The 72,089-nt window shown below is 54.0% G+C and overlaps 1 protein-coding gene across 1 annotated transcript; it reads right to left on the bottom strand.

Moving 5' to 3' along the window:
• Positions 1-9,693: 9,693 nt before the first annotated feature.
• LOC137528022 (protocadherin-20-like) lies at positions 9,694-29,098 on the bottom strand. Its single transcript, XM_068249242.1, has 2 exons — positions 29,049-29,098; positions 9,694-12,817 (listed from the first exon to the last, which is right to left on the bottom strand). Exons 1-2 carry the CDS (start codon positions 29,061-29,063, stop codon positions 10,220-10,222), a joined length of 2,613 nt encoding a protein of 870 aa, XP_068105343.1. The 5' UTR covers positions 29,064-29,098; the 3' UTR covers positions 9,694-10,219.
• Positions 29,099-72,089: the final 42,991 nt, after the last annotated feature.

Consider the following 72,089-nt stretch of genomic DNA (forward strand, 5'->3'; position numbering starts at 1 on the left):
CAGGGGGATCTTAGGGTTAGGCACCACCAGGGGGGTCTTAGGGTTAGGCACCACCAGGGGGGGTCTTAGTGTTAGGCACCACCAGGGGGGTCTTAGGGTTAGGCACCACCAGGGGGTGGTTAGGGTTAGGCACCACCAGGGGGTGGTTAGGGTTAGGCACTACCAGGGGGGTTTAGGGGTTAGGGATAGGTACAGAGAGGGTTCTGTGTGTTAACGGTAAATAACAATAAGGCTTTAACGTTAAATAACAATAAGGCTTTAACGTTAAATAGCGATAAGCGGCAAACGGATTAGCGGCAACACTGTGCGCCATTATTCACAGGCGCCATTTTCAGATGGATGCCTACAATTGTGTGTTTGGTAAGTTTTAGAGCAGTAGGAGACAGGCCTTGGAGGTGGCAGCTCCAAGGTCTTGGCTGCGCTCACATATGGTGATGGATGCTGGTTCTGGGGCCCCGGGCAGTGAGAGTTCCCGGGGGCCCAGGCTGGCTCATGCACCATTGTTTTTAATTATTGTAGTATCCCATGCAGTTTAGTTAGGAGGGGGGCAGATGAGAGGGAATATCCTGCACGCTGGTGCCCCCTGCTGGTCATATAGCCATTGTCTATATGCAACTGAAGCCCTCTCCTACTAATTGGCTGACTTGCTCAGCTTTTGCTTGATTATCACTGCAAGCTAGGTGTATTATGTGTGCACTTCTCATTGGCTTATAAGCAGCCTGCAGGCTTTATAAAGCAGCAGAGAACTGTTTGGGAGTGAGGTTCTCCAATTGTGTGTTTGGTAAGTTTTAGAGCAGTAGGAGACAGGCCTTGGAGGTGGCAGCTCCAAGGTCTTGGCTGCGCTCACATATGGTGATGGATGCTGGTTCTGGGGCCCCGGGCAGTGAGAGTTCCCGGGGGCCCAGGCTGGCTCATGCACCATTGTTTTTAATTATTGTAGTATCCCATGCATTCTGGGAGTGATCGCATGCATAGACTGCACCTCCCCCCTGTGCTCCTGAGTGATGCATTCTGGGACTGATCGCATGCATAGAGTGCACCTCCCCATGTGTTCCTGAGTGATGCATTCTGGGAGTAATCACAGGCATAGACTGCACCTCCCCCTGTGCTCCTGAGTGATGCATTCTGGGAGTTATCACATGCATAGACTGCTCCTCCCCCTGTGCTCCTGAGTGATGCATTCTGGGAGTGATCGCACGCATAGACTGCACCTCCCCCTGTGCTCCTGAGTGATGCATTCTGGGAGTGATCGCACGCATCGACTGCTCCTCCCCCTGTGCTCCTGAGTGATGCATTCTGGGAGTGATCGCATGTGTAGACTGCTCCTCCCCCTGTGTTCCTGAGTGATGCATTCTGGGAGTGATCGCATGCATAGACTGCTCCTCCCCCTGTGTTCCTGAGTGATGCATTCTGGGAGTGATCACATGCATAGACTGCACCTCCCCCTGTGCTCCTGAATGATGCATTCTGGGAGTGATCGCATGCATAGACTGCACCTCCCCTGTGTTCCTGAGTGATGCATTCTGGGAGTGATCGCATGCATAGACTGCACCTCCCCCTGTGTTCCTGAGTGATGCATTCTGGGACTGATCACATGCATAGACTGCTCCTCCCCCTGTGCTCCTGAGAGATGCATTCTGGGAGTGATCGCAGGCATAGACTGCACCTCCCCCTGTGCTCCTGAGTGATGCATTCTGGGAGTGATCGCATGCATAGACTGCACCTCCCCCTGTTCTCCTGAGTGATGCATTCTGGGAGTGATCGCAGGCATAGACTGCACCTCCCCCTGTGCTCCTGAGTGATGCATTCTGGGAGTGATCGCAGGCATAGACTGCACCTCCCCCTGTGTTCCTGAGTGATGCATTCTGGGACTGATCACATGCATAGACTGCTCCTCCCCCTGTGCTCCTGAGTGATGCATTCTGGGAGTGATCGCAGGCATAGACTGCACCTCCCCCTGTGCTACTGAGTGATGCATTCTGGGAGTGATCGCAGGCATAGACTGCACCTCCCCCTGTGCTCCTGAGTGATGCATTCTGGGAGTGATCAGATGCATAGACTGCTCCTCCCCCTGTGCTCCTGAGTGATGCATTCTGGGAGTGATCGCATGCATAGACTGCTCCTCCCCCTGTGTTCCTGAGTGATGCATTCTGGGACTGATCACATGCATAGACTGCTCCTCCCCCTGTGCTCCTGAGTGATGCATTCTGGGAGCGATAGCAGGCATAGACTGCACCTCCCCCTGTGCTCCTGAGTGATGAAATTCTGGGAGTGATCGCAGGCATAGACTGCACCTCCCCCTGTTCTCCTGAGTGATGCATTCTGGGAGTGATCGCAGGCATAGACTGCACCTCCCCCCTGTGCTCCTGAGTGATGCATTCTGGGAGTGTTCGCAGGCATAGACTGCACCTCCCCCTGTGTTCCTGAGTGATGCATTCTGGGACTGATCACATGCATAGACTGCTCCTCCCCCTGTGCTCTTGAGTGATGCATTCTGGGAGTGATCGCAGGCATAGACTGCACCTCCCCCTGTGCTCCTGAGTGATGCATTCTGGGAGTGATCGCAGGCATAGACCACCTCCCCCTGTGCTCCTGAGTGATGCATTCTGGGAGGGATCGGATGCATAGACTGCTCCTCCCCCTGTGCTCCTGAGTGATGCATTCTGGGAGTGATCACAGGCATAGACTGCACCTCCCCCTGTGCTCCTGAGTGATGCATTCTGGGAGTGATCGCAGGCATAGACTGCACCTCCCCCCTGTGCTCCTGAGTGATGCATTCTGGGAGTGATCGCAGGCATAGACTGCACCTCCCCCCTGTGCTCCTGAGTGATGCATTCTGGGAGTGATCGCAGGCATAGACTGCACCTCCCCCTGTGCTCCTGAGTGATGCATTCTGGGAGTGATTGCAGGCATAGACTGCACCTCCCCCTGTGCTCCTGAGTGATGCATTCTGGGAGTGATCGCAGGCATAGACTGCTCCTCCCCCCTGTGCTCCTGAGTGATGCATTCTGGGAGTGATCGCAGGCATAGACTGCACCTCCCCCTGTGCTCATGAGTGATGCATTCTGGGAGTGATCGCAGGCATAGACTGCACCTCCCCCTGTGCTCCTGAGTGATGAATTCTGGGAGTGATCGCATGCATAGACTGCACCTCCTCCCTGTGCTCCTGAGTGATGAATTCTGGGAGTGATCGCATGCATAGACTGCACCTCCCCCTGTGCTCCTGAGTGATGCATTCTGGGAGTGATCGCATGCATAGACTGCACCTCCCCCTGTGCTCCTGAGTGATGCATTCTGGGAGTGATCGCATGCATAGACTGCACATCCCCTGTGCTCCTGAGTGATGCATTCTGGGAGTGATCGCATGCATAGACTGCACCTCCCCCCTGTGCTCCTGAGTGATGCATTCTGGGACTGATCGCATGCATAGAGTGCACCTCCCCATGTGTTCCTGAGTGATGCATTCTGGGAGTAATCACAGGCATAGACTGCACCTCCCCCTGTGCTCCTGAGTGATGCATTCTGGGAGTGATCACATGCATAGACTGCTCCTCCCCCTGTGCTCCTGAGTGATGCATTCTGGGAGTGATCGCACGCATAGACTGCACCTCCCCCTGTGCTCCTGAGTGATGCATTCTGGGAGTGATCGCACGCATAGACTGCTCCTCCCCCTGTGCTCCTGAGTGATGCATTCTGGGAGTGATCGCATGTGTAGACTGCTCCTCCCCCTGTGTTCCTGAGTGATGCATTCTGGGAGTGATCGCATGCATAGACTGCTCCTCCCCCTGTGTTCCTGAGTGATGCATTCTGGGAGTGATCACATGCATAGACTGCACCTCCCCCTGTGCTCCTGAATGATGCATTCTGGGAGTGATCGCATGCATAGACTGCACCTCCCCTGTGTTCCTGAGTGATGCATTCTGGGAGTGATCGCATGCATAGACTGCACCTCCCCCTGTGTTCCTGAGTGATGCATTCTGGGACTGATCACATGCATAGACTGCTCCTCCCCCTGTGCTCCTGAGAGATGCATTCTGGGAGTGATCGCAGGCATAGACTGCACCTCCCCCTGTGCTCCTGAGTGATGCATTCTGGGAGTGATCGCATGCATAGACTGCACCTCCCCCTGTTCTCCTGAGTGATGCATTCTGGGAGTGATCGCAGGCATAGACTGCACCTCCCCCTGTGCTCCTGAGTGATGCATTCTGGGAGTGATCGCAGGCATAGACTGCACCTCCCCCTGTGTTCCTGAGTGATGCATTCTGGGACTGATCACATGCATAGACTGCTCCTCCCCCTGTGCTCCTGAGTGATGCATTCTGGGAGTGATCGCAGGCATAGACTGCACCTCCCCCTGTGCTACTGAGTGATGCATTCTGGGAGTGATCGCAGGCATAGACTGCACCTCCCCCTGTGCTCCTGAGTGATGCATTCTGGGAGTGATCAGATGCATAGACTGCTCCTCCCCCTGTGCTCCTGAGTGATGCATTCTGGGAGTGATCGCAGGCATAGACTGCACCTTCCCCCTGTGCTCCTGAGTGATGCATTCTGGGAGTGATCGCAGGCATAGACTGCACCTCCCCCTGTGCTCCTGAGTGATGCATTCTGGGAGTGATCGCAGGCATAGACTGCACCTCCCCCTGTGCTCCTAAATGATGCATTCTGGGAGTGATCGCAGGCATAGACTGCACCTCCCCCTGTGCTCCTGAGTGATGCATTCTGGGAGTGATCGCAGGCATAGACTGCACCTCCCCCTGTGCTCCTGAGTGATGCATTCTGGGAGTGATCGCAGGCATAGACTGCACCTCCCCCTGTGCTCCTGAGTGATGCATTCTGGGAGTGATCGCAGGCATAGACTGCACCTCCCCCTGTGCTCCTGAGTGATGCATTCTGGGAGTGATCGCAGGCATAGACTGCACCTCCCCCTGTGCTCCTGAGTGATGCATTCTGGGAGTGATCGCAGGCATAGACTGCACCTCCCCCTGTGCTCCTGAGTGATGCATTCTGGGAGTGATCGCAGGCATAGACTGCACCACCCCCTGTGCTCCTGAGTGATGCATTCTGGGAGTGATCGCAGGCATAGACTGCACCTCCCCCTGTGCTCCTGAGTGATGAATTCTGGGAGTGATCGCAGGCATAGACTGCACCTCCTCCCTGTGCTCCTGAGTGATGCATTCTGGGAGTGATCGCAGGCATAGACTGCACCTCCCCCTGTGCTCCTGAGTGATGCATTCTGGGAGTGATCGCAGGCATAGACTGCACCTCCCCCTGTGCTCCTGAGTGATGCATTCTGGGAGTGATCGCAGGCATAGACTGCACCACCCCCTGTGCTCCTGAGTGATGCATTCTGGGAGTGATCGCAGGCATAGACTGCACCTCTCCCTGTGCTCCTGAGTGATGAATTCTGGGAGTGATCGCAGGCATAGACTGCACCTCCTCCCTGTGCTCCTGAGTGATGCATTCTGGGAGTGATCGCAGGCATAGACTGCACCTCCCCCTGTGCTCCTGAGTGATGCATTCTGGGAGTGATCGCAGGCATAGACTGCACCTCCCCCTGTGCTCCTGAGTGATGCATTCTGGGAGTGATCGCAGGCATAGACTGCACCTCCCCCTGTGCTCCTGAGTGATGCATTCTGGGAGTGATCGCAGGCATAGACTGCACCTCTCCCTGTGCTCCTGAGTGATGAATTCTGGGAGTGATCGCAGGCATAGACTGCACCTCCTCCCTGTGCTCCTGAGTGATGCATTCTGGGAGTGATCGCAGGCATAGACTGCACCTCCCCCTGTGCTCCTGAGTGATGCATTCTGGGAGTGATCGCAGGCATAGACTGCACCTCCCCCTGTGCTCCGGAGTGATGCATTCTGGGAGTGATCGCAGGCATAGACTGCACCTCCCCCTGTGCTCCTGAGTGATGCATTCTGGGAGTGATCGCAGGCATAGACTGCACCTCCCCCTGTGCTCCTGAGTGATGCATTCTGGGAGTGATCGCAGGCATAGACTGCACCTCTCCCTGTGCTCCTGAGTGATGAATTCTGGGAGTGATCGCAGGCATAGACTGCACCTCCTCCCTGTGCTCCTGAGTGATGCATTCTGGGAGTGATCGCATGCATAGACTGCACCTCCCCCTGTGTTTCCGTTTATACGGACTGATAGGAATGCAGAGGATGCAGATGACTGATAAGAATGCATAGGATGAGAGGATGCCACACTGTATTGTTTATTAAAACCATCAATGAAAAAATACAAATCTGTTAGAAAAATATTTAAATAAAGGACAGGAACTTTAAGGTTGAACAAGCCCTGAGACAGGGCGAAACACGAACGATTTTACAACAAATCATCATATAAAATATCCCAGCACTAAGAGGGCTGATTCACAAAACTCCTCATTGATTATCTCTCTGATTATCTCATGATATATCCCTCCTTATCTACCGACTCGTAATGGGATAAAGCCATACAACACAAGTAATATCGCTCACACCGCACGGGAATTGTGCAACGTGTATCTCTGCTACTGGCGTAGAGCGCATTGTGCAGATAGTGCTGCTGGTGTTCCCTGGGATCCTACCTAGCGTAACATGAGGTGTACCAGGAATGTGCCGGTTACCCCCATAGTGCCATGCACACCTCATCACTTATGTGTCCCCTCCTACACTGCGCCCTGAGGCTGAAGCCTCTCTCACCTCTGCCCCGCCCTGCACCCCCTCCTACACTGCGCCCTGAGGCTGGAGCCTCTCTCACCTCTGCCCCGCCCTGCACCCCCTCCTACACTGCGCCCTGAGGCTGGAGCCTCTCTCACCTCTGCCCCGCCCTGCACCCCCTCCTACACTGTGCCCTGAGGCTGGAGCCTCTCTCACCTCTGCCTCACCCTGCACCCCCTCCTACACTGCGCCCTGAGGCTGGAGCCTCTCTCACCTCTTCCCCGCCCTGCGCCCTCCTACACTGCGCCCTGAGGCTGAAGCCTCTCTCACCTCTGCCCCTCCCTGCGCCCCCTCCTACACTGCGCCCTGAGGCTGGAGCCTCTCTCACCTCTGCCCCGCCCTGCACCCCCTCCTACACTGCGCCCTAAGGCTGGAGCCTCTCTCACCTCTGCCCCACCCTGCACCCCCTCCTACACTGCGCCCTAAGGCTGGAGCCTCTCTCGCCTCTGCCCGGCCCTGCACCCCCTCCTACACTGTGCCCTAAGGCTGGAGCCTCTCTCACCTCTGCCCCACCCTGCACCCCTCCTACACTGCGCCCTGAGGCTGAAGCCTCTCTCACCTCTGCCCCACCCTGCACCCACTCCTACACTGCGCCCTGAGGCTGGAGCCTCTCTCACCTCTGCCCCGCCCTGCACCCCCTCCTACACTGCGCCCTGAGGCTGGAGCCTCTCTCACCTCTGCCCCGCCCTGCGCCCCTCCTACACTGCGCCCTGAGGCTGGAGCCTCTCTCACCTCTGCCCCGCCCTGCGCCCCTCCTACACTGCGCCCTGAGGCTGAAGCCTCTCTCACCTCTGCCCCGCCCTGCGCCCCCTCCTACACTGCGCCCTGAGGCTGGAGCCTCTCTCACCTCTGCCCCGCCCTGCACCCCCTCCTACACTGCGCCCTAAAGCTGGAGTCTCTCTCACCTCTGCCCCGCCCTGCACCCCCTCCTACACTGCGCCCTAAGGCTGGAGCCTCTCTCGCCTCTGCCCGGCCCTGCACCCCCTCCTACACTGCGCCCTGAGACTGGAGCCTCTCTTGCCTTTGCCTCGTCATGGCCCTGAGCCCCCTCCTACACTGTGCCCTGAGGCTGGAGCCTCTCTCACCTCTGCCCCACCCTGCCCTGTGCCCCCTCCTACACTGCAACCTGAGGCTGGAGCCTCTCTCACCTCTGCCTCGGCCCCGCCCTGTGCCCCTCCTACACTGTGCCCTGAGGCTGGAGCCTCTCTTCCTCTGCCCGGCCTTGCCTTGTGTGTGCCCCTCCTACACTGCGCCCTGAGGCTGGAGCCTCTCTCACCTCTGCCCAACCCTGCCCTGTGCCCCCTCCTACACTGCGCCCTGAGGCTGGAGCCTCTCTCACCTCTGCCCAACCCTGCCCTGTGCCCCCTCCTACACTGCGCCCTGAGGCTGGAGCCTCTCTCACCTCTGCCCAACCCTGCCCTGTGCCCCCTCCTACACTGCGCCCTGAGGCTGGAGCCTCTCTCGCCTCTGCCTTGGCACGGCCCTGCGCCCCCTCCTACACTGCGCCCTGAGGCTGGAGCCTCTCTCACCTCTGCCCCACCCTGCACCCCCTCCTACACTGCGCCCTGAGGCTGGAGCCTCTCTCACCTCTGCCTCTGCCCCACCCTGTGCCCCCTCCTACACTGCACCCTGAGGCTGGGGCCTCTCTCGCCTCTGCCTCTGCCCCACCCTGTGCCCCCTCCTACACTGCGCCCTGAGGCTGGAGCCTCTCTCGCCTCTGCCTCGCCCTGCGCCCCCTCCTACACTGCGCCCTGAGGCTGGAGCCTCTCTCGCCTCTGCCTTGGCACGGCCCTGCGCCCCCTCCTACACTGCGCCCTGAGGCTGGAGCCTCTCTCACCTCTGCCCCACCCTGCACCCCCTCCTACACTGCGCCCTGAGGCTGGAGCCTCTCTCGCCTCTGCCTCAGCACGGCCCTGCACCCCCTCCTACACTGCGCCCTGAGGCTGGAGCCTCTCTCGCCTCTGCCTGGCCCTGTGACCCCTCCTACACTGCGCCCTGAGGCTGGAGCCTCTCTTGCCTCTGCCTCGCCCTGCGCTCTCTCCTACACTGCGCCCTGAGGCTGGAGCCTCTCTCGCCTCTGCCTCGGCACAGCCCTGCGCCCCCTCCTACACTGCACCCTGAAGCTGGAGCCTCTCTTGCCTCTGCCTCGGCACGGCCCTGCTTATACCAATAAATAGCAGTAAAATTGCCCTGTCTGTGTGCGCTCAGTAATTTACAGCTGTTTGGTGCCCATGCATCCTTATATCTTGGCAACCACTCAGTGCATTGACACAGGGACTATACCATTATCCTAAACGAACCGGGTCAGCCCATTATTATTGAGTATTTAATCTACTCCTCAGCCCTCCACCTTTGTCTTATCTCATCTGGTTATTATTATTGATTTACACAGCGCCAGCGTGTTCCGTGGCGCTGAAGAGTCTCTTTGCTGGGCCTGTTCACAGTGGCAGTGCTGATTTCATGCTCCCGCTCCCTCCTGCCACTAGAGGTCACTGTCCTGAGATGGCAGAATGGCTTTACCATTGGGTACAACAGGAAGCCTGATCCTTGTCTTCCATCAGTGACCACTAGTGATCCGTAAGGAGGAGTGAGAAAACAAACAGCACTGGGACAATACGTGGGGGCTGAACATTCAGATTTTCAACAAACATGGTAAATAATCTTACTGAAAAATAGAAATAATTTCAAGGAAACTGAGATGTAAAATATATATATATATATATATATATATATATATATATATATATATACACACATACATACATACATACCTGGGGTTACCTCCAGCCCGTCCAGCCTCATTGGTCCCTCTCCGTCCTCCCAGGCTGCCTGGATACTCCGGTAGATTGCCTGGTAATTCGGCCAGTCATTGGGAACTGCGCATATGCGGCCCCCTATCACGCTCCTGTTGCTGGAAGCGTTCTGCGCCTGCACAGACTGGCCGAATTACCGGCCCGCCTACTGGAGGATCCAGGCAACCTAGGAGGACAGTGAGGGACTGATGAGGCTGGACGGGGCTGGAGGAAGTCCCAGGTATGGATATTTTTTATTTTTGTTACATCTCTGGTACACTTTAAGCTTTGGGTAGTGGGGAAAGAAGCTACAGCCTCGGCTTTTATTGCTATCTGCACCCCAGTCTGAGAGGGCTTCCCTTGCTTTACGTCTTAGGAAGCGGATGAATCTTCATTTCCCTTTAAGTTCATTGCTTCTTCTCATATTTTCATGTCTAGAACCACAAAGGATGACACTGAAGTCCTGATGATTGACAGAGATCCCCAGGAAGGAAAGGAGGGGGAAGTTTCCTCAATAGGGGGCAGAGATGGCAATAAAACCCCGGAAGGTATAGCCCTTTCTCAGAGGATCCATATCTTTTGTTTCCGATATTCTCTGCTGGCAGAGCCTGGACTGGAGGGCTTGCTATGGAAATGTCTGGGGAAGCACAGTTCTTCTATAAGGTAATAGCCTGCTGCCAGTAATGGTATGCCATATTACCAAAGTGTCCTAGCTGTATCTACTAACTGGTCAGAGGGGTTTCAGAAGGTTTGCAGTACTTGACCTCATCCCAGTCTCTGGCACAGTAATCAGCATTTATCTGCAAAGGAACTTGGACTTCTGGACTTTGCTGCTTCTTTCTTGAGTTTTTCCTCCTTAAATAGAGGAACAGTAAGGTTCCAGTTATACAGCAAATGAGAGAAAATGACACCACAGCAAGGGCCACTGGAGCCATCAATGACCAGGAGGATACAGCCTTGCTTTGATAGTTCTGAGGGCATGGGTCCAGCAAGATGACCTGGTTCTCCTGCATGATGGCCGTCTTGCTCATGATCAGTGATTCCAGATAGGTCCGGTTACTTATGCTGTGGTTGAGGAGAATGTTGACTCTTACAATTGTAGAAAGAGCTTCAGGAAAGCCTTGGTCACTTGCTTTTACCAGCAGATGATACAGGCCGCAGTGGTGGCCCACAGTACTCTCTTTCAGAGTGATGTTACCTGAGTATGTGTCAACCATGAAGAGGTCAGCACTAGGGTTAGTTCCTCCAAACTCACTGTAAGTTATGGCCCCATTCATGCCAGCATCATAATCTACAGCATGGACTTTGGTGACTGGAGAACCCTTTGAAGAATCTGGAGACACTAAAACATAGGAGAAGTTTGATTCTGGGAGAACAATCAAAGGAGCGTTGTCATTTACATCCAGTATGAAGACGAGAACTTTGGCCCTGGAGGATAAATAAGGACTTCCTCTGTCTCTGGCCTCTACCCAAAGTTCATACAGCCTTTCCTTTTCATAGTCAAATGAAGCTTGAGATCGTAGAATGGTGTCATGGTCAAACAAGAAAAGGGAGTTGTTACTCAATAAGGAAACAGAGAATTCTCCATTCTTTCCAGCATCCAAGTCCGTTACATTTATGATTCCGACATTTCCTGATTGCGGAAGGTTCTCAGGGATGTAAAATGAAAACTCCTTGGAAGCAAAGATTGGTGGATTGTCATTTTGATCTAAGATGTTTATAATGATGAGACAGGAATCGTTGTTTGATGGAGAACCATCATCTCTTGCTACAACCCACACAGAATATGAAGACTTCTCTTCTCTATCAAAAGATATCAAAGCTTTCAGGATCCCGTTGGACTTGTTTACCAGAAACACATCGGTGTCTTCCAGATAATAAGTTATATCTCCATTTGGTCCGCTGTCCATATCCAAAGCTGAGACTCTCAGTAAGATGTCTCCTGGCGTATTATTTTCCTCCACAAATATCTCAAGCGCATTGCGTGTAAATTTTGGAGGATTGTCATTGACATCCTCAAGAACGACTCTGAGAGTTTCAGTGTATACAACTGATTCATTAAATGTTGAATTGCCAACAATGCTGATGTTGTATTGAGTCTCTGTCTCAAAGTCTAGTGGAATGGATGTCAAGAGAAGGTACATGTCCGGAGAGGCTTCAGAGGGCTTCAGAAGGAAAGGTGGGGATCCATTAATGGAAAGAGGCCTCATGATGCCACCATCAGGATCTATGATATCTAGAATGGCAATGATTGTTCCAGGTACAATGTCCTCTTTGATGCAGACACCCCCTTCACATTGAGAGGCAATGAATCGAAATTCCATTTTTGGCTCTTGCTTTCGGATGTCCACGTCCACTTTGACTGTTGCAATGGCTGGAGCACAGCCATACCCAAAGGCTAACACAGTAAGCTTGTACTGGGTCGTGTCGCCTTCTAAAGGCCCAGACAAGGTTATCCTACCACTAGCGCTATCCAGATAAAATAGTCTCCGCGTGGGCTCCAGAACTCTATTGCTGTAGTGGTATTGAATGATGCTGTACTCGCCAGTGTCCTCATCCACCGCTTCGAGCTGGGCTACAGTGATGCCTACTGGTGCGTCTCTGGGCAGATGGACAGAAATATTGTGTGCAAGGAAATGAGGGCAGTTATCATTGACATCTGTGATCTTTACTACAAACATAGTAGTTCCAGATAGTGGTGGCAATCCCCTGTCCACCGCAATTAATGTCATTCGATGTTCACTTTGTGCCTCGCGATCCAGAGATTTGTGTAGAACTAATGAAATCATCTCAGATCGATAATTCAAAGTGAAAATGTCACCTGGACTGATCAGGTGATAGGACAAGTCTCCATTGTCTTGGATATCGGCGTCTCTGGCCAAGTGGTCAACATGAAACTTTGTTCCGACGGTTGTGTCCTCTGAGACAGACATGGTGTATGTGTGCTCAGAAAAAGAGGGGGCATTGTCATTGATGTCCAGGATGAAAACTTTGACTTTGGTAAACTCAGCATATTCCTGAGATGAGGAGAAGATATCCAGCATTAGTGAACACTGGTCCAAGGTTTCCAAGGGGCACAGCTCCTCTCTGTCCAGTTTGTTGGTCGTGGTATATAAATCCCCAGTCTCAGCTTCTAGGTGGAAATACTTTGTGTGGGTCAAAAGCTTGAAGTGCAGAACTGCTGGTGAGATCACGGCCTCCTTCACATTCCCGACCAGCGATCCTGGACCTTGCTCCTCCCGCATGTGGAATATGAGTTCAGCTCTAGTTCCTGAGAGCTCCAAGATGTGAACCGTCACAATGAGAAGCCAAACGTGTCTCTGAAAAGGAAAACAGAGATAAATGAGTGAGTTGAATTCAGAGGAAGCATGTTATAGACATAGCTATACAAAGGTGTGGACACGGTCATGCTGCTATACATCTCTAAATATATATTTGTAAAGTCAGCTAGAGGAAATAGTCCTGCTTTAGTGGTTTAACCACTTCTGGACTGCCTGTAGTAAATTCTACGCCACACTTGTGGCTGTCTAAGCCTGATGTGGCGTAGGATCTACGCCACCCACCGTTATTGCTCCCGACGTGATGGTGCGCCCCCGAGAGGGGAGATTAAGCTGTCATCTCCCCTCAGTGACTAGGGAGCCATTGCAATTGGCTCCTGATCATGTGATCACTACGATCGCCGGCAGATCGTAGTGATCACTGTTAGAGCTGCCGCGGTAGGGGGGGAAGAAGAGGATCCACTCACCTTCCTGATATTCCTCCGGTGATCGGTGCTCCCCTCTGCTCTGGCCGGCATCCCCGCTCGCTCTGACGTAAGTATTGGGTAAGTATCAGGTCCCGGCTTGATGATGTCATCAAGCCGTGTCCTGAAACTGAGCGGCAGTACGAGCGAGGATGCCAAAGGGGTCCACAGCGGCTCATCACTGGAGCCTGGGAGGTGTGTAAAGGCTGCCTGCAATACACCTGGCCACACTGGGGACACCATACCAAGCTTAGCCCTACCAGGGATCCGGCTGCCTGACCCCCCCCCCCCCCAAATGCGGGGTTAGGCAGCCACTCCCAAAAGGGTTTATATCCTCAGAGCTTGAGGGAGACACAGAGGGGACAGAGAAGAGAGGTGTAAGGGTTGGTCTCGCTTCCCGCTCAGTATGTGCTGCGCTTTGTTGAACCTTCATGCCGTTATTCACATTATCTGCATTTTACATCCGCTCCATTTGCACCGCCACCCATTCGCTTTCCCCGATGCTGTCCGCCACCACTGCTGACACCTCCGTCCAGGGATTGGAGCCCAGCAGAAGCAGGGGGCTCCTCATTGGTTTGCAGAGAGGATTTTCTTTGGTCCACCACAAACAGCTGAGAATCCTGCTAGGGAGGATTGCCATAGGTCTTCTGCAATCCAATGAGAGCCCCATGCTTCTGCAGAGCTCCGATCTATATACCGTGTACCGAGCGGCGGGTACCAGCAGCGGCAGAACCGAATCCAGGACAGGTGAGGGATATGGAGGCTACCATATTGCCTGGCATCCTGCTGATCACTTTGGCTGCAGTAGTGTTTGAATCACACAACTGACGGCGTAACAACAGCCCCCCCATCACTGCAGTGGCGGCTGGGGGGCAGGGGCAGTTCTTCCATGAAGCAACATGAGGCCACTCCCCTTCCCAAATGTCCCCCCTCCTCGCACTCCCTGCCTCCCCCTCCCTAGATGCACGGCGCCGCTTCACTCACCTGCTTTCAGCATTCCAGCGATGGGCTCTCCATCCGCCAGTCCAGCGTCCTGTATCCATGGCTACAGCGGTGCCCCATGTGACCTGTTACATGCTGCCGGGTCACATGAGGCGCCGCTGTAGTCAGAGAGGGAGCAAAGGGAGGTAAGTATAGTGGCAGTCCCTGCAGTGCACAGCCCGATGTGTCTCTCCTCTCCGGTCCGGCTTTGCACGCACAGACATTGGGGGAGGGGGGGGGTGTTGGGGGCCGGAGCTGCTAAGGGGACCGGGAGGTGGTCCTGTTCATTATTATTCAGAGCTTGTTATATACATTCCCTGCCCCCAGCATCTCCTACACTCACTTCCTGGTTAGTTTGCAAATACTGTGCACCGTGTGCAGCCAGCCGGTCACCACGTGGCTAGTCCCTGCATGCTGATTGGCTGGCTGCACAACACTTGCAACATAACCAGGAAGTGGAGGAGATGCTGGCGCCTGGGGCAGGGAATGTATAATAACGCTTCTGCTGCGCTGCATAATAATGTACAGGACCGGGCCCCGCCCTAACTCCCAGCCTGAGCCCGGTGATAGAGGTGGGGGGTGGGGCTGGGCGCACCGACAGATCTCTGGGGGGTTGGGGGCAGGGAATGTATAATAACGCTTCTGCTGCGCTGCATAATAATGTACAGGACCGGGCCCCACCCTAACTCCCATCCTGCACCCCCGTGATAGAGGTGGGGGGTGGGGCTGGGCGCACCGACAGATCTCTGGGGGGTGGGAGCAGGGAATGTATAATAACGCTTCTGCTGCGCTGCATAATAATGTACAGGACCGGGCCCCGCCCTAACTCCCATCCTGCACCCCCGTGATAGAGGTGGGGGGTGGGGCTGGGTGCACCGACAGATCTCAGTGTGGGGGGGAGGTGGAGATCTTAGTCCAGGATAGTTATACTCTGCACACACCTGAAACCGGCATGCATAGGGTGGCCACTTGCAGAACCCCAAAAAGGAGGACATCACACCCTGAAAAGGAGGACATCGTACTGAGCGTGCCAAAAGTGGGCGTGGGCAAGCATAAAGTGGGTGTGGTCATGGGTGGGGCCAAATATACATGACCTTAGCAGTGGGGTAAATGGTCTGCCGGGGAAGTTTGAGCTCTGCCGTAGTGTAGCCCCCAAAAATAGATGTAATCTGACAGCATTTCACCAAAAAGACACGTAATCTGGTAAAAGTTCCTCCAAAATACAGATAATATGGAAGTGGTTCCCTTAAAATAGACAATGTGGCAGCAGCAGTTCCCCCAACATACACATAATCTGGAAGCAGTTCCCCAAAATACGCAAAACCTGGCAGCGGATCACCCAAAATACACATAACACCCAAAATACATGTAATCTGGCAGCAGTGGTCCCCCAAACATACACAATCTGGCAGCAGTTCCCCAAAATACGCAAAATCTGTCAGCAGCCATGCACCTAACATACATAATCTGCCAGGGGTTCCCCAAAATACACTTACTCTGTTAACAGCGGTTACCCAAAAATACAGATAATCTGACAGCAGTTACCCCAAAATAGGTACCCCCAGCATAGGTAGCCAGGTCTACAGGTGTCCCCAGTATAAGTAGTCATGAGTATAGTTGTCCCCAGAATAGGTAGCCAGGTGTATAATGTCCCTAGAATAGGTAGCCAGGTCTTTGGGTGTCGTAGAGTAGTTAGCCAGGTCTATAGATGTCTCCGGTACAGATGGCCAGGTTTTTAGGTGTCCCCAGAATAGTTAGGCAGGTCTATAGGTGTCCCCAGTATATGTAGCCAGGTCTTTAGGTGCCCCCAGAATATAGCCATGTGTATAGGTGTCTCCAGTACAGATAGCCAGGTGTATAGTGTCCCCAGTATATATAGCCAGGTGTATAGTGTCCCCAGTATATGTAGCCAGGTCTATGGGTGTCCCAAGTATATGTAGCCAGGTCTATAGGTGGCCCCAGAATAGTTAGTCATGTGTCCCCTGGCAGAAGGGGCGAGCTCAGTGAAGGGAGAGGGGTAGGTACAGCAGTGTGAAAGGGGGGACATCTCTCCCCCACTTTCCTCACCTTTGGGCTCCCCCTTCCTCGCTCTCCCCTCTAGAACTCAAGTTTTGGGGTGGCTGGCAGCGGGCAGAACTTACCTGCCTCCTTCCACGGAGGAGCAGTAGTGATGTCCGGTTCATGAGTCATTTGAGCCGGTTCTTTTCTGTGAGTTTACTGATCCGACTCATCCACTGAGCCGAATCAGTTCAGTGGATGAGACAGGAACTGCAGCTAAACACTGTGTGCAGCTGCAGTTCCTGTCTCATCCACCGAACTGATTCGGTTCAGTGGATGAGTCAGATCATTACACTCACAGGAAAGAACAGGCTCAAATGACTCATGAACCAGACGTCACTACGCAGCGCTTGGAGCGAGGCAGAGGTAAGTCTCGCCCGCTGCCAGTCACCCCAAAACTATAGTTCTAGAGGGGAGAGCGAGGAAGGGGGAGCCCAAAGGTGAGGAGAGGGGGGGGGGATATGTCCCCCCTTTCCCACTGTGCCCACCGCTCCCTCTTCTCTGCGCTCTCTCCCTCCACACCAAAAAAGGAGGACATCTGGCTGTCCGTCCTTACCTTATGCCGGACGGAGGACAAGCAGTCCAAAAACCGGACTGTCCTCCCTAAATCCGGACGGATGGCCACCCTAGCCGCATGCAGCTAATCCAGTCAAACTTCAATCAAAGAAACTGATATGCTGTATGCTTGTTCAGGGGCTGTGGCTAAAATTATTAGAGGCAGAGGATCAGCAGGACAGTCAGATAATCTGCATTGTTTAAAGGGAAATAAATATGGCAGCCTCCATATTTCCCTCACACTTCAGGTGTCATTTAACCAGTTACTATCCAGCTACTATTGACAATGTTTCCTTATCGCTGTCTCACCCCAGCTGTAGCCACAGAATTCGGAGCCCCGGCCGACTGGGGCTTCGCACCCTGAGCTATACCAGCCCGCATGGTATGGGGGGGCTCCGGGGGGGGGGGGCGGGGGAGAGGCGGCCAAGCCTCACCCTCCCCCACCGGAGCCCTTGTCCAATCCATGGACAAGGGGCTCTTCCCTACCTCCGGTGCCCCAGGAGGAGGAGGGGCGACTCCCTGGGGGGGGGGGGGGGGTCATATTCATGGCGTATTCTGGGAGTCCCCTTTAAGAAGGGGACCCCAGATGCCCACCCCCCTCCCAGGAGAAATGAGTATAGGGGTACAAAGAACCCCTTACCCATTTCCACAAAGGGTTAAATTAAATAAAAACACAACCACGAGAAAAGTATTTTAATATTCTTAATTAACCAGAAATACTTACCTGTATTTGTTCCCATGCCAATATCCACGGTAAACTATCCAACGTATACAGTATGCTCCAATCGTGCGACCTTCAATTAAGTTTATTGAAGATCTCCGCCGCCCCCCACATAGCAGAGAATGCATCCTGTGTGGACGCGTAGCTGCCGGCTCCCGCTGTCCTCCCCGCCTCCTCACCTGTCACCTCACCTAGCCTAGCCTGGCACCTAGCAGCACCCATGGGTGCTGCTAGGTGAGGGGTGACAGGTGCAGGCAGGTGGGGAGGAGAGCCGGGAGCCGGCAGCTACGCGTCCACACACGACGCATTCTAAGCTATACTAACCGGTTCATCAATGAGCCGGTTCTTTTTGTATTGAATCGAATGAGCCGTTTTTTTTTATCGAACCAAATGAATCGGCTCATTTGATTCAATACAAAAAGAACTGGCTCATTGATGAGCCGGTTAGTAATGGCTTAGAATGTGTCCTGTGTGGACACGTAGCTGCCGGCTCCTGGCTCTCCTCCCCACCTGCCTGCACCTGTCACCCCTCACCTAGCAGCACCCATGGGTGCTGCTAGGTGCCAGGCTAGGTGAGGTGACAGGTGAGGAGGCGGGGAGGACAGCGGGAGCCGGCAGCTACGCGTCCCATAGGACGCATTCTCTGCTATGTGGGGGGCGGCGGAGATCTTCAATAAACTTAATTGAAGGTCGCAAGATTGTAGGATACTGTATACGTTGGATCATTTACTGAGGATATTGGCATGGGAACAAATACAGGTAAGTATTTCTGGTTAATTAAGAATATTAAAATACTTTTCTCGTGGTTGCGTTTTTATTTAATTTAACCCTTTGTGGAAATGGGTAAGGGGTACTTTGTACCCCTATACTCATTTCTCCTGGGAGTGGGGTGGGCATCTGGGGTCCTCTTCTTAAAGGGGACTCCCAGAATACGCCATGAAACCCCCCCCCCCCCCCCCCCAGGGAGTCACCCCTAGGCTGCTAGGATTTAAGGGGCCTTTGCTATTCACTGCTGGGAAATATTTCCCACACGCTGACCAGCGGCATTTAAATGTATCGTTTTTTTTCTTTGAACTTTAAAATCGATTTTCTCAAAAATTATAAGGTCTTTTTGATTTTTTTCCCCTCTTGTTCCCACTGTTCTTCTTAACATTCCCTGCAAATTTGGTGTTTCTATCTTTTAAGGGGGCTTTGCTAATAAACGTTAAAGTCGGCGGGCAGACATTTTCTAAATGGCAGCAAAGCAGGGCTTAAAACGACAAATATTGTTCAGGCAGGACAAACAATCAGGTTTTAAAACGATAAATTACTTTCACAAGGTGTGCGCCTTTAAAACGATAAATATTGTTTTAAACAAATATCGGGCAGTAGGAGGTGCCATTATTTAACCGGCGCCTTTTTTCACTGGACGCCATGTTTTCGCCTTATTCAAGAAGGGAAAAAAAATCAGAGCCAGGAAACTATCGACCAGTAAGCTTAACATTAGTTGTGTGTAAACTGTTTGAAGGTATCCTAAGCAATGCTCTACAAAATGATGTAGCACAGAATAATCTCATTTCATTAGCACGGTTTTACTAAGGACAGGTCCTGTCTCACAAACATGCTCAGCTTTTATGAAGTGGTGAATAAAAATGTAGATCTTGGGGAAGCTATAGATGTAGAGTACTTGGACTTTGTAAAGGCTTTTGACACTATTCCCCATAATAGCCTGCCGCAGACAGGGACGGATCTAGACCAAGTTGCGCCTGGGGCAAGGTCAGGTTTTGGCGCCCAAAGGTGAGGTTTAGGTGCCTAAACTGCCATTCATTTTGCCGCCTTTTTAAGAATTCAACAAACTGCGCCTGGGGCAAGAGACCCGCCTGCCCCCCCCTAGATCCGTCCCTGGGTGCAGAAGCTGGGGATGCAGGGACTCATAGAAGATGTGGTGAAGTGACAGAAGGCAAAGAGTGTGGTAAATGAATCATACTCACAATGGGAAACTGTTAGCAGTGGGGTGCCACAAGGGTCAGTAATTGGTCCAATTATTTTCAATCTATTTATAAATGACTAGCTGATTGCCCGGCGTTGCCCGGGTATGTATTTGGCTGGTGTTGGCTCCGCCTACTTTTTCTAACCCTAACACACAATTACTCACTGACCAAGTTTGTGACCTTTGCGGTCTTTGGTATCAATAATCTGCATTGAAATGAAACAAATCTGATTGGCTGTGTGTGACTCCACCCCCTTTTCTGAATTTGAACCCCAGTCACCCAATAACCAACTGTACCAGGTTTGAGGCCTGTGCCATTAACAGTTCAAGAATGGTAGCAATTACATATTCCCCTTGAAAAGCAACAGGTGAAGTTTGATTCACTTTTGTAGGCTCCACCCACTTTTCTGAATATTAATCCCAGTCACCCAGTGACAACTGTGCAAAGTAAAAACCCTGTTAACAGAATGGCTGCAGTTTACATTTTCCCAGTGAAATTTGTATTTGTCTCCACCCACTGATGACCCGGCATTGCCCGGGTATATATTTGACTGGTGTTGGCTCCGCCCACTTTCTAACCCTAACACACAAACACTCAATGACCAAGTTTGTGAGCTTTGGGGTCCTTGGCATCAATTTGTATATTCCCATAGAAATTAAACAAATCAGATAGGCTGTTTGTGGCTCCACCCCTCTCCAGCATTTGAACCCCAGTCACCCAATGACCAACTGTAGCAGGTTTGAGGCATCTGCTATTAACAGTGTAAAAATGGCAGCAATTTAAATATTCCACTTGAAAATCAACAGGTGAATTTTGATTGGCCATTATAGACTCCACCCACTTCCCTGAATATTAATCACCATCTGGGCAAAGATTAGGAACCCTGAAATAAACAGTGTAAGAAGGGCTGCAGTTTACACTTTCCCGGTGAAATTTGTTTTTGGCTCCACCCACTTTTTGTAACCTGGACACAAAGTCACTAATCAATGCCCAAGTTTGTGAGCTTTGGGGTCCTTGGCATCAATAATTTGTATTTTCCCATGAAATGAAACAAATCTGATTCACTGTTTGTGGCTCTGTCCCCTTTTCTGAATTTGAACTTCAGCGACCCAATGACCGACTGTACCAGGTTTGAGGCTTGTGCCATTAACAGTGCAAGAATGGCAGCAATTTTAATATTCTCCTTGAAAAGTGACGTGATTTTTGATTGGCATTTTTAGGCTCCACCCACTTTTCTGAATATTAATCCCAGTTACCCAGTAACCAGCTATGCTAAGTTTGAGAACCCTGCCATTAACAGCGAAGAAGGGCTGCAGTTTACAATTTCCCAGAAAAATCTGTTTTTAACTCCACCCACTTTTTGTAACCTTGACACACAGTCACTACTCAATGACCAAGTTTGTGAGCTTTTGGGTTCCTGGCATCAAAATTGTGCTAATGGAAGCAGTTTATCCAGCAAAGAAATCTGGCTGTTTTTGGCTCCGCCCCTTTACTGAATTTGAACCCCAAACACTTAACGACCGACTGTTGCAGGTTTGAAGCCTCTGCTACTAACAGTGTAAGAATGGCTGCAGTTTCAATATTCCCCTTGAAAATCAATAGGTGAATTTTCATTGGCTCTTCTAGGCGCCACCTACTTTTCCGAATATTAATCCCAGTCACCCAGTGACCAACTGTGTGAAGTTTGAGAACCCTGCCATTAACAGTGTAAGAAAAGCTGCTGTTTACATTTCCCATGTAAAAAGTTAGTTGTTTTTGGCTCCGCCCACTATTTCTAATCTTGACATACAGTCACTTAATGACCAAGTTCATGAGCTTTGGAGTCTTTGGCATCAATAAGTTGCATTTTGCCATTGAAATTAAACAAATCTGATTGGCTGTTTTTGGCCCGCTCCCTTTAGAATTTAAACCCCAGTCTCCCAGTGACTGACTGTAGCAGATGTTAGGCCTCTGCCATTCAGAGTGCATGAATGGCAGCAATGTAAATATTCCCCTTGAAAATCAAAAGGTGAATTTTGATTGGCTGCTGTAGGCACCACCCACTTTTCTGAATATTAGTCCCAGTCACCCAGTGGCCAACTGTGTCACGTTTGAGAACCCTGCCAATAACAAAATGGCTAAAATCAATCTAACAAATCTGATTGGCTGTTTGTGGCTCCACCCCTTTGGACCCCAGTCACCCAATGACTGACTGTATCAGGTTTGAGGCCTCTGCCACTAACAGTGTAAGAATGGTAGCAATGTGAATATTCCCCTTGAAAATCAATAGGTACATTTTGATTGGCTGTTGTAGGCTCCACCCACATTTCTGAATATTCATCCTAGTCACCCAGTGGCCAATTGTGTAAAGTATGGGAACCCTGCAATGTAAAAAATGAAGTTGTTGGCACCGCCCACTTTTTATAACCTTGACATACAGTCACTCAATTATCAAGTTTATCAGCTTTGGGGTCCTTGGTATCAATACTTTGTATATTCCCATTGAAAAATAAACAAATCTGGCTGTTTGTGGCTCCGCCCCCTTCCTGAATTTGGACCCTAGTCACCCAGTGACCAACTGTACCAGGTTTGAGGCATCTGCTTTTACCAGTATAAGAGAATGGTAGCAGATGAAATATTCCCTTTGAAAATCAAAAGGTGAATTTTTATTGGCTGTTGTAGGCTCCACCCACCTTCCAAAATCTTAATCTGTCACCCAATGACCAACTGTGCAACGTTTGAGAACCCTGCCATTAACGGTGTAAGAATGGCTGCAGTTTATATTTTCCCAGTAAAAATTGTTTTGGCTCCGCCCACTTTTTGTAACCTGCACATACAGTCACTCAATGACCAAGTTTGTGAGCTGTCAGGTTCCTGGCATCAAAAATGTGTGAATGGAAGCAGTTTATCCACCAAGGAAATCTGATTGGCTGTATGTGGCCCCGCCCCTTTAGTGAACTTGGACCCCAGTCACCCAATGACCGACTGTAGCAAGTTTGAAGCCTCTGCCATTAAAAGTGTAAGAATAGCAAAAGTTTAAATATTCCCCTTGAAAATCAACAGGTGAATTTTGATTAGCTGTTGTAGGCTCCACCCATTTTCTTGAATCTTAATCGCATTCACCCAGTGACCAACTGTGTCAAGTTTGAGAACTCTGTGATTAACAGTCTAAGAATGGCTGCAGTTTACATTTTCCCATTTAAAATGAACGGCTGAAATTTGATTGGCTGTTGTATGCTCCGCCCACTTTTCCTGGATTTGTAACCTCTGTCACCAAGTGACCAACTGTGCCATGTGTGGGGACTCTGGCTTGATTACTGTGAGAATGGCAGCCTTTTACATTTTTTCCATTGACTTGAATGGATGAAATCTGATTTGCTGTTTGCAGCTCCGCCCAGGTGTGCAGGGGAGACGCGAGACCCCCAGAACATATCATCCCAGGTAGTAAGGGATCTGTGTACCAAGTTTCGTTCAAATCGGTCAAGCCGTTTTCGCGTGATCGCGGCACATACACACACACACACACACACACACATACACACACACACACACACACACACACACACACACACAAACATACATACACACACACACACACACACACACACACACACACACACACACATACATCCGATTTTATATATATAGATTTAGTAAACAGAATACAGAGTAATGTAGCCATCTTTGTAGATGATACAAAATTATGCAGAATTATCAACACTAAGACGGATAGTGACATATTACAACAGGAGCTTGACAACATGGCCATATGGGCACGTGGCAGATGTAGTCATGCACCTGGACCAATGGTAGAGCACCATATAAATGGCATACAGCTGGGAACATCAGACTTAGGAATACTGGTTGATAACAAGTTAGGTAATCATACACAATGCCAAGCAGCAGCAGCCAAAGCAAATAACATTCTGGGATGCATAAAACAGGAAATAATATTTTGAGATGCTAGTATACTATCCCTTAGAGATGGCCCCAATAGTTCACCGGCGAGCACTATTCAGCGAAGATTGTGTATTCGCGCTCAAGCACATCGCGATATTCGACCTGCATCAGCATTGGGCTAAACTTTGACCCCTTACATCACAGTCAGCAGGCACATGGCAGCCAATCAGTGTGCACTATATCACAGACCCCCCGCCCCCCTATAAAAACGCTGCAGCGCCCGCCATGTTCCAGTCTGTCTTTGGCTGGAATAGTGAGAGGAAGGGACAGCGCTTGCTGGAGATAGGGAAAGCATTAGCTAGGCCTGTTTATTTTGATCCTCGCTGACTGACTAGCTGTTAAAGCACCCCCCTAAATAGACCTTCTGAGGGCTACTACATCCTTCTGCTGTTTTTTTGTGTGTGTGTGCGTGCATGTGTGTGTGTGTGTGTGTGTGCGAGACACTCCACATCCCACAGGCAGCCACCATTGTGCCCAGTGACCACTATAATTGTGTGTTACATTATACACAAGCACAGTAGTGCTCCAGGGCATCTGTTATTATCACTGTATTGTGTTTGACCTGTTGCATTCTCAGTGCACAGACAGAGCCCACTGGCACTGACTCACACCTGTGCCCACTTCTAGTGATATTTGTGTGCCTACATAACAGATGTTTTCATCATCTCCATCATTCACTTCCCATCCTGGCCTCTGCTATACGCCCCGCTGGTCGCTTCAGTTGAGCGCGCATGCAGCACCACACACACACCTAAGGGCCTTACAAACTTGATAGCGCTCAATCTCAGTAAACGCGGCGTTTGGTCTGTTACTGTGAAGCGAGCATAACCCGCACATTACCACTCTGGACATTTAAAAGCAGTCCTTTATTCCTCAAATGTAGGAATGTAATGTGATTTCTGCCCTTTGGGGGTGAAAACCCGACTGCGTCAACTCTGTAATTTTTGTTGAGACTTTTGGCATGGATCCCCCCCCCCCCCCCGGCATGCCCCTGTACAGCACAGCAAGGCATGGATCTCGCCTATAGATATGGCATGGTTTGGCATGGATCACGCCTATAGATATGGCATGGTTTGGCATAGATCTCGCTTATAGATATGGCATGGTTTGGCATGGATCTCGCCTATAGATATGGCATGGTTTGGCATGGATCTCGCCTATAGATATGGCATGGTTTGGCATGGATCACGCCTATAGATATGGCATGGTTTGGCATCAATCTCGCCTATAGATATGGCATGGTTTGGCATGGATCTCGCCTATAGATATGGCATGGTTTGGCATGGATCTCGCCTATAGATATGGCATGGTTTGGTATGGGTCTCGCCTATAGATATGGCATGGTTTGGCATGGATCTCGCCTATAGATATGGCATGGTTTGGCATGGATCTCGCCTATAGATACGGCATGGTTTGGCATGGGTCTCGCCTATAGATATGGCATGGTTTGGCATGGATCTCGCCTATAGATATGGCATGGTTTGGCATGGATCTCGCCTATAGATATGGCATGGTTTGGCATGGATCGCACCTATAGATATGGTATGGTTTGGCATGGATCTCGCCTATAGATATGGCATGGTTTGGCATGGATCTCGCCTATAGATATGGCATGGTTTGGCATAGATCTCGCCTATAGATATGGCATGGTTTGGCATAGATCTCGCCTATAGATACGACATGGTTTGGCATGGATCTCGCCTATAGATATGGCATGGTTTGGCATTGATCTCGCCTATAGATATGGCATGGTTTGGCATAGATCTCGCCTATAGATACGGCATGGTTTGGCATGGATCTCGCCTATAGCCTATAGATATGGCATGGTTTGGCATAGATCGCGCCTATAGATATGGCATGGTTTGGCATAGATCTCGCCTATAGATATGGCATGGTTTGGCATGGATCTCGCCTATAGATATGGCATGGTTTGGCATGGATCTCGCCTATAGATATGGCATGGTTTGGCATGGATCTCGCCTATAGATATGGCATGGTTTGGCATGGATCTCGCCTATAGATATGGCATGGTTTGGCATGGATCTCGCCTATAGATATGGCATGGTTTGGCATGGATCTCGCCTATAGATATGGCATGGTTTGGCATGGATCGCACCTATAGATATGGCATGGTTTGGCATGGATCTCGCCTATAGATATGGCATGGTTTGGCATGGATCGCGCCTATAGATATGGAATGGTTTGGCATGGATCTCGCCTATAGATATGGCATGGTTTGGCATAGATCTTGCCTATAGATATGGCATGGTTTGGCATAGATCTCGCCTATAGATACGGCATGGTTTGGCATGGATCTCGCCTATAGATATGGCATGGTTTGGCATTGATCTCGCCTATAGATATGGCATGGTTTGGCATAGATCTCGCCTATAGATACGGCATGGTTTGGCATGGATCTCGCCTATAGCCTATAGATATGGCATGGTTTGGCATAGATCGCGCCTATAGATATGGCATGGTTTGGCATAGATCTCGCCTATAGATATGGCATGGTTTGGCATGGATCTCGCCTATAGATATGGCATGGTTTGGCATGGATCTCGCCTATAGATATGGCATGGTTTGGCATGGATCTCGCCTATAGATATGGCATGGTTTGGCATGGATCTCGCCTATAGATATGGCATGGTTTGGCATGGATCTCGCCTATAGATATGGCATGGTTTGGCATGGATCTCGCCTATAGATATGGCATGGTTTGGCATGGATCTCGCCTATAGATATGGCATGGTTTGGCATGGATCGCACCTATAGATATGGCATGGTTTGGCATGGATCTCGCCTATAGATATGGAGATATGGCATGGTTTGGCATGGATCGCGCCTATAGATATGGAATGGTTTGGCATGGATCGCGCCTATAGATATGGCATGGTTTGGCATGGATCTCGCCTATAGATATGGCATGGTTTGGCATGGATCTCGCCTGGAGATATGGCATGGTTTGGCATGGATCTCGCCTATAGATATGGCATGGTTTGGTATGGATCTCGCCTATAGATATGGCATGGTTTGGCATGGATCTCGCCTATAGATATGGCATGGTTTGGCATAGATCTCGCCTATAGATATGGCATGGTTTGGCATGGATCTCGCCTATAGATATGGCATGGTTTGGCATGGATCTCGCCTATAGATATGGCATGGTTTGGCATAGATCTCGCCTATAGATATGGCATGGTTTGGCATGGATCTCGCCTATAGATATGGCATGGTTTGGCATGGATCGCACCTATAGATATGGCATGGTTTGGCATGGATCTCGCCTATAGATATGGAATGGTTTGGCATGGATCTCGCCTATAGATATGGCATGGTTTGGCATGGATCTCGCCTATAGATATGGCATGGTTTGGCATAGATCTTGCCTATAGATATGGCATGGTTTGGCATAGATCTCGCCTATAGATACGGCATGGTTTGGCATGGATCTCGCCTATAGATATGGCATGGTTTGGCATTGATCTCGCCTATAGATATGGCATGGTTTGGCATAGATCTCGCCTATAGATACGGCATGGTTTGGCATGGATCTCGCCTATAGCCTATAGATATGGCATGGTTTGGCATAGATCGCGCCTATAGATATGGCATGGTTTGGCATAGATCTCGCCTATAGATATGGCATGGTTTGGCATGGATCTCGCCTATAGATATGGCATGGTTTGGCATGGATCTCGCCTATAGATATGGCATGGTTTGGCATGGATCTCGCCTATAGATATGGCATGGTTTGGCATGGATCTCGCCTATAGATATGGCATGGTTTGGCATGGATCTCGCCTATAGATATGGCATGGTTTGGCATGGATCTCGCCTATAGATATGGCATGGTTTGGCATGGATCTCGCCTATAGATATGGCATGGTTTGGCATGGATCGCACCTATAGATATGGCATGGTTTGGCATGGATCTCGCCTATAGATATGGAGATATGGCATGGTTTGGCATGGATCGCGCCTATAGATATGGAATGGTTTGGCATGGATCGCGCCTATAGATATGGCATGGTTTGGCATGGATCTCGCCTATAGATATGGCATGGTTTGGCATGGATCTCGCCTGGAGATATGGCATGGTTTGGCATGGATCTCGCCTATAGATATGGCATGGTTTGGTATGGATCTCGCCTATAGATATGGCATGGTTTGGCATGGATCTCGCCTATAGATATGGCATGGTTTGGCATAGATCTCGCCTATAGATATGGCATGGTTTGGCATGGATCTCGCCTATAGATATGGCATGGTTTGGCATGGATCTCGCCTATAGATATGGCATGGTTTGGCATAGATCTCGCCTATAGATATGGCATGGTTTGGCATGGATCTCGCCTATAGATATGGCATGGTTTGGCATGGATCGCACCTATAGATATGGCATGGTTTGGCATGGATCTCGCCTATAGATATGGCATGGTTTGGCATGGATCTCGCCTATAGATATGGCATGGTTTGGCATGGATCTCGCCTATAGATATGGCATGGTTTGGCATAGATCCTATCTATATATCTTGCAGCACTGGGTCCCTGGTTAATATCTGCAAGGAGTTTGTATGTTCTCCCCGTGTCTGCGTGGGTTTCCTCCAGGCACTCCGGTTTCCTCCCACATCCCAAAAACCATACAGATAAGTAAATTGGCTTCCCCCTAAAATTGGCCCTAGACTACAATACATTCACTACATGATACATACATAGACATAGGACTATGGTACTGATTAGAGTGTGAGCCCCTCTGAGGGACAGTTAGTGACAAGACAATATACTCTGTACAGTGCTGTGGAAGACGTCTGCGCTATATAAATACTAAATAATAATCTAGATACAGCATGGTTTGGCATAGATCTCACCTATAGGTACAGCACGGTTTGGCATAGATCTCACCTATAGGTACAGCACGGTTTGGCATAGATCTCACCAATAGGTGCAGCACAGTTTGGCATAGATCTCACCTATAGGTACAGCACAATTTGGCGTGGATCTTACCTATAGGTACAGCACAGTTTGGCATAGATCTCACCTATAGGTACAGCATGGTTTGGCATAGATCTCACCTATAGGTACAGCACAGTTTGGCGTGGATCTTACCTATAGGTACAGCACAGTTTGCCGTGGATCTTACCTATAGGTACAGCACGGTTTGGCATAGATCTCACCTATAGGTGCAGCACGGTTTGGCATAGATCTCACCTATAGGTGCAGCACGGTTTGGCATAGATCTCACCTATAGGTACAGCACAGTTTGGCATAGATCTCACCTATAGGTACAGCACGGTTTGGCATAGATCTCACCTATAGGTGCAGCACGGTTTGGCATAGATCTCACCTATAGGTGCAGCACGGTTTGGCATAGATCTCACCTATAGGTGCAGCACAGTTTGGCGTGGATCTTACCTATAGGTACAGCACAGTTTGCCGTGGATCTTACCTATAGGTACAGCACGGTTTGGCATAGATCTCACCTATAGGTACAGCACGGTTTGGCATAGATCTCACCTATAGGTGCAGCACGGTTTGGCATAGATCTCACCTATAGATGCAGCACAGTTTGGCATGGATCTTACCTGTAGATGCGGCATGGTGTCGCTGGCTGTGGAGAGACGCTCAGGTGAGTCTCCTGTCGGAGGTTTGGCTGCGGTGACTGTTCTGCAGCTGTTTTCTGTGTTGGGTGTGACCCCCCCTCCTCCTCCTCCTCCTCCTCCTCCTCCTCCTCCTCATTCTTCAGCAGATTCCCCATCTGAACAAAACGTGTCCTGCCAGGTAGATTACGGCTGTGTACACCTGCATTATCTGCCGCTGTTACCTGACTCCTCCTACCTGCTGCACCACATATCCCAGCATTGTCTGCCACTGTCACCTGACTCCTCCTACCTGCTGCACCACATATCCCAGCATTATCTGCTGCTGTCACCTGACTCCTCCTACCTGCTGCACCACATATCCCAGCATTATCTGCCGCTGTTACCTGACTCCTCCTACCTGCTGCACCACATATCCCAGCATTGTCTGCCACTGTCACCTGACTCCTCCTACCTGCTGCACCACATATCCCAGCATTATCTGCTGCTGTCACCTGACTCCTCCTACCTGCTGCACCACATATCCCAGCATTACCTGCCGCTGTTACCTGACTCCTCCTACCTGCTGCACCACATATCCCAGCATTATCTGTTGCTGTTCCCTGACTCCTCCTACCTGCTGCACCACATATCCCAGCATTATCTGCCGCTGTTACCTGACTCCTCCTACCTGCTGCACCACATATCCCAGCATTATCTGCCGCTGTTACCTGACTCCTCCTACCTGCTGCACCACGTATCCCAGCATTGTCTGCCGCTGTCACCTGACTCCTCCTACCTGCTGCACCACGTATCCCAGCATTATCTGCCGCTGTTACCTGACTCCTCCTACCTGCTGCACCACATATCCCAGCATTATCTGCCGCTGTTACCTGACTCCTCCTACCTGCTGCACCACATATCCCAGCATTGTCTGCCACTGTCACCTGACTCCTCCTACCTGCTGCACCACGTATCCCAGCATTATCTGCCGCTGTTACCTGACTCCTCCTACCTGCTGCACCACATATCCCAGCATTATCTGCCGCTGTTACCTGACTCCTCCTACCTGCTGCACCACATATCCCAGCATTCTCTGCCGCTGTTACCTGACTCCTCCTACCTGCTGCACCACATATCCCAGCATTATCTGCCGCTGTTACCAGACTCCTCCTGCCTGCTGCACCACATATCCCAGCATTATCTGCCGCTGTTACCTAACTCCTCCTACCTGCTGCACCACATATCCCAGCATTATCTGCCGCTGTCACCTGACTCTTCCTACCTGCTGCACCACATGTCCCAGCATTATCTGCTGCTGTTACCTGACTCCTCCTACCTGCTGCACCACATATCCCAGCATTATCTGCCGCTGTTACCTGACTCCTCCTACCTGCTGCACCACATATCCCAGCATTGTCTGCCACTGTCACCTGACTCCTCCTACCTGCTGCACCACATATCCCAGCATTATCTGCCGCTGTTACCTGACTCCTCCTACCTGCTGCACCACATATCCCAGCATTATCTGCCGCTGTCACCTGACTCCTCCTACCTGCTGCACCACATATCCCAGCATTATCTGATGCTGTCACCTGACTCCTCCTGCCTGCTGCACCACATGTCCCAGCATTATCTGCCGCTGTCACCTGACTCCTCCTACCTGCTGCACCACATATCCCAGCATTCTCTGCCGCTGTCACCTGACTCCTCCTACCTGCTGCACCACATATCCCAGCATTATCTGCCGCTGTTACCTGACTCCTCCTTACTGCTGCACCACATATCCCAGCATTATCTGCCGCTGTTACCTGACTCCTCCTACCTGCTGCACCACATATCCCAGCATTGTCTGCCACTGTCACCTGACTCCTCCTACCTGCTGCACCACGTATCCCAGCATTATCTGCCGCTGTTACCTGACTCCTCCTACCTGCTGCACCACATATCCCAGCATTCTCTGCCGCTGTTACCTGACTCCTCCTACCTGCTGCACCACATATCCCAGCATTATCTGCCGCTGTTACCAGACTCCTCCTGCCTGCTGCACCACATATCCCAGCATTATCTGCCGCTGTTACCTGACTCCTCCTACCTGCTGCACCACATATCCCAGCATTATCTGCCGCTGTTACCAGACTCCTCCTGCCTGCTGCACCACATATCCCAGCATTATCTGCCGCTGTTACCTGACTCCTCCTACCTGCTGCACCACATATCCCAGCATTATCTGCCGCTGTCACCTGACTCTTCCTACCTGCTGCACCACATATCCCAGCATTATCTGCCGCTGTTACCAGACTCCTCCTGCCTGCTGCACCACATATCCCAGCATTATCTGCCGCTGTTACCTGACTCCTCCTCCCTGCTGCACCACATATCCCAGCATTATCTGCCGCTGTTACCTGACTCCTCCTACCTGCTGCACCACATGTCCCAGCATTACCTGCCGCTGTTACCTGACTCCTCCTACCTGCTGCACCACATATCCCAGCATTATCTGCCGCTGTTACCTGACTCCTCCTACCTGCTGCACCACATATCCCAGCATTATCTCCGCTGTTACCTGACTCCTCCTACCTGCTGCACCACATATCCCAGCATTATCTGCCGCTGTTACCTGACTCCTCCTACCTGCTGCACCACATATCCCAGCATTATCTGCCGCTGTTACCTGACTCCTCCTACCTGCTGCACCACATATCCCAGCATTATCTGCCGCTGTTACCTGACTCCTCCTACCTGCTGCACCACATATCCCAGCATTATCTGCCGCTGTTACCTGACTCCTCCTTCCTGCTGCACCACATATCCCAGCATTATCTGCCGCTGTTACCTGACTCCTCCTACCTGCTGCACCACATATCCCAGCATTATCTGCCACTGTCACCTGACTCCTCCTACCTGCTGCACCACGTATCCCAGCATTACCTGCCGCTGTTACCTGACTCCTCCTACCTGCTGCACCACATATCTCAGCATTATCTCTGCTGTTACCTGACTCCTCCTACCTGCTGCACCACATATCCCAGCATTACCTGCCGCTGTTACCTGACTCCTCCTACCTGCTGCACCACATATCCCAGCATTATCTGCCGCTGTTACCTGACTCCTCCTACCTGCTGCACCACATGTCCCAGCATTACTTGCCGCTGTTACCTGACTCCTCCTACCTGCTGCACCACATGTCCCAGCATCATCTGCCGCTGTTACCTGACTCCTCCTACCTGCTGCACCACATGTCCCAGCATTATCTGCCGCTGTTACCTGACTCCTCCTACCTGCTGCACCACATATCCCAGCATTATCTGCCGCTGTTACCTGACTCCTCCTACCTGCTGCACCACATATCTCAGCATTATCTCTGCTGTTACCTGACTCCTCCTACCTGCTGCACCACATATCCCAGCATTACCTGCCGCTGTTACCTGACTCCTCCTACCTGCTGCACCACATATCCCAGCATTATCTGCCGCTGTTACCTGACTCCTCCTACCTGCTGCACCACATGTCCCAGCATTATCTGCCGCTGTCACCTGACTCCTCCTACCTGCTGCACCACATATCCCAGCATTACCTGCCGCTGTCACCTGACTCCTCCTACCTGCTGCACCACATATCCCAGCATTATCTGCCGCTGTTACCTGACTCCTCCTACCTGCTGCACCACATGTCCCAGCATTACTTGCCGCTGTTACCTGACTCCTCCTTCCTGCTGCACCACATATCCCAGCATTATCTGCCGCTGTTACCTGACTCCTCCTACCTGCTGCACCACATATCCCAGCATTATCTGCCGCTGTTACCTGACTCCTCCTACCTGCTGCACCACATGTCCCAGCATTACCTGCCGCTGTCACCTGACTCCTCCTACCTGCTGCACCACATATCCCAGCATTATCTGCCGCTGTTACCTGACTCCTCCTACCTGCTGCACCACATGTCCCAGCATTACTTGCCGCTGTCACCTGACTCCTCCTACCTGCTGCACCACATATCCCAGCATTATCTGCCGCTGTTACCTGACTCCTCCTACCTGCTGCACCACATATCCCAGCATTATCTGCCGCTGTTACCTGACTCCTCCTACCTGCTGCACCACATATCCCAGCATTATCTGCCGCTGTTACCTGACTCCTCCTACCTGCTGCACCACATATCCCAGCATTCTCTGCCGCTGTTACCTGACTCCTCCTACCTGCTGCACCACATATCCCAGCATTACCTGCCGCTGTTACCTGACTCCTCCTACCTGCTGCACCACATATCCCAGCAATATCTCCCGCTGTTACCTGACTCCTCCTACCTGCTGCACCACATATCCCAGCATTATCTGCCGCTGTTACCTGACTCCTCCTACCTGCTGCACCACATATCCCAGCATTATCTGCCGCTGTTACCTGACTCTTCCTACCTGCTGCACCACATATCCCAGCATTATCTGCCGCTGTCACCCGACTCCTCCTACCTGCTGCACCACATATCCCAGCATTATCTGCCGCTGTTACCTGACTCCTCCTACCTGCTGCACCACATATCCCAGCATTATCTCCCGCTGTTACCTGACTCCTCCTACCTGCTGCACCACATATCCCAGCATTATCTGCCGCTGTTACCTGACTCCTCCTACCTGCTGCACCACATATCCCAGCATTATCTGCCGCTGTTACCTGACTCCTCCTACCTGCTGCACCACATGTCCCAGCATTACCTGCCGCTGTCACCTGACTCCTCCTACCTGCTGCACCACATATCCCAGCATTATCTGCCGCTGTTACCTGACTCCTCCTACCTGCTGCACCACATGTCCCAGCATTACTTGCCGCTGTCACCTGACTCCTCCTACCTGCTGCACCACATATCCCAGCATTATCTGCCGCTGTTACCTGACTCCTCCTACCTGCTGCACCACATATCCCAGCATTATCTGCCGCTGTTACCTGACTCCTCCTACCTGCTGCACCACATATCCCAGCATTATCTGCCGCTGTTACCTGACTCCTCCTACCTGCTGCACCACATATCCCAGCATTCTCTGCCGCTGTTACCTGACTCCTCCTACCTGCTGCACCACATATCCCAGCATTACCTGCCGCTGTTACCTGACTCCTCCTACCTGCTGCACCACATATCCCAGCATTATCTCCCGCTGTTACCTGACTCCTCCTACCTGCTGCACCACATATCCCAGCATTATCTGCCGCTGTTACCTGACTCCTCCTACCTGCTGCACCACATATCCCAGCATTATCTGCCGCTGTTACCTGACTCTTCCTACCTGCTGCACCACATATCCCAGCATTATCTGCCGCTGTCACCCGACTCCTCCTACCTGCTGCACCACATATCCCAGCATTATCTGCCGCTGTTACCTGACTCCTCCTACCTGCTGCACCACATATCCCAGCATTATCTCCCGCTGTTACCTGACTCCTCCTACCTGCTGCACCACATATCCCAGCATTATCTGCCGCTGTTACCTGACTCCTCCTACCTGCTGCACCACATATCCCAGCATTATCTGCCGCTGTTACCTGACTCCTCCTACCTGCTGCACCACATGTCCCAGCATTATCTGCCGCTGTTACCTGACTCCTCCTACCTGCTGCACCACATATCCCAGCATTATCTGCCGCTGTTACCTGACTCCTCCTACCTGCTGCACCACATATCCCAGCATTATCTGCCGCTGTCACCTGACTCCTCCTACCTGCTGCACCACATATCCCAGCATTATCTCCCGCTGTTACCTGACTCCTCCTACCTGCTGCACCACATATCCCAGCATTATCTGCCGCTGTTACCTGACTCCTCCTACCTGCTGCACCACATATCCCAGCATTATCTGCCGCTGTTACCTGACTACTCCTACCTGCTGCACCACATATCCCAGCATTATCTGCCTCTGTTACCTGACTCCTCCTACCTGCTGCACCACATATCCCAGCATTATCTGCCGCTGTTACCTGACTCCTCCTACCTGCTGCACCACATGTCCCAGCATTACCTGCCGCTGTTACCTGACTCCTCCTACCTGCTGCACCACATATCCCAGCATTATCTGCCGCTGTTACCTGACTCCTCCTACCTGCTGCACCACATATCCCAGCATTATCTGCCGCTGTTACCTGACTCCTCCTACCTGCTGCACCACATATCCCAGCATTATCTGCCGCTGTCACCTGACTCCTCCTCCCTGCTGCACCACATATCCCAGCATTATCTGCCGCTGTTACCTGACTCCTCCTTACTGCTGCACCACATATCCCAGCATTATCTGCCGCTGTTACCTGACTCCTCCTACCTGCTGCACCACATATCCCAGCATTGTCTGCCACTGTCACCTGACTCCTCCTACCTGCTGCACCACATGTCCCAGCATTACCTGCCGCTGTTACCTGACTCCTCCTACCTGCTGCACCACATGTCCCAGCATTATCTGCCGCTGTTACCTGACTCCTCCTACCTGCTGCACCACATATCCCAGCATTATCTGCCGCTGTTACCTGACTCCTCCTACCTGCTGCACCACATATCCCAGCATTCTCTGCCGCTGTTACCTGACTCCTCCTACCTGCTGCACCACATATCCCAGCATTATCTGCCGCTGTTACCAGACTCCTCCTGCCTGCTGCACCACATATCCCAGCATTATCTGCCGCTGTTACCTGACTCCTCCTACCTGCTGCACCACATATCCCAGCATTATCTGCCGCTGTCACCTGACTCTTCCTACCTGCTGCACCACATATCCCAGCATTATCTGCCGCTGTTACCAGACTCCTCCTGCCTGCTGCACCACATATCCCAGCATTATCTGCCGCTGTTACCTGACTCCTCCTCCCTGCTGCACCACATATCCCAGCATTATCTGCCGCTGTTACCTGACTCCTCCTACCTGCTGCACCACATGTCCCAGCATTACCTGCCGCTGTTACCTGACTCCTCCTACCTGCTGCACCACATATCCCAGCATTATCTGCCGCTGTTACCTGACTCCTCCTACCTGCTGCACCACATATCCCAGCATTATCTCCGCTGTTACCTGACTCCTCCTACCTGCTGCACCACATATCCCAGCATTATCTGCCGCTGTTACCTGACTCCTCCTACCTGCTGCACCACATATCCCAGCATTATCTGCCGCTGTTACCTGACTCCTCCTACCTGCTGCACCACATATCCCAGCATTATCTGCCGCTGTTACCTGACTCCTCCTACCTGCTGCACCACATATCCCAGCATTATCTGCCGCTGTTACCTGACTCCTCCTTCCTGCTGCACCACATATCCCAGCATTATCTGCCGCTGTTACCTGACTCCTCCTACCTGCTGCACCACATATCCCAGCATTATCTGCCACTGTCACCTGACTCCTCCTACCTGCTGCACCACGTATCCCAGCATTACCTGCCGCTGTTACCTGACTCCTCCTACCTGCTGCACCACATATCTCAGCATTATCTCTGCTGTTACCTGACTCCTCCTACCTGCTGCACCACATATCCCAGCATTACCTGCCGCTGTTACCTGACTCCTCCTACCTGCTGCACCACATATCCCAGCATTATCTGCCGCTGTTACCTGACTCCTCCTACCTGCTGCACCACATATCCCAGCATTATCTGCCGCTGTCACCTGACTCCTCCTACCTGCTGCACCACATGTCCCAGCATTACTTGCCGCTGTTACCTGACTCCTCCTACCTGCTGCACCACATGTCCCAGCATCATCTGCCGCTGTTACCTGACTCCTCCTACCTGCTGCACCACATGTCCCAGCATTATCTGCCGCTGTTACCTGACTCCTCCTACCTGCTGCACCACATATCCCAGCATTATCTGCCGCTGTTACCTGACTCCTCCTACCTGCTGCACCACATATCTCAGCATTATCTCTGCTGTTACCTGACTCCTCCTACCTGCTGCACCACATATCCCAGCATTACCTGCCGCTGTTACCTGACTCCTCCTACCTGCTGCACCACATATCCCAGCATTATCTGCCGCTGTTACCTGACTCCTCCTACCTGCTGCACCACATGTCCCAGCATTATCTGCCGCTGTCACCTGACTCCTCCTACCTGCTGCACCACATATCCCAGCATTACCTGCCGCTGTCACCTGACTCCTCCTACCTGCTGCACCACATATCCCAGCATTATCTGCCGCTGTTACCTGACTCCTCCTACCTGCTGCACCACATGTCCCAGCATTACTTGCCGCTGTCACCTGACTCCTCCTACCTGCTGCACCACATATCCCAGCATTATCTGCCGCTGTTACCTGACTCCTCCTACCTGCTGCACCACATATCCCAGCATTATCTGCCGCTGTTACCAGACTCCTCCTACCTGCTGCACCACATATCCCAGCATTATCTGCCGCTGTTACCTGACTCTTCCTACCTGCTGCACCACATATCCCAGCATTATCTGCCGCTGTCACCCGACTCCTCCTACCTGCTGCACCACATATCCCAGCATTATCTGCCGCTGTTACCTGACTCCTCCTACCTGCTGCACCACATATCCCAGCATTATCTCCCGCTGTTACCTGACTCCTCCTACCTGCTGCACCACATATCCCAGCATTATCTGCCGCTGTTACCTGACTCCTCCTACCTGCTGCACCACATATCCCAGCATTATCTGCCGCTGTTACCTGACTCCTCCTACCTGCTGCACCACATGTCCCAGCATTACCTGCCGCTGTCACCTGACTCCTCCTACCTGCTGCACCACATATCCCAGCATTATCTGCCGCTGTTACCTGACTCCTCCTACCTGCTGCACCACATGTCCCAGCATTACTTGCCGCTGTCACCTGACTCCTCCTACCTGCTGCACCACATATCCCAGCATTCTCTGCCGCTGTTACCTGACTCCTCCTACCTGCTGCACCACATATCCCAGAATTACCTGCCGCTGTTACCTGACTCCTCCTACCTGCTGCACCACATATCCCAGCATTATCTCCCGCTGTTACCTGACTCCTCCTACCTGCTGCACCACATATCCCAGCATTATCTGCCGCTGTTACCTGACTCCTCCTACCTGCTGCACCACATATCCCAGCATTATCTGCCGCTGTTACCTGACTCTTCCTACCTGCTGCACCACATATCCCAGCATTATCTGCCGCTGTCACCCGACTCCTCCTACCTGCTGCACCACATATCCCAGCATTATCTGCCGCTGTTACCTGACTCCTCCTACCTGCTGCACCACATATCCCAGCATTATCTCCCGCTGTTACCTGACTCCTCCTACCTGCTGCACCACATATCCCAGCATTATCTGCCGCTGTTACCTGACTCCTCCTACCTGCTGCACCACATATCCCAGCATTATCTGCCGCTGTTACCTGACTCCTCCTACCTGCTGCACCACATGTCCCAGCATTATCTGCCGCTGTTACCTGACTCCTCCTACCTGCTGCACCACATATCCCAGCATTATCTGCCGCTGTTACCTGACTCCTCCTACCTGCTGCACCACATATCCCAGCATTATCTGCCGCTGTCACCTGACTCCTCCTACCTGCTGCACCACATATCCCAGCATTATCTCCCGCTGTTACCTGACTCCTCCTACCTGCTGCACCACATATCCCAGCATTATCTGCCGCTGTTACCTGACTCCTCCTACCTGCTGCACCACATATCCCAGCATTATCTGCCGCTGTTACCTGACTACTCCTACCTGCTGCACCACATATCCCAGCATTATCTGCCGCTGTTACCTGACTCCTCCTACCTGCTGCACCACATATCCCAGCATTATCTGCCGCTGTTACCTGACTCTTCCTACCTGCTGCACCACATATCCCAGCATTATCTGCCGCTGTCACCCGACTCCTCCTACCTGCTGCACCACATATCCCAGCATTATCTGCCGCTGTTACCTGACTCCTCCTACCTGCTGCACCACATATCCCAGCATTATCTGCCGCTGTTACCTGACTCCTCCTACCTGCTGCACCACATATCCCAGCATTATCTGCCGCTGTTACCTGACTCCTCCTACCTGCTGCACCACATATCCCAGCATTATCTCCCGCTGTTACCTGACTCCTCCTACCTGCTGCACCACATATCCCAGCATTATCTGCCGCTGTTACCTGACTCCTCCTACCTGCTGCACCACATATCCCAGCATTATCTGCCGCTGTTACCTGACTCCTCCTACCTGCTGCACCACATATCCCAGCATTATCTGCCGCTGTCACCTGACTCCTCCTAACTGCTGCACCACATATCCCAGCATTATCTGCCGCTGTTACCTGACTCCTCCTACCTGCTGCACCACATATCCCAGCATTATCTGCCGCTGTTACCTGACTCCTCCTACCTGCTGCACCACATATCCCAGCATTATCTGCCGCTGTTACCTGACTCCTCCTCACTGCTGCACCACATATCCCAGCATTATCTGCCGCTGTTACCTGACTCCTCCTACCTGCTGCACCACATATCCCAGCATTACCTGCCGCTGTTACCTGACTCCTCCTCACTGCTGCACCACATATCCCAGCATTATCTGCCGCTGTCACCTGACTCCTCCTAACTGCTGCACCACATATCCCAGCATTATCTGCCGCTGTTACCTGACTCCTCCTACCTGCTGCACCACATATCCCAGCATTATCTGCCGCTGTTACCTGACTCCTCCTACCTGCTGCACCACATATCCCAGCATTATCTGCCGCTGTTACCTGACTCCTCCTACCTGCTGCACCACATATCCCAGCATTACCTGCCGCTGTTACCTGACTCCTCCTACCTGCTGCACCACATATCCCAGCATTATCTGCCGCTGTTACCTGACTCCTCCTACCTGCTGCACCACATATCCCAGCATTATCTGCTGCTGTCACCTGACTCCTCCTACCTGCTGCACCACATGACCCAGCATTACCTGCCTCTGTTACCTGACTCCTCCTACCTGCTGCACCACATATCCCAGCATTATCTGCCGCTGTTACCTGACTCCTCCTACCTGCTGCACCACATATCCCAGCATTATCTGCCGCTGTGACCTGACTCCTCCTACCTGCTGCACCACATATCCCAGCATTATCTGCCGCTGTTACCTGACTCCTCCTACCTGCTGCACCACATATCCCAGCATTATCTGCCGCTGTCACCTGACTCCTCCTTCCTGCTGCACCACATATCCCAGCATTCTCTGCCGCTGTTACCTGACTCCTCCTACCTGCTGCACCACATATCCCAGCATTATCTGCCGCAGTTACCTGACTCCTCCTACCTGCTGCACCACGTATCCCAGCATTATCTGCCGCTGTTACCTGACTCCTCCTACCTGCTGCACCACATGTCCCAGCATTATCTGCTGCTGTTACCTGACTCCTCCTACCTGCTGCACCACATATCCCAGCATTATCTGCCGCTGTTACCTGACTCCTCCTACCTGCTGCACCACATATCCCAGCATTATCTGCCGCTGTCACCTGACTCCTCCTACCTGCTGCACCACATATCCCAGCATTACCTGCCGCTGTTACCTGACTCCTCCTTCCTGCTGCACCACATATCCCAGCATTACCTGCCGCTGTTACCTGACTCCTCCTCACTGCTGCACCACATGTCCCAGCATTATCTGCCGCTGTCACCTGACTCCTCCTACCTGCTGCACCACATATCCCAGCATTGTCTGCCACTGTCACCTGACTCCTCCTACCTGCTGCACCACATATCCCAGCATTACCTGCCGCTGTTACCTGACTCCTCCTACCTGCTGCACCACATATCCCAGCATTATCTGCCGCTGTTACCTGACTCCTCCTTCCTGCTGCACCACATATCCCAGCATTATCTGCCTCTGTTACCTGACTCCTCCTACCTGCTGCACCACATATCCCAGCATTACCTGCCGCTTTTACCTGACTCCTCCTTCCTGCTGCACCACATATCCCAGCATTATCTGCCGCTGTCACCTGACTCCTCCTACCTGCTGCACCACATATCCCAGCATTACCTGCCGCTGTCACCCGACTCCTCCTGCCTGCTGCACCACATGTCCCAGCATTACCTGCCGCTGTTACCTGACTCCTCCTACCTGCTGCACCACATATCCCAGCATTATCTGCCGCTGTTACCTGACTCCTCCTACCTGCTGCACCACATATCCCAGCATTACCTGCCGCTGTCACCTGACTCCTCCTTCCTGCTGCACCACATATCCCAGCATTATCTGCCGCTGTTACCTGACTCCTCCTACCTGCTGCACCACATATCCCAGCATTATCTGCCGCTGTTACCTGACTCCTCCTACCTGCTGCACCACATATCCCAGCATTGTCTGCCGCTGTCACCTGACTCCTCCTACCTGCTGCACCACATATCCCAGCATTATCTGCCGCTGTTACCTGACTCCTCCTACCTGCTGCACCACATGTCCCAGCATTATCTGCCGCTGTCACCTGACTCCTCCTTACTGCTGCACCACATATCCCAGCATTATCTGCCGCTGTTACCTGACTCCTCTTACCTGCTGCACCACATATCCCAGCATTACCTGCCGCTGTTACCTGACTCCTCCTACCTGCTGCACCACATATCCCAGCATTATCTGCCGCTGTTACCTGACTCCTCCTACCTGCTGCACCACATATCCCAGCATTATCTGCCGCTGTTACCTGACTCCTCCTACCTGCTGCACCACGTATCCCAGCATTATCTGCCGCTGTTACCTGACTCCTCCTTCCTGCTGCACCACATGTCCCAGCATTACCTGCCGCTGTTACCTGACTCCTCCTACCTGCTGCACCACATATCCCAGCATTATCTGCCGCTGTTACCTGACTCCTCCTACCTGCTGCACCACATATCCCAGCCAGCTCACAGCACCTCTGTGTAACAAGCCACCTCTCTGCATGAAGTTTTACACCCCAGTGTTTCCAGTCTTGTATTGACAATCAAGCAGTTGAAGTCTAGTGAATAGCGTGAAATGGTACAAAGGAAAGCCGTGAACTGCCGGAGGTAACAGGTGAGGTTACCCAAAGCCGAGATTACAGGAAACAGACATCTGTGCTGCAGCCATGGGGGGAGGAGTAACCTCTGTACATTCAGAAAGTGTTACTATATAAAGGCTATTAATAATCAGATCATAACACACAGTACTGCAGAGGTGTCAGTGAGCACTGCAGAGAGGGGTCAGTGAGCACTGCAGAGAGGTGTCAGTGAGTACTGCAGAGAGGTGTCAGTGAGCACTGCAGAGGTGTCAGTGAGCACTGCAGAGGCGTCAGTTAGTACTGCAGAGAGGTGTCAGTGAGTATTGCAGAGAGGTGTCAGTGAGTACTGCAGAGGCATCAGTTATTACTGCAGAGGTGTCAGTGAGTGCTGCAGAGAGGTGTCAGTGAGCACTGCAAAGGTGTCAGTGAGTACTGCAGAGGCATCAGTTATTACTGCAGAGGTGTTAGTGAGCACTGCAGAGAGGTGTCAGTGAGCACTGCAGAGAGGTGTCAGTGAGCACTGCAGAGAGGTGTCAGTGAGCACTGCAGAGAGGTGTCAGTGAGCACTGCAGAGAGGTGTCAGTGAGCACTGCAGAGAGGTGTCAGTGAGCACTGCAGAGAGGTGTCAGTGAGTACTGCAGAGAGGTGTCAGTGAGCACTGCAGAGGTGTCAGTGAGTACTGCAAAGGTGTCAGTGAGTACTGCAGAGAGGTGTCAGTGAGCACTGCAGAGGTGTCAGTGAGTACTGCAAAGGTGTCAGTTAGTACTGCAGAGAAGTGTCAGTTAGTACTGCAGAGAAGTGTCAGTGAGTATTGCAGAGAGGTGTCAGTGAGTACTGCAGAGAGGTGTCAGTGAGTACTGCAGAGGCTTTAGTTATTACTGCAGAGGTGTCAGTGAGTGCTGCAGAGAGGTGTCAGTAAGCACTGCAGAGAGGTGTCAGTGAGCACTGCAGAGAGGTGTCAGTGAGCACTGCAGAGAGGTGTCAGTGAGTACTGCAGAGAGGTGTCAGTGAGCACTGCAGAGGTGTCAGTGAGCACTGCAGAGGCGTCAGTTAGTACTGCAGAGAGGCGTCAGTGAGTATTGCAGAGAGGTGTCAGTGAGTACTGCAGAGGCATCAGTTATTACTGCAGAGGTGTCAGTGAGTGCTGCAGAGAGGTGTCAGTGAGCACTGCAAAGGTGTCAGTGAGTACTGCAGAGAGGTGTCAGTGAGCACTGCAGAGGCGTCAGTTAGTACTGCAGAGAAGTGTCAGTGAGTATTGCAGAGAGGTGTCTGTGAGTACTGCAGAGAGGTGTCAGTGAGTACTGCAGAGGCTTTAGTTATTACTGCAGAGGTGTCAGTGAGTGCTGCAGAGAGGTGTCAGTGAGCACTGCAGAGAGGTGTCAGTAAGTACTGCAGACAGGGCCGGTTCAAGTAACAATGGGGCCCTAGGGCAAAATTAGCCTGAGGGCCCCCCAACAGACACCCCCCGACCAAAAAGCATCATTAGAGGCCCTTCGTTGCAACCACATTTCCCTCCTGGGCCCCTGAGCTGGCTGCTGACCCTCCCCCAATCACCTCCCAACTTGACATACTCTGCAGAGTCCCTGGGGAGCAACAGTTAAGATGGGGAGGGACACCTTGGGGGCCCCTACAGGCTCTGGGGCCCTGGGGCAATTGCCCATTGTTTCCTATGGTAGCTCCGGCCCTGACTGCAGAGGCGTCAGTGAGTACTTCAGAGAGGTGTCAGTGAGTACTGCAGAGAGGTGTCAGTAAGCACTGCATAGAGGCGTCGGTGAGCACTGCAGAGAGGTGTCAGTGAGCACTGCAGAGAGGTGTCAGTGAGCAATGCAGAGAAGTGTCAGTGAGCACTGCAGAGAGGTGTCAGTGAGCACTGCAGAGGTGTCAGTGAGCACTGCAGAGAGGTGTCAGTGAGCAATGCAGAGAAGTGTCAGTGAGCACTGCAGAGAGGTGTCAGTGAGCACTGCAGAGAGGCATCAGTGAGCACTGCAGAGAGGTGTCAGTGAGCACTGCGGAGAGGTGTCAGTGAGTATTGCAGAGGCGTCAGTGAGCACTGCAGAGGCGTCAGTGAGCGCTGCAGAGAGGTGTCAGTGAGTTCTGCGGAGAGGTGTCAGTGAGTATTGCAGAGGCGTCAGTGAGCGCTGCAGAGAGGTGTCAGTAAGTACTGCGGAGAGGTGTCAGTGAGTATTGCAGAGGCGTCAGTGAGCACTGCAGAGAGGTGTCAGTGAGCGCTGCAGAGAGGTGTCAGTGAGCGCTGCAGAGAGGTGTCAGTGAGAGCTGCAGAGAGGTGTCAGTAAGTACTGCGGAGAGGTGTCAGTGAGTACTGCGGAGAGGTGTCAGTGAGTATTGCAGAGGTGTCAGAGAGTATTGCAGAGGCGTCAGTGAGCACTGCAGAGGTGTCAGTGAGCACTACAGAGGCGTCAGTGAGCACTGCAGAGAGGTGTCAGTGAGCACTGCAGAGAGGTGTCAGTGAGCACTGCAGAGAGGTGTCAGTGAGTAATGCAGAGAAGTGTCAGTGAGCACTGCAGAGAGGGGTCAGTGAGTACTGCAGAGAGGGGTCAGTGAGCAGTGCAGAGGTGTCAGTGAGCACTGCAGAGAGGTGTCAGTGAGCACTGCAGAGAGGTGTCAGTGAGCACTGCAGAGAGGTGTCAGTGAGTACTGCGGAGAGGTGTCAGTGAGTATTGCAGAGGTGTCAGAGTATTGCAGAGGCGTCAGTGAGCACTGCAGAGGTGTCAGTGAGCACTACAGAGGCGTCAGTGAGCACTGCAGAGAGGTGTCAGTGAGCACTGCAGAGAGGTGTCAGTGAGTAATGCAGAGAAGTGTCAGTGAGCACTGCAGAGAGGGGTCAGTGAGTACTGCAGAGAGGGGTCAGTGAGCAGTGCAGAGGTGTCAGTGAGCACTGCAGAGAGGTGTCAGTGAGCACTGCAGAGAGGTGTCAGTGAGTAATGCAGAGAAGTGTCAGTGAGCACTGCAGAGAGGGGTCAGTGAGCACTGCAGAGGTGTCAGTGAGCACTGCAGAGAGGTGTCAGTAAGCACTGCAGAGAGGTGTCAGTGAGTACTGCAGAGAGGGGTCAGTGAGTACTGCAGAGAGGTTTCAACACTGCAGAGAGGTGTCAGTGAGTACTGCAGAGAGGGTTCATTGAGTACTGCAGAGAGGTGTCAGTAAGCACTGCAGAGAGGGGTCAGTAAGCACTGCAGAGAAGGGTCAGTAAGCACTGCAGAGAGGGGTCAGTAAGCACTGCAGAGAGGGGTCAGTAAGCACTGCAGAGAGGTTTCAGTGAGTGCTGCAGAGAGGGGTCAGTAAGCACTGCAGAGAGGGGTCAGTAAGCACTGCAGAGAGGGGTCAGTGAGTACTGCAGAGAGGTATCAGTGAGTACTGCAGAGAGGTGTCAGTGAGTACTGCAGAGAGGTGTCAGTAAGCACTGCAGAGAGGTGTCAGTGAGCACTGCAGAGAGGTGTCAGTAAGCACTGCAGAGAGGTGTCAGTGTGTACTGCAGAGTGGGGTCAGTGAGCACTGCAGAGAGGTGTCAGTGTGTACTGCAGAGTGGGGTCAGTGAGCACTGCAGAGAGGTGTCAGTGATTACTGCAGAGAGGTGTCAGTGAAACAAGACGTCTAGGTTAGGATAAATCCATTGTAAGAAACACCTGATATTTGCACAGTTACATACTGAGATATTAGGCAGTTACAGTTAGGTCAATAAATATTTTGAGTACTTTTTTCTAAATTTGGTTCTGCACATATTACCACTATGAATTATAAATGAAAGAACTCAGATGCAGAGGAAGTGCAGACGTTCAGATTTAATACAGTGGGGGGAACAAACGATTGCATAAAAATGAGAGGCAACTAAAGGGCCCATACACTCACACAATTTCCCGCTGATATACAGCAGATTCGATCACTGTGATCCAATCTGCTGTGAAATCATTGCACAAATGCTGACCGAATTATCGTTTTCCGTCCGAAATTGATCGTTCTCGACGATCTATCCGCATGGAAGATTTCGCTCGATCGCCGGCGGGTCGGGAGTGTGTCGATAGCAGCGTTCGAATGTCCAACGACTGAGGCTAGCGGCAATACAATAACCTGTTCCACCGGCACGTTTCTCCACTCTCCCCGCGGTCCCTTCTCTGCGCTGGGCTCCTCCGGCTGGCTTCACTTACTTCCTGTCCCAACAGGAAGTTTAAACAGTGAGTGCCCTCTGCTGTTTAAACTTTCCCCGACAGGAAGTAAAGTGAAGCTGGAGCCCTGTGTGACAGTCCAGCCCTGCGATCCCGTCTAATCTGCTCCCGTTAGCGTACGCAGGAAGTACGGTGAGCAGACGGACAACAAAGATTGGTCGCGCAGCTGCCGACAATATGTAAGGGGACAAACATCCACCAATCCCGTATTACTAGGCCACTGTTGCCATGCATGTCTCATGCACTAGAGACTGCTGGAGGCAAATCCACTGTGTGCGTAGTAAATGGTTAAGATTGGTTGGAGGTGCCCATACACGTACAATCACGATTGTATATACAATCGGTAAACTAAGAATATCGATTTCGTGCTGGAAATCGGGTAAGTACACTGCCACCACTCTTTGATTTGCTAGGGCGAAGAGACCCCAACGCTATCATAATACAGTAGCCAGCCCAAACACGTTCGACATGCTCCAGTCACCATTCGGGGAATAGACACTTCTGAAGGCTTGAAGACAGGTACTAGCTAATCCTAGAGGGAAGAAACGGTTATTTACAACCTAGCTAGCAAATCACTAATATATAAGCAAATAATAAAACAATGTGGTAGTAGGACTGACTCTTCAGAGGGCAGATTCGTTATAGCAGCAATCAGATGACCAGAACAGGCACAAGACTGAACGATAAAATCGTTAGTTTTATTCTAAAACTACATACACACAGCATACTTTAGCCCACAGATAGATATACCTGTCCGGCAGAACAGATCGGTTTGATAGAAAGAGAATAGAGATGAAAAGAAACAGAATGTCTTAATGTACAGCTCAAATGCCGTTATTGGTAGTCCATGCGGCAATCGCAAGTCTTTGGCAAAAAGTCCAAGATGGCCGATTGCCATAGAGGCCAAGAGGCCCTTTTGTGAGAAATAATCCAAGTGATTTCCAGTGTCCAGCTGGCTGCCGGTTGATGTTAAGTCAACATCAGATTTTAGATGAAGGACTTTGGACCCTGGACAACCTGGGCCCAGTTAAGTTATACCCCTCACTTCAGCAAGGAGGAGTTAGGGGCGGGGATCACACACCTCTTTGGAACCTGAGAGGAGCCAGCCCCTTTTCATGGAGACCGAAATATATCTGAATCAGGATGTTGTATCTCCAAAACCGTACAGGTTATGTTAAATCTAATAACATTTTAGGTCGATCAGAATTTATTGATAACAATGATATCAAACTTGAGGGGTCTAGAGCAAACTGTGACCCCAAAATGCATATCTCTGCTTTGGGAGGGCTTACCGTGAATTTGGAAACATCCAATCATTACAGTTGGGCCGAACCTCCGATTTTAGGTTCGCGAACTTCCGCGAAAGGTTCGGTTCGCGAAAAAGTTCACGAACCGCAATAGACTTCAATGGGGAGGCGAACTTTCAAAGTTTTAAAAAATTCTATCAACTGGAAAAATGATAGAAAACATGTTTCAAAAGCTCTAATACCTGGAGCCACACCTAATTGAGTGTAATACACATCACTGCTGGAGGACCCGCCCACCCCCCCTCCTCCAAGCAAGGTCCTTTATATCATTTGCCTACCTACACTAATTAGTTATGGGACAGCTGCTACACACTCTGCTAGGGAGATTTTAATTGCCCTCCTCCCCTTCTACCTATTCCCTCCTACCGGAGGGAGGAGGGTCTCTTCTGGCAGGGAATTATACTATTTTAAAAACCAGTATACATCATACCATAGCTGGGAATCGAACCCAGATCTCACTGTGTGGTGGACACGTCACCCTAAGCACTGTACCACTACAGAAGTAAGTGAAGCTAGCATAAAATTTTACATTTATGCTCAATGCAATAGAACCATTAGGTTGCTTAAAGGAGAACTGTAGTGAGAGGTATATGGAGGCTGCTATATTGATTTCCTTTTAAGCTATACCAGTTGCCTGGCAGCCCTGCTGATCTATTTGGCTGCAGTAGTGTGAATCACACCAGAAACAAGCATGCAGCTAATCTTGTCAGATCTTACAAAAATGTCAAACACCAGATCTGCAGCATGCTTGTTCAGGGTCTAGGGCTAAAAGTATTGGAGGCAGAGGATCTGCAGGATAGCCAGGTAACTGGTATTGCTTAAAAGGAAATCAATATGGTAGCCTCCATATACCTTTCACTACAGTTCTCCTTTAAAGGGAACCTTAACTGAGAGTGATATGGCTGTTTCCTGTAAACAATACCAGTTGCCTGGCAGTCCAGCTGATCTTTGTGACTGCAATAGTGGCTGAATCACACCCTGAAACAAGCATGCAGCTAATCCAGTCTGACTTCAGTCAGAGCACCTGATCTGCATGCTTGTTCAGGGGCTGTGGCTAAAAGTATTAGAGACACAGGATCAGCAGGCGATTCAGGCAACTGGTATTATTTTAAAAGGAAAAATCCATATCCTTCTCCATTTAGGTTCCCTTTAAGGATTTGTAGCATAAAAGCCAACTCACATTGGCTGGGATTTGAACCTGGGTCTCACTGTATGGTGGACAAGCACACTAACCACTATACCAACTGAAGCTGGCCTGAAATTGCTGGCCTAAAATTTACTATTTATGCTCAATACAAGAGAAAAAGTAGACAAGACAAATAACATTTATATCACACTTTTCTCCTGGCGGACTCAAAGGACCAGAGCTGCAGCCACTAGGGCATGCTCTATAGGCAGCAGCAGTGTTAGGAAGACTTGCCTAAGGTCTCCTACTGAATAGGTGCTGGCTTACTGAACAGACAGAGCTGAGATTTGAACTCTGGTCTCCTTTGTCAGAGGCAGCGCCCTTATCCATTACACCATGCAGCCACTGCTTACAGATATTTAGCCAGACATGGCCTTCTCTCTTTTGTGTTATTTGTCTTGTCTACTTTTTCTCTTGTATTGAGCATAAATAGTAAATTTTAGGCCAGCAATTTCAGGCCAGCTTCAGTTGGTATAGTGGTTAGTGTGCTTGTCCACCATACAGTGAGACCCAGGTTCAAATCCCAGCCAATGTAAGTTGGCTTTTATGCTACAAATCCTTAAAGGGAACCTAAACGGAGAAGGATGTGGATTTTTCCTTTTAAAATAATACCAGTTGCCTGAATCGCCTGCTGATCCTGTGTCTCTAATACTTTTAGCCACAGCCCCTGAACAAGCATGCAGATCAGGTGCTCTGACTGAAGTCAGACTGGATTAGCTGCATGCTTGTTTCAGGGTGTGATTCAGCCACTATTGCAGTCACAAAGATCAGCTGGACTGCCAGGCAACTGGTATTGTTTACAGGAAACATCCATATCACTCTCAGTTAAGGTTCCCTTTAAAGGAGAACTGTAGTGAAAGGTATATGGAGGCTACCATATTGATTTCCTTTTAAGCAATACCAGTTACCTGGCTATCCTGCAGATCCTCTGCCTCCAATACTTTTAGCCCTAGACCCTGAACAAGCATGCTGCAGATCTGGTGTTTGACATTTTTGTAAGATCTGACAAGATTAGCTGCATGCTTGTTTCTGGTGTGATTCACACTACTGCAGCCAAATAGATCAGCAGGGCTGCCAGGCAACTGGTATAGCTTAAAAGGAAATCAATATGGCAGCCTCCATATACCTCTCACTACAGTTCTCCTTTAAGCAACCTAATGGTTCTATTGCATTGAGCATAAATGTTAAATTTTAGGCTAGCTTCACTTACTTCTGTAGTGGTACAGTGCTTAGGGTGACGTGCCCACCACACAGTGAGATCTGGGTTCGATTCCCAGCTATGTTATGATGTATACTGGTTTTTAAAATAGTATAATTCCCTGGCAGAAGAGACCCTCCTCCCTCCGGTAGGTAGAAGAGGGTGGAGGGAGCAATTAAAATCTCCCTAGCAGAGTGTGTACCAGCTGTCCCATAATTAATTAGTGTAGGCAGACAACTGAGTAAAATGGTATAAAGGACGTAGCTTGAAGGGAGAGTGGGCGGGTTCTCTAGAACTGAGAGCAGTGTGTTTGACAATAACATGTCTGCTGACAGTGATATGGAGGGTCAAAATTTTGCTTTAATAGAGCATTATGGGGCGAATCGAACTTCCGCAAAAGTTCGCCTGATGCAGGCGAACGCGAACCCCCAAAGTTCGCCTGGAACCGTTCGCAGGCGAACCGTTTGGCCCAACTCTACCAATCATGTGGTTTGTTCCGAATTTCACAATACGTGGGTTCAAACGGCCAACGCCCATTTGGAAAGTCATATTTATGACAAAAGTTGGAGTTCATATTTGTGAGGTCATGAGAAGGTTTCCTAGGGCAGGGAAAAGGCCAGCGGTTCTCTCTAAGTGGCTTCTGCAGGATGCTAGCAGGACCCCCTGGTGGTTGGCTCTTTTCATGTAGGCCCTGTGGTGCCCCCCAGTCTCCAGAAGAGCAGTGTAGGTGTGAGATTTCTCTCCCTCTGCCTGGTGGGGTGTCCTGGACCCTAGCAATATCCAGTGGCGTACCTAGGGCATTTGACACCCGATGCTGGGTATTATAAGACACCCCCCCCCCCAAAAAAAAAGTGAGTTCGGCAAACTACGCATGCCACGGCAGGTAATGCCAGGTATAGGTGCCCCCAGTATAGGTAATATAGTTGCCCCAGTATATGTAATAAAGTTGCCCCCAGTATAGACAACTAGTATAGTTGCCCCCAGTATAGTTGCCCCAGTATAGGTAGCTATTATAGTTGCCCCCACCCCAGTATAGGTAGTATAGTTGTCTGTAGTATAGTTGCCCCAGTATACAGTAGGTAGCTATCATAGTCGCCCTCAGAATAGGTAATATAGTTGCCCTAGTATAGTTGCACCAAGTATAGCTAGTGTAGTTTCCCCCAGAGTAGCCAGCATAGTTGCCCCCATTAGCATAGTTGCCCCCAGTGTAGCCAACGTAGTTGCCCCCAGTGTAGCCAGCCTAGTTGCCCCCAGTGTAGCCGGCATAGTTACTGAAGGAGGGGCTAGAAATAGGGGTAGGGGACAGCCTCCTCCCTCACGTTGGTCCCCTCCTTCAGCTCTCTCCCCGTCCAGAATAGCGTCGGCGAGGAAGCGCGGTGGCCGGGCGGGCGATTACTCACCTAACTTCCGCGTTCCAAGCACTGGAACATAGCGTCCCCTTGTCACAGGTCTCCGCCTTCAATGCCGCCCACTGTGCTTCCGCCAATCAGGAAGTACAGTGGGCGGCATTGAAGGCGGAGACCTGTGACAACGGGGACGCTGCGTTCCAGCACTTAGAAGTTAGAAGGTGAGTAATCCTCCGCCCACAGTGCTGCCTCGCCGCCGCTATTCTGGAGGGTGACAGCAGAAGGAGGGGACCCAGGTGAGGGAGGAGTGGTTCTGGCCCCCCTCCCCGCTGCTGTCCCCGCTGCCCCTCCTTCTAGCACTTCTTCCCCTCCTTCCTGCTCTGCTGCTGTAGGGACCGGGGAGGGGGGCTTGGCGACACCCCCTTGCCTGTCAATCACCCGGTGTGCCACGCCCCCCTGCGCCCAATGATAGGAACGCCACTGGCTATATCTTAAGATTCTTGCTTTGGGAAAGGAAGCCATTTGATGCACCTGGTGATTACAGGAGTATCTGACTTGCCCAAGGGCCATTAGCATGAAGTTGCTACATTTGACCAGGGAGGGGAACGGTGTTAACCCCTGGCTTCCCTGATCTCTTTATAAACCAAGCCTTTTCGTATCTGCTGTCAACCAATAGATCCCTTTTTGATCAGATTCGATCACAGAGGGATCTATCTGCTGGTCGATCTGGTGGCAATCGACCAGTGTATGGCAGCCTTAAAGCATTTTATAACACAATCCCTTAATTTCAGGGGCTCAGAAGTAATTGGACAGTCATTGGACAACTGATTGGAAGGCTATTCCATGGGCAGCTGTGACTCTGAGGTGTGATGTTTGAATGTGAAAGATTTTGCTGAGAACAGACATGTGGTCAAAGGAACTCTCCACACAGGTAAGTCCCCCGGTATGTGGTATACTGTTGCCATGGAGTCCAGTAAGTCCCCTGGTATGCGGTATACTGTTGCCGTGGAGTCCAGTAAGTCCCCCGGTATGTGGTACACTGTTGCCGTGGAGTCCAGTTAGTCTACAGCAGTGATATGGAAATCCCTTGTGATATATTTATGATCAGTAGTGAGGCCACCAGGCTGGGAATATCTCTGGAGGTTTTCCAGCAGAAGATTAGAGGTTTCTCCTCCTCTCCGGCACACAAGAGCTGAGCAGGTTCCTGTTATAGATACCTTGTATTTGGGTGTGTAATTATATACAACCCAACGCCCTGATCCTGCGTGGGTAACATTTCACCAATCTCATGAAACAATGGGCGATTGCACAAACAAATGATAGGATCAGATGTGTGACCAAGTCTTAGGCAGGAAGCCTGGAAGCTCTCCTGGTGGCTGGACTGTGCTGAGAAGGACTTCCCTGGTCTGTGCTCCACCTCTGGAGAACCCATCATGTGACCAACACCCTAAAGTCCAGAGAGTGATCCTTCTTACTGAGATGTCGGGGGCCCAGCATGATAAATGCCTGATACCCAGAGCCTCACATTCACAATTATGTTCCTCAGATGTGGCAACACATAAAATGTACAGAAACATATACGACACGCTATAACACGCTAACGTCATGCTAAGCAGATCATGCTCCTGTCAGGCCACCATGCTAAGCAGATCACGCTCCTGTCAGGCCACCATGCTAAGCAGATCACGCTGCTGTCAGGCCACCATGCTAAGCAGATCACGCTTCTGTCAGGCCACCATGCTAAGCAGATCACGCTCCTGTCAGGCCACCATGCTAAGCACATCACGCTCCAGTCAGGCCACCATGCTAAGCAGATCACGCTTCTGTCAGGCCACCATGCTAAGCAGATCACGCTTCTGTCAGGCCACCATGCTAAGCAGATCACGCTTCTGTCAGGCCACCATGCTAAGCAGATCACGCTCCAGTCAGGCCACCATGCTAAGCAGATCACGCTCCTGTCAGGCCACCATGCTAAGCAGATCACGCTGCTGTCAGGCCACCATGCTAAGCAGATCACGCTCCTGTCAGGCCATCATGCTTTGCAGATCACGCTCCCATCAGGCAATCATACTAAGTAAGCAGATCACGCTATTGTCGGGCTCTCATGCTAAGCAGATCATGCTACCATCATGCTAAGCAGATCACGCTCCCGTCATGCTAAGCAGATCACGCTCCCGTCATGCTAAGAAGATCACGCTCCCGTCATGCTGTCATGCTAAGCAGATCATACGCCCACCATGCTGTCATGCTAAGCAGATCACGCTCCTGACAGGCCACCATGCTAAGCAGATCACGCTCCCGTCATGCTGAGCAGATCACGCTCCTGTCATGCTAAGCAGATCACGCTCCTGTCATGCTGAGCAGATCAGAGCTGTGGCTGCACATAGCGGCCGTGTTACTGGCTGTTCTCATTGCAGGTGACCCGGCGGTGACTCCATTCATACATAATAATAATAATAATAATAGGAGCACATTATTGGCGGCACACAAAGCCTCTGTCCCTCTCCAGACACACAATGCCGGCTATGAGTCAATATTCCCAGCATGCATCCCGCCAGCAGCTGCCTCTCCCGTGTGTGTCCTGCAGCCTCTATAATGGGAGACGCCGCCCTCCCCTCCTCCCCATACACAGCCTCTCCCGTGTGTGTCCTGCAGCCTCTATAATGGGAGACGCCACCCTCCGCTCCTCCTCATACACAGCCTCTCCCGTGTGTGTCCTGCAGCCTCTATAATGGGAGACGCCACCCTCCCCTCCTCCCCATACACAGCCTCTCCCGTGTGTGTCCTGCAGCCTCTATAATGGGAGACGCCGCCCTCCGCTCCTCCCCATACACAGCCTCTCCCGTGTGTCCTGCAGCCTCTATAATGGGAGACGCCGCCCTCCCCTCCTCCCCATACACAGCCTCTCCCGTGTGTGTCCTGCAGCCTCTATAATGGGAGACGCCACCCTCCCTTCCTCCCCATACACAGCCTCTCCCGTGTGTCCTGCAGCCTCTATAATGGGAGACGCCGCCCTCCCCTCCTCCCCATACACAGCCTCTCCCGTGTGTGTCCTGCAGCCTCTATAATGGGAGACACCGCCTCCCCTCCTCCACATACACAGCCTCTCCCGTGTGTGTCCTGCAGCCTCTATAATGGGAGACGCCGCCCTCCCCTCCTCCCCATACACAGCCTCTCCCGTGTGTCCTGCAGCCTCTATAATGGGAGACACCGCCCTCCCCTCCTCCCCATACGCAGCCTCTCCCGTGTGTCCTGCAGCCTCTATAATGGGAGACGCCGCCCTCCCCTCCTCCCCATACACAGCCTCTCCCGTGTGTCCTGCAGCCTCTATAATGGGAGACGCCGCCCTCCCCTCCTCCCCATACGCAGCCTCTCCCGTGTGTCTTGCAGCCTCTATAATGGGAGACCCCGCCCTCCCCTCCTCCCCATACGCAGCCTCACCCGTGTGTGTCCTGCAGCCTCTATAATGGGAGACGCCGCCCTCCCCTCCTCCCCATACACAGCCTCTCCCGTGTGTCCTGCAGCCTCTATAATGGGAGACGCCGCCCTCCCCTCCTCCCCATAGGCAGCCTCTCCCGTGTGTCTTGCAGCCTCTATAATGGGAGACGCCGCCCTCCGCTCCTCCCCATACACAGCCTCTCCCGTGTGTCTTGCAGCCTCTATAATGGGAGACGCCGCCCTCCCCTCCTCCACATACACAGCCTCTCCTGTGTGTCCTGCAGCCTCTATAATGGGAGACGCCACCCTCCCCTCCTCCACATACACAGCCTCTCCCGTGTGTCCTGCAGCCTCTATAATGGGAGACGCCGCCCTCCCCTCCTCCCCATACACAGCCTCTCCCGTGTGTCCTGCAGCCTCTATAATGGGAGACGCCGCCCTCCCCTCCTCCCCATACACAGCCTCTCCCGTGTGTGTCCTGCAGCCTCTATAATGGGAGACGCCGCCCTCCCCTCCTCCCCATACACAGCCTCTCCTGTGTGTCCTGCAGCCTCTATAATGGGAGACTCCGCCCTCCGCTCCTCCACATACACAGCCTCTCCCGTGTGTCCTGCAGCCTCTATAATGGGAGACGCCGTCCTCCCCTCCTCCACATACACAGCCTCTCCCGTGTGTGTCCTGTAGCCTCTATAATGGGAGACGCCGTCCTCCCCTCCTCCCCATACACAGCCTCTCCCGTGTGTCCTGCAGCCTCTATAATGGGAGACGCCGCCCTCCGCTCCTCCCCATACACAGCCTCTCCCGTGTGTCCTGCAGCCTCTATAATGGGAGACGCCACCCTCCGCTCCTCCCCATACACAGCCTCTCCCGTGTGTCCTGCAGCCTCTATAATGGGAGACGCCACCCTCCGCTCCTCCCCATACACAGCCTCTCCCGTGTGTCTTGTAGCCTCTATAATGGGAGACGCCACCCTCCGCTCCTCCCCATACACAGCCTCTCCCGTGTGTGTCCTGTAGCCTCTATAATGGGAGATGCCGCCCTCCCCTCCTCCCCATACACAGCCTCTCCCGTGTGTGTCTTGTAGCCTCTATAATGGGAGACACCGCCCTCCGCTCCTCCCCATACACAGACTCTCCCGTGTGTCTTGTAGCCTCTATAATGGGAGACGCCGCCCTCCCCTCCTCCCCATACGCAGCCTCTACCGTGTGTCTTGTAGCCTCTATAATGGGAGACGCCGCCCTCCCCTCCTCCCCATACACAGCCTCTCCCGTGTGTCCTGCAGCCTCTATAATGGGAGACTCCGCCCTCCGCTCCTCCCCATACACAGCCTCTCCCGTGTGTGTCCTGTAGCCTCTATAATGGGAGACGCCGCCCTCCCCTCCTCCCCATACACAGCCTCTCCCGTGTGTGTCCTGCAGTCTCTATAATGGGAGCCGCCGCCCTCCCCTCCTCCCCATACACAGCCTCTCCCGTGTGTCTTGTAGCCTCTATAATGGGAGACGCCGCCCTCCCCTCCTCCCCATACACAGCCTCTCCCGTGTGTGTCCTGCAGCCTCTATAATGGGAGACGCCGCCCTCCCCTCCTCCCCATACACAGCCTCTCCCGTGTGTGTCCTGTAACCTCTATAATGGGAGACGCCGCCCTCCCCTCCTCCACATACACAGCCTCTTCCGTGTGTGTCCTGCAGCCTCTATAATGGGAGACTCCGCCCTCCGCTCCTCCCCATACACAGCCTCTCCCGTGTGTGTCTTGTAGCCTCTATAATGGGAGACGCCGCCCTCCCCTCCTCCCCATACACAGCCTCTCCCGTGTGTCCTGCAGCCTCTATAATGGGAGACGCCGCCCTCCGCTCCTCCTCATACACAGCCTCTCCCGTGTGTGTCCTGCAGCCTCTATAATGGGAGACGCCGCCCTCCCCTCCTCCCCATACACAGCCTCTTCCGTGTGTGTCCTGCAGCCTCTATAATGGGAGACCCCGCCCTCCCCTCCTCCCCATACACAGCCTCTTCCGTGTGTGTCCTGCAGCCTCTATAATGGGAGACGCCGCCCTCCCTTCCTCCCCATACACAGCCTCTCCCGTGTGTCTTGTAGCCTCTGTAATGGGAGACGCCGCCCTCCGCTCCTCCCCATACACAGCCTCTCCCGTGTGTGTCCTGTAGCCTCTATAATGGGAGACGCCGCCCTCCCCTCCTCCCCATACACAGCCTCTCCCGTGTGTCTTGTAGCCTCTATAATGGGAGACGCCGCCCTCCCCTCCTCCCCATACACAGCCTCTCCCGTGTGTCCTGCAGCCTCTATAATGGGAGACGCCGCCCTCCCCTCCTCCCCATACACAGCCTCTCCCGTGTGTCCTGCAGCCTCTATAATGGGAGACGCCGCCCTCCGCTCCTCCCCATACACAGCCTCTCCCGTGTGTGTCCTGTAACCTCTATAATGGGAGACGCCACCCTCCGCTCCTCCTCATACACAGCCTCTCCCGTGTGTGTCCTGCAGCCTCTATAATGGGAGACGCCGCCCTCTGCTCCTCCCCATACACAGCCTCTCCCGTGTGTGTCCTGTAACCTCTATAATGGGAGACGCCACCCTCCGCTCCTCCTCATACACAGCCTCTCCCGTGTGTGTCCTGCAGCCTCTATAATGGGAGACGCCGCCCTCCCCTCCTCCCCATACACAGCCTCTTCCGTGTGTGTCCTGCAGCCTCTATAATGGGAGACCCCGCCCTCCCCTCCTCCCCATACACAGCCTCTTCCGTGTGTGTCCTGCAGCCTCTATAAAGGGAGACGCCGCCCTCCCCTCCTCCCCATACACAGCCTCTCCCGTGTGTCCTGCTGCCTCTATAATGGGAGCCGCCGCCCTCCGCTCCTCCCCATACACAGCCTCTCCCGTGTGTCCTGCTGCCTCTATAATGGGAGATGCCGACCTCCCCTCCTCCCCATACACAGCCTCTCCCGTGTGTCCTGCAGCCTCTATAATGGGAGACGCCGCCCTCCGCTCCTCCCCATACACAGCCTCTCCCGTGTGTCCTGCAGCCTCTATAATGGGAGCCGCCGCCCTCCACTCCTCCCCATACACAGCCTCTCCCGTGTGTCTTGTAGCCTCTATAATGGGAGACGCCGCCCTCCCCTCCTCCCCATACACAGCCTCTCCTGTGTGTCCTGCAGCCTCTATAACGGGAGACCCCGCCCACCCCTCCTCCCCATACACAGCCTCTCCCGTGTGTCCTGCAGCCTCTATAATGGGAGACGCCGCCCTCCCCTCCTCCCCATACGCAGCCTCTCCCGTGTGTCCTGCAGCCTCTATAATGGGAGACGCCACCCTCCCCTCCTCCCCATACACAGCCTCTCCCGTGTGTGTCCTGCAGTCTCTATAATGGGAGACGCCGCCCTCCCCTCCTCCCCATACACAGCCTCTCCCGTGTGTGTCCTGCAGTCTCTATAATGGGAGACGCCGCCCTCCCCCTCCTCCCCATACACAGCCTCTCCCGTGTGTGTCCTGCAGTCTCTATAATGGGAGACGCCACCCTCCGCTCCTCCCCATACACAGCCTCTCCCGTGTGTCCTGCAGCCTCTATAATGGGAGACGCCGCCCTCCCCTCCTCCCCATACACAGCCTCTCCCGTGTGTCCTGCAGCCTCTATAATGGGAGACGCCGCCCTCCCCTCCTCCCCATACATAGCCTCTCCCATGTGTCCTGCAGCCTCTATAATGGGAGACTCCGCCCTTCCCTCCTCCCCATACACAGCCTCTCCCGTGTGTCTTGTAGCCTCTATAATGGGAGACGCCGCCCTCCCCTCCTCCCCATACACAGCCTCTCCTGTGTGTCCTGCAGCCTCTATAATGGGAGACGCCGCCCTCCCCTCCTCCCCATACATAGCCTCTCCCATGTGTCCTGCAGCCTCTATAATGGGAGACGCCGCCCTCCCCTCCTCCCCATACACAGCCTCTCCCGTGTGTCCTGCAGCCTCTATAATGGGAGACGCCGCCCTCCGCTCCTCCCCATACACAGCCTCTCCCGTGTGTCTTGCAGCCTCTATAATGGGAGACTCCGCCCTTCCCTCCTCCACATACACAGCCTCTCCTGTGTGTCCTGTAACCTCTATAATGGGAGACGCCGCCCTCCGCTCCTCCCCATACACAGCCTCTCCTGTGTGTCCTGCAGCCTCTATAATGGGAGACGCCGCCCTCCGCTCCTCCCCATACACAGCCTCTCCTCTGTGTCCTGCAGCCTCTATAATGGGAGACGCCGCCCTCCCCTCCTCCCCATACACAGCCTCTCCCGTGTGTCTTGTAGCCTCTATAATGGGAGACGCCACCCTCCCCTCCTCCACATACACAGCCTCTCCCGTGTGTGTCCTGCAGCCTCTATAATGGGAGACGCCGCCCTCCGCTCCTCCCCATACACAGCCTCTCCCGTGTGTCTTGTAGCCTCTATAATGGGAGACGCCACCCTCCGCTCCTCCCCATACACAGCCTCTCCCGTGTGTCCTGCAGCCTCTATAATGGGAGACGCCGCCCTCCGCTCCCCCACATACACAGCCTCTCCCGTGTGTCCTGCAGCCTCTATAATGGGAGACGCCGCCCTCCGCTCCTCCCCATACACAGCCTCTCCCGTGTGTCCTGCAGCCTCTATAATGGGAGACGCCACCCTCCCCTCCTCCCCATACACAGCCTCTCCCGTGTGTGTCCTACAGCCTCTATAATGGGAGACGCCGCCCTCCGCTCCTCCACATACACAGCCTCTCCCGTGTGTGTCCTGTAGCCTCTATAATGGGAGATGCCGCCCTCCCCTCCTCCCCATACACAGCCTCTCCCGTGTGTGTCTTGTAGCCTCTATAATGGGAGACGCCACCCTCCCCTCCTCCCCATACACAGCCTCTCCCGTGTGTCATGCAGCCTCTATAATGGGAGACGCCACCCTCCCCTCCTCCCCATACACAGCCTCTCCCGTGTGTGTCCTACAGCCTCTATAATGGGAGACGCCGCCCTCCCCTCCTCCCCATACACAGCCTCTCCCGTGTGTGTCCTGCAGCCTCTATAATGGGAGACGCCGCCCTCCGCTCCTCCACATACACAGCCTCTCCCGTGTGTGTCCTGCAGCCTCTATAATGGGAGACGCCACCCTCCCCTCCACCCCATACACAGCCTCTCCCGTGTGTGTCCTGCAGCCTCTATAATGGGAGACGCCGCCCTCCCCTCCTCCCCATACACAGCCTCTCCCGTGTGTCCTGCAGCCTCTATAACGGGAGACTCCGCCCTCCCCTCCTCCCCATACACAGCCTCTCCCGTGTGTGTCCTGCAGCCTCTATAATGGGAGACGCCGACCTCCCCTCCTTCCCATACACAGCCTCTCCCGTGTGTGTCCTGCAGCCTCTATAATGGGAGACGCCGCCCTCCCCTCCTCCCCATACACAGCCTCTCCCGTGTGTCCTGCAGCCTCTATAATGGGAGACGCCGCCCTCCCCTCCTCCCCATACACAGCCTCTCCCGTGTGTGTCCTGCAGCTTCTATAATGGGAGACGCCGACCTCCCCTCCTTCCCATACACAGCCTCTCCCGTGTGTGTCCTGTAGCCTCTATAATGGGAGACGCCGCCCTCCCCTCCTCCCCATACACAGCCTCTCCCATGTGTCCTGCAGCCTCTATAATGGGAGACGCCGCCCTCCCCTCCTCCCCATACACAGCCTCTCCCGTGTGTGTCCTGCAGCCTCTATAATGGGAGACGCCGCCCTCCCCTCCTCCCCATACACAGCCTCTCCCGTGTGTGTCCTGTAGCCTCTATAATGGGAGACGCCGCCCTCCCCTCCTCCCCATACACAGCCTCTCCCATGTGTCCTGCAGCCTCTATAATGGGAGACGCCGCCCTCCCCTCCTCCACATACACAGCCTCTCCCGTGTGTGTCCTGCAGCCTCTATAATGGGAGACGCCGCCCTCCCCTCCTCCCCATACACAGCCTCTCCCGTGTGTGTCTTGTAGCCTCTATAATGGGAGACGCCGCCCTCCCCTCCTCCACATACACAGCCTCTCCCGTGTGTGTCCTGCAGCCTCTATAATGGGAGACGCCACCCTCCGCTCCTCCCCATACACAGCCTCTCCCGTGTGTCCTGCAGCCTCTATAATGGGAGACGCCGCCCTCCCCTCCTCCCCATACACAGCCTCTCCCGTGTGTCCTGCAGCCTCTATAATGGGAGACGCCGCCCTCCCCTCCTCCCCATACACAGCCTCTCCCGTGTGTCCTGCAGCCTCTATAATGGGAGACGCCGCCCTCCCCTCCTCCCCATACACAGCCTCTCCCGTGTGTGTCCTGCAGCCTCTATAATGGGAGACGCCGCCCTCCCCTCCTCCCCATACACAGCCTCTCCCGTGTGTCCTGCAGCCTCTATAATGGGAGACGCCGTCCTCCCCTCCTCCCCATACTCAGCCTCTCCCGTGTGTGTCCTGCAGCCTCTATAATGGGAGACGCCGCCCTCCCCTCCTCCCCATACACAGCCTCTCCCGTGTGTCCTGCAGCCTCTATAATGGGAGACGCCGCCCTCCCCTCCTCCCCATACACAGCCTCTCCCGTGTGTGTCCTGCAGCCTCTATAATGGGAGACCCCGCCCTCCTCCCCATACACAGCCTCTCCCGTGTGTCCTGCAGCCTCTATAATGGGAGACGCCGCCCTCCCCTCCTCCCCATACACAGCCTCTCCCGTGTGTTTTGTAGCCTCTATAATGGGAGACGCCGCCCTCCCCTCCTCCCCATACACAGCCTCTCCCGTGTGTGTCCTGCAGCCTCTATAATGGGAGACGCCGCCCTTCCCTCCTCCCCATACACAGCCTCTCTCGTGTGTCCTGCAGCCTCTATAATGGGAGACGCCGCCCTCCCCTCCTCCACATACACAGCCTCTCCCGTGTGTGTCCTGCAGCCTCTATAATGGGAGACGCCACCCTCCGCTCCTCCCCATACACAGCCTCTCCCGTGTGTGTCCTGCAGCCTCTATAATGGGAGACGCCGCTCTCCCCTCCTCCCCATACACAGCCTCTCCCGTGTGTCCTGCAGCCTCTATAATGGGAGTCACCGCCCTCCGCTCCTCCCCATACACAGCCTTTCCCGTGTGTCCTGCAGCCTCTATAATGGGAGACGCCGCCCTCCGCTCCTCCCCATACACAGCCTCTCCCGTGTGTCTTGCAGCCTCTATAATGGGAGACGCCGCCCTCCGCTCCTCCCCATACACAGCCTCTCCCGTGTGTCCTGCAGCCTCTATAATGGGAGACGCCACCCTCCGCTCCTCCCCATACACAGCCTCTCCCGTGTGTGTCCTGCAGCCTCTATAATGGGAGACGCCGCCCTCCCCTCCTCCCCATACACAGCCTCTCCCGTGTGTCCTGCAGCCTCTATAATGGGAGACGCCGCCCTCCGCTCCTCCCCATACACAGCCTTTCCCGTGTGTCCTGCAGCCTCTATAATGGGAGACGCCACCCTCCCCTCCTCCCCATACACAGCCTCTCCCGTGTGTCCTGCAGCCTCTATAATGGGAGACGCCGCTCTCCGCTCCTCCCCATACACAGCCTCTCCTGTGTGTCCTGCAGCCTCTATAATGGGAGACCCCGCCCTCCCCTCCTCCCCATACACAGCCTCTCCCGTGTGTCCTGCAGCCTCTATAATGGGAGACGCCGCCCTCTGCTCCTCCCCATACACAGCCTCTCCCGTGTGTGTCCTGCAGCCTCTATAATGGGAGACGCCGCCCTCCGCTCCTCCCCATACACAGCCTCTCCCGTGTGTGTCCTGCAGCCTCTATAATGGGAGACGCCGCCCTCCCCTCCTCCCCATACACAGCCTCTCCCGTGTGTGTCCTGCAGCCTCTATAATGGGAGACGCCGCCCTCCCCTCCTCCCCATACACAGCCTCTCCCGTGTGTCTTGTAGCCTCTATAATGGGAGACGCCGCCCTCCCCTCCTCCCCATACACAGCCTCTCCCGTGTGTCCTGCAGCCTCTATAATGGGAGACGCCGCCCTCCCCTCCTCCCCATACACAGCCTCTCCCGTGTGTGTCCTGCAGCCTCTATAATGGGAGACGCCGCCCTCCCCTCCTCCCCATACACAGCCTCTCCCGTGTGTGTCCTGAAGCCTCTATAATGGGAGACGCCGCCCTCCGCTCCTCCCCATACACAGCCTCTCCCGTGTGTCCTGCAGCCTCTATAATGGGAGACGCCGCCCTCCGCTCCTCCCCATACACAGCCTCTCCTGTGTGTGTCCTGCAGCCTCTATAATGGGAGACGCCGCCCTCCCCTCCTCCCCATACACAGCCTCTCCCGTGTGTCCTGTAGCCTCTATAATGGGAGACGCCGCCCTCCCCTCCTCCCCATACACAGCCTCTCCCGTGTGTCCTGTAGCCTCTATAATGGGAGACGCCACCCTCCCCTCCTCCCCATACACAGCCTCTCCCGTGTGTGTCCTGCAGCCTCTATAATGGGAGTCACCGCCCTCCCCTCCTCCCCATACACAGCCTCTCTCTCGTGTGTCCTGCAGCCTCTATAATGGGAGATGCCGCCCTCCCCTCCTCCCCATACACAGCCTCTCCCGTGTGTGTCCTTCAGCCTCTATAATGGGAGACGCCGCCCTCCGCTCCTCCCCATACGCAGCCTCTCCCGTGTGTGTCCTGCAGCCTCTATAATGGGAGACGCCGCCCTCCCCTCCTCCCCATACACAGCCTTTCCCGTGTGTCCTGCAGCCTCTATAATGGGAGACGCCGCCCTCCCCTCCTCCCCATACACAGCCTCTCCCGTGTGTCCTGTAGCCTCTATAATGGGAGACCCCGCCCTCCGCTCCTCCACATACGCAGCCTCTCCCATGTGTCTTGTAGCCTCTATAATGGGAGACGCCGCCCTCCCCTCCTCCCCATACACAGCCTCTCCCGTGTGTGTCCTGCAGCCTCTATAATGGGAGACGCCGCCCTCCCCTCCTCCCCATACACAGCCTCTCCCATGTGTCCTGCAGCCTCTATAATGGGAGACGCCACCCTCCCCTCCTCCCCATACACAGCCTCTCCCGTGTGTCCTGCAGCCTCTATAATGGGAGACGCCGCCCTCCGCTCCTCCCCATACACAGCCTCTCCCGTGTGTCCTGCAGCCTCTATAATGGGAGACGCCGCCCTCCCCTCCTCCCCATACACAGCCTCTCCCGTGTGTCCTGCAGCCTCTATAATGGGAGACGCCGCCCTCCCCTCCTCCCCATACACAGCCTCTCCCGTGTGTGTCCTGCAGCCTCTATAATGGGAGACGCCGCCCTCCCCTCCTCCCCATACACAGCCTCTCCCGTGTGTCCTGCAGCCTCTATAATGGGAGACGCCGTCCTCCCCTCCTCCCCATACACAGCCTCTCCCGTGTGTGTCCTGCAGCCTCTATAATGGGAGACGCCGCCCTCCCCTCCTCCCCATACACAGCCTCTCCCGTGTGTCCTGCAGCCTCTATAATGGGAGACGCCGCCCTCCCCTCCTCCCCATACACAGCCTCTCCCGTGTGTGTCCTGCAGCCTCTATAATGGGAGACCCCGCCCTCCCCTCCTCCCCATACACAGCCTCTCCCGTGTGTCCTGCAGCCTCTATAATGGGAGACGCCGCCCTCCCCTCCTCCCCATACACAGCCTCTCCCGTGTGTGTCTTGTAGCCTCTATAATGGGAGACGCCGCCCTCCCCTCCTCCCCATACACAGCCTCTCCCGTGTGTGTCCTGCAGCCTCTATAATGGGAGACGCCGCCCTTCCCTCCTCCCCATACACAGCCTCTCCCGTGTGTGTCCTGTAGCCTCTATAATGGGAGATGCCGCCCTCCCCTCCTCCACATACACAGCCTCTCCCGTGTGTCCTGCAGCCTCTATAATGGGAGACGCCACCCTCCGCTCCTCCCCATACACAGCCTCTCCCGTGTGTGTCCTGCAGCCTCTATAATGGGAGACGCCGCCCTCCCCTCCTCCCCATACACAGCCTCTCCCGTGTGTCCTGCAGCCTCTATAATGGGAGTCACCGCCCTCCGCTCCTCCCCATACACAGCCTTTCCCGTGTGTCCTGCAGCCTCTATAATGGGAGACGCCGCCCTCCGCTCCTCCCCATACACAGCCTCTCCCGTGTGTCTTGCAGCCTCTATAATGGGAGACGCCGCCCTCCGCTCCTCCCCATACACAGCCTCTCCCGTGTGTCCTGCAGCCTCTATAATGGGAGACGCCACCCTCCGCTCCTCCCCATACACAGCCTCTCCCGTGTGTGTCCTGCAGCCTCTATAATGGGAGACGCCGCCCTCCCCTCCTCCCCATACACAGCCTTTCCCGTGTGTCCTGCAGCCTCTATAATGGGAGACGCCGCCCTCCGCTCCTCCCCATACACAGCCTTTCCCGTGTGTCCTGCAGCCTCTATAATGGGAGATGCCACCCTCCCCTCCTCCCCATACACAGCCTCTCCCGTGTGTCCTGCAGCCTCTATAATGGGAGACGCCGCTCTCCGCTCCTCCCCATACACAGCCTCTCCTGTGTGTCCTGCAGCCTCTATAATGGGAGACCCCGCCCTCCCCTCCTCCCCATACACAGCCTCTCCCGTGTGTCCTGCAGCCTCTATAATGGGAGACGCCGCCCTCCGCTCCTCCCCATACACAGCCTCTCCCGTGTGTGTCCTGCAGCCTCTATAATGGGAGACGCCGCCCTCCCCTCCTCCCCATACACAGCCTCTCCCGTGTGTGTCCTGCAGCCTCTATAATGGGAGACGCCGCCCTCCCCTCCTCCCCATACACAGCCTCTCCCGTGTGTCTTGTAGCCTCTATAATGGGAGACGCCGCCCTCCCCTCCTCCCCATACACAGCCTCTCCCGTGTGTCCTGCAGCCTCTATAATGGGAGACGCCGCCCTCCCCTCCTCCCCATACACAGCCTCTCCCGTGTGTGTCCTGCAGCCTCTATAATGGGAGACGCCGCCCTCCCCTCCTCCCCATACACAGCCTCTCCCGTGTGTGTCCTGTAGCCTCTATAATGGGAGACGCCGCCCTCCGCTCCTCCCCATACACAGCCTCTCCCGTGTGTCCTGCAGCCTCTATAATGGGAGACGCCGCCCTCCGCTCCTCCCCATACACAGCCTCTCCTGTGTGTGTCCTGCAGCCTCTATAATGGGAGACGCCGCCCTCCCCTCCTCCCCATACACAGCCTCTCCCGTGTGTCCTGTAGCCTCTATAATGGGAGACGCCGCCCTCCCCTCCTCCCCATACACAGCCTCTCCCGTGTGTCCTGTAGCCTCTATAATGGGAGACGCCACCCTCCCCTCCTCCCCATACACAGCCTCTCCCGTGTGTGTCCTGCAGCCTCTATAATGGGAGTCACCGCCCTCCCCTCCTCCCCATACACAGCCTCTCTCTCGTGTGTCCTGCAGCCTCTATAATGGGAGATGCCGCCCTCCCCTCCTCCCCATACACAGCCTCTCCCGTGTGTGTCCTTCAGCCTCTATAATGGGAGACGCCGCCCTCCGCTCCTCCCCATACGCAGCCTCTCCCGTGTGTGTCCTGCAGCCTCTATAATGGGAGACGCCGCCCTCCCCTCCTCCCCATACACAGCCTTTCCCGTGTGTCCTGCAGCCTCTATAATGGGAGACGCCGCCCTCCCCTCCTCCCCATACACAGCCTCTCCCGTGTGTCCTGTAGCCTCTATAATGGGAGACCCCGCCCTCCGCTCCTCCACATACGCAGCCTCTCCCATGTGTCTTGTAGCCTCTATAATGGGAGACGCCGCCCTCCCCTCCTCGCCATACACAGCCTCTCCCGTGTGTGTCCTGCAGCCTCTATAATGGGAGACGCCGCCCTCCCCTCCTCCCCATACACAGCCTCTCCCATGTGTCCTGCAGCCTCTATAATGGGAGACGCCACCCTCCCCTCCTCCCCATACACAGCCTCTCCCGTGTGTCCTGCAGCCTCTATAATGGGAGACGCCGCCCTCCGCTCCTCCCCATACACAGCCTCTCCCGTGTGTCCTGCAGCCTCTATAATGGGAGTCGCCGCCCTCCGCTCCTCCCCATACACAGCCTCTCCCGTGTGTGTCCTGCAGCCTCTATAATGGGAGACGCCGCCCTTCCCTCCTCCCCATACACAGCCTCTCCCGTGTGTCTTGTAGCCTCTATAATGGGAGACGCCACCCTCCGCTCTTCCCCATACACAGCCTCTCCCGTGTGTGTCCTGCAGCCTCTATAATGGGAGACGCCGCCCTCCCCTCCTCCCCATACACAGCCTCTCCCGTGTGTGTCTTGTAGCCTCTATAATGGGAGACGCCGCCCTCCGCTCCTCCCCATACACAGCCTCTCCCGTGTGTCCTGCAGCCTCTATAATGGGAGACCCCGCCCTCCGCTCCTCCCCATACACAGCCTCTCCCGTGTGTCCTGCAGCCTCTATAATGGGAGACGCCGCCCTTCCCTCCTCCCCATACACAGCCTCTCCCGTGTGTCTTGTAGCCTCTATAATGGGAGACGCCACCCTCCGCTCTTCCCCATACACAGCCTCTCCCGTGTGTGTCCTGCAGCCTCTATAATGGGAGACGCCGCCCTCCCCTCCTCCCCATACACAGCCTCTCCCGTGTGTCCAGCAGCCTCTATAATGGGAGACCCCGCCCTCCCCTCCTCCCCATACACAGCCTCTCCCGTGTGTGTCCTGCAGCCTCTATAATGGGAGACGCCGCCCTCCCCTCCTCCCCATACACAGCCTCTCCCGTGTGTCCTGCAGCCTCTATAATGGGAGACGCCGTCCTCCCCTCCTCCCCATACTCAGCCTCTCCCGTGTGTCCTGCAGCCTCTATAATGGGAGACGCCGCCCTCCCCTCCTCCCCATACACAGCCTCTCCCGTGTGTGTCCTGCAGCCTCTATAATGGGAGACGCCGCCCTCCCCTCCTCCCCATACACAGCCTCTCCCGTGTGTCCTGCAGCCTCTATAATGGGAGACGCCGTCCTCCCCTCCTCCCCATACTCAGCCTCTCCCGTGTGTGTCCTGCAGCCTCTATAATGGGAGACGCCGCCCTCCCCTCCTCCCCATACACAGCCTCTCCCGTGTGTCCTGCAGCCTCTATAATGGGAGACGCCGCCCTCCCCTCCTCCCCATACACAGCCTCTCCCGTGTGTGTCCTGCAGCCTCTATAATGGGAGACCCCGCCCTCCCCTCCTCCCCATACACAGCCTCTCCCGTGTGTCCTGCAGCCTCTATAATGGGAGACGCCGCCCTCCCCTCCTCCCCATACACAGCCTCTCCCGTGTGTGTCTTGTAGCCTCTATAATGGGAGACGCCGCCCTCCCCTCCTCCCCATACACAGCCTCTCCCGTGTGTGTCCTGCAGCCTCTATAATGGGAGACGCCGCCCTTCCCTCCTCCCCATACACAGCCTCTCCCGTGTGTGTCCTGTAGCCTCTATAATGGGAGATGCCGCCCTCCCCTCCTCCACATACACAGCCTCTCCCGTGTGTCCTGCAGCCTCTATAATGGGAGACGCCACCCTCCGCTCCTCCCCATACACAGCCTCTCCCGTGTGTGTCCTGCAGCCTCTATAATGGGAGACGCCGCCCTCCCCTCCTCCCCATACACAGCCTCTCCCGTGTGTCCTGCAGCCTCTATAATGGGAGTCACCGCCCTCCGCTCCTCCCCATACACAGCCTTTCCCGTGTGTCCTGCAGCCTCTATAATGGGAGACGCCGCCCTCCGCTCCTCCCCATACACAGCCTCTCCCGTGTGTCTTGCAGCCTCTATAATGGGAGACGCCGCCCTCCGCTCCTCCCCATACACAGCCTCTCCCGTGTGTCCTGCAGCCTCTATAATGGGAGACGCCACCCTCCGCTCCTCCCCATACACAGCCTCTCCCGTGTGTGTCCTGCAGCCTCTATAATGGGAGACGCCGCCCTCCCCTCCTCCCCATACACAGCCTTTCCCGTGTGTCCTGCAGCCTCTATAATGGGAGACGCCGCCCTCCGCTCCTCCCCATACACAGCCTTTCCCGTGTGTCCTGCAGCCTCTATAATGGGAGATGCCACCCTCCCCTCCTCCCCATACACAGCCTCTCCCGTGTGTCCTGCAGCCTCTATAATGGGAGACGCCGCTCTCCGCTCCTCCCCATACACAGCCTCTCCTGTGTGTCCTGCAGCCTCTATAATGGGAGACCCCGCCCTCCCCTCCTCCCCATACACAGCCTCTCCCGTGTGTCCTGCAGCCTCTATAATGGGAGACGCCGCCCTCCGCTCCTCCCCATACACAGCCTCTCCCGTGTGTGTCCTGCAGCCTCTATAATGGGAGACGCCGCCCTCCCCTCCTCCCCATACACAGCCTCTCCCGTGTGTGTCCTGCAGCCTCTATAATGGGAGACGCCGCCCTCCCCTCCTCCCCATACACAGCCTCTCCCGTGTGTCTTGTAGCCTCTATAATGGGAGACGCCGCCCTCCCCTCCTCCCCATACACAGCCTCTCCCGTGTGTCCTGCAGCCTCTATAATGGGAGACGCCGCCCTCCCCTCCTCCCCATACACAGCCTCTCCCGTGTGTGTCCTGCAGCCTCTATAATGGGAGACGCCGCCCTCCCCTCCTCCCCATACACAGCCTCTCCCGTGTGTGTCCTGTAGCCTCTATAATGGGAGACGCCGCCCTCCGCTCCTCCCCATACACAGCCTCTCCCGTGTGTCCTGCAGCCTCTATAATGGGGAGACGCCGCCCTCCGCTCCTCCCCATACACAGCCTCTCCTGTGTGTGTCCTGCAGCCTCTATAATGGGAGACGCCGCCCTCCCCTCCTCCCCATACACAGCCTCTCCCGTGTGTCCTGTAGCCTCTATAATGGGAGACGCCGCCCTCCCCTCCTCCCCATACACAGCCTCTCCCGTGTGTCCTGTAGCCTCTATAATGGGAGACGCCACCCTCCCCTCCTCCCCATACACAGCCTCTCCCGTGTGTGTCCTGCAGCCTCTATAATGGGAGTCACCGCCCTCCCCTCCTCCCCATACACAGCCTCTCCCGTGTGTGTCCTGTAGCCTCTATAATGGGAGACGCCGCCTCTCCGCTCCTCCCCATACACAGCCTCTCCCGTGTGTCCTGCAGCCTCTATAATGGGAGACGCCGCCCTCCGCTCCTCCCCATACACAGCCTCTCCTGTGTGTGTCCTGCAGCCTCTATAATGGGAGACGCCGCCCTCCCCTCCTCCCCATACACAGCCTCTCCCGTGTGTCCTGTAGCCTCTATAATGGGAGACGCCGCCCTCCCCTCCTCCCCATACACAGCCTCTCCCGTGTGTCCTGTAGCCTCTATAATGGAGACGCCACCCTCCCCTCCTCCCCATACACAGCCTCTCCCGTGTGTGTCCTGCAGCCTCTATAATGGGAGTCACCGCCCTCCCCTCCTCCCCATACACAGCCTCTCTCTCGTGTGTCCTGCAGCCTCTATAATGGGAGATGCCGCCCTCCCCTCCTCCCCATACACAGCCTCTCCCGTGTGTGTCCTTCAGCCTCTATAATGGGAGACGCCGCCCTCCGCTCCTCCCCATACGCAGCCTCTCCAGTGTGTGTCCTGCAGCCTCTATAATGGGAGACGCCGCCCTCCCCTCCTCCCCATACACAGCCTTTCCCGTGTGTCCTGCAGCCTCTATAATGGGAGACGCCGCCCCTCCCCTCCTCCCCATACACAGCCTCTCCCGTGTGTCCTGTAGCCTCTATAATGGGAGACCCCGCCCTCCGCTCCTCCACATACGCAGCCTCTCCCATGTGTCTTGTAGCCTCTATAATGGGAGACGCCGCCCTCCCCTCCTCCCCATACACAGCCTCTCCCGTGTGTGTCCTGCAGCCTCTATAATGGAGACGCCGCCCTCCCCTCCTCCCCATACACAGCCTCTCCCATGTGTCCTGCAGCCTCTATAATGGGAGACGCCACCCTCCCCTCCTCCCCATACACAGCCTCTCCCGTGTGTCCTGCAGCCTCTATAATGGGAGACGCCGCCCTCCGCTCCTCCCCATACACAGCCTCTCCCGTGTGTCCTGCAGCCTCTATAATGGGAGACGCCGCCCTCCGCTCCTCCCCATACACAGCCTCTCCCGTGTGTGTCCTGCAGCCTCTATAATGGGAGACGCCGCCCTTCCCTCCTCCCCATACACAGCCTCTCCCGTGTGTCTTGTAGCCTCTATAATGGGAGACGCCACCCTCCGCTCTTCCCCATACACAGCCTCTCCCGTGTGTGTCCTGCAGCCTCTATAATGGGAGACGCCGCCCTCCCCTCCTCCCCATACACAGCCTCTCCCGTGTGTGTCTTGTAGCCTCTATAATGGGAGACGCCGCCCTCCGCTCCTCCCCATACACAGCCTCTCCCGTGTGTCCTGCAGCCTCTATAATGGGAGACCCCCGCCCTCCGCTCCTCCCCATACACAGCCTCTCCCGTGTGTCCTGCAGCCTCTATAATGGGAGACGCCGCCCTTCCCTCCTCCCCATACACAGCCTCTCCCGTGTGTCTTGTAGCCTCTATAATGGGAGACGCCACCCTCCGCTCTTCCCCATACACAGCCTCTCCCGTGTGTGTCCTGCAGCCTCTATAATGGGAGACGCCGCCCTCCCCTCCTCCCCATACACAGCCTCTCCCGTGTGTCCAGCAGCCTCTATAATGGGAGACCCCGCCCTCCCCTCCTCCCCATACACAGCCTCTCCCGTGTGTCCTGCAGCCTCTATAATGGGAGACACCACCCTCCTCTCCTCCCCATACACAGCCTCTCCCGTGTGTGTCCTGCAGCCTCTATAATGGGAGACGCCGCCCTCCCCTCCTCCCCATACACAGCCTCTCCCGTGTGTGTCTTGTAGCCTCTATAATGGGAGACGCCGCCCTCCGCTCCTCTCCATACACAGCCTCTCCCGTGTGTCCAGCAGCCTCTATAATGGGAGACGCCGCCCTCCCCTCCTCCCCATACACAGCCTCTCCCGTGTGTCCTGCAGCCTCTATAATGGGAGACGCCGCCCTCCGCTCCTCTCCATACACAGCCTCTCCCGTGTGTCCTGCAGCCTCTATAATGGGAGACGCCGCCCTCCCCTCCTCCACATACACAGCCTCTCCCGTGTGTGTCTTGTAGCCTCTATAATGGGAGACGCCACCCTCCCCTCCTCCCCATACACAGCCTCTCCTGTGTGTCCTGCAGCCTCTATAATGGGAGATGCCACCCTCCCCTCCTCCCCATACACAGCCTCTCCCGTGTGTGTCTTGTAGCCTCTATAATGGGAGACGCCACCCTCCCCTCCTCCCCATACACAGCCTCTCCCGTGTGTCCTGCAGCCTCTATAATGGGAGACGCCACCCTCCCCTCCTCCCCATACACAGCCTCTCCCGTGTGTGTCTTGTAGCTTCTATAATGGGAGACGCCGCCCTCCCCTCCTCCACATACACAGCCTCTCCCGTGTGTGTCCTGCAGCCTCTATAATGGGAGAC

This window comes from Hyperolius riggenbachi, chromosome 8, assembly GCF_040937935.1.
Source record: "Hyperolius riggenbachi isolate aHypRig1 chromosome 8, aHypRig1.pri, whole genome shotgun sequence".
Taxonomy (NCBI): Eukaryota; Metazoa; Chordata; class Amphibia; order Anura; family Hyperoliidae; genus Hyperolius; species Hyperolius riggenbachi.